This window comes from Xenopus laevis, chromosome 2S (assembly GCF_017654675.1).
Source record: "Xenopus laevis strain J_2021 chromosome 2S, Xenopus_laevis_v10.1, whole genome shotgun sequence".
Taxonomy (NCBI): domain Eukaryota; kingdom Metazoa; phylum Chordata; class Amphibia; order Anura; family Pipidae; genus Xenopus; species Xenopus laevis.
This window is the reverse complement of record NC_054374.1, coordinates 79,368,795-79,428,449: the sequence shown is the minus strand read 5'-3', so window position 1 is coordinate 79,428,449 and position 59,655 is coordinate 79,368,795. Positions and strand designations below refer to the sequence as shown.

The 59,655-nt window shown below is 38.5% G+C and overlaps 1 protein-coding gene across 6 annotated transcripts; it reads right to left on the bottom strand.

Annotated features, from left to right (window-relative positions):
* Positions 1-13,158: 13,158 nt before the first annotated feature.
* Positions 13,159-59,169, bottom strand: nfyc.S (nuclear transcription factor Y subunit gamma S homeolog). Of its 6 annotated transcripts, none has more exons than XM_018247984.2 (11): positions 58,975-59,168; positions 53,383-53,448; positions 31,371-31,478; positions 30,230-30,301; positions 24,213-24,326; positions 23,406-23,501; positions 20,426-20,599; positions 18,122-18,280; positions 17,676-17,780; positions 15,716-15,775; positions 13,159-14,168 (listed from the first exon to the last, which is right to left on the bottom strand). In XM_018247984.2, the coding sequence occupies exons 3-11, from the start codon at positions 31,467-31,469 to the stop codon at positions 14,049-14,051; spliced, it is 999 nt and encodes a 332-aa protein (XP_018103473.1). In that variant the 5' UTR covers positions 31,470-31,478; positions 53,383-53,448; positions 58,975-59,168; the 3' UTR covers positions 13,159-14,048.
* Between the last annotated feature and the right edge of the window lie 486 nt (positions 59,170-59,655).

Here is a 59,655-nt window from a genome sequence, read left to right as displayed (position 1 = left end):
AGTGATAAATGGGTCAAACTTGCAGTTCCAAACTTAGCATGCCCGTGTCAGCCATTCAGCTCACAAAATGTCAGAGAGGTGCCACTTGACTCTTTATAAAGCTGGCAGTGGAAGCCAAAAGGGTCCATTTTGAATCGGAAACTTTGGCAAAAGCTGCTTTACATTAATTCAACTTTCTTGCACCTGCCCTCTGCAACTCTTACAGGCTTTCTTTTATTGCAGTGGAGAAAAACAGAATGCCCTACGTGGCCATAGATGTAACAATTACAATTGTTAGTTTTCAAAACACTCAGAGCTAAATTGTTAGATATATAGTCTCTTTATAAGTTTGTAACGAGACTATAGGGCTCATTTATGAATTCAATACTATGTACAGCGCTATATAAATAAATGATGATGATGTGCAAAATGCAGTTTTTGAATGCAATAACTAAATACGATGCCAGTTTATTTTTGTTGCTTTCTTGATACAAATACCCTTAACTAAATATATCCATATTTTTAAAATATTACACTTCTCAAAAAGTATATATGATATATTAGATCAGCCTCTAGCCTGGATAGAGTATAGTGTGTACTGGTAACTCTTCAGAACAGAGCAGGGGGTTAAACAGTTTGGAGATGTCATGGAATCACCCTTGTTTGGACAGAAAAGGGAGGAGTAGACCAGATATCCATCTTTAGGTCTGTACTCAGCTCTCATACACTCTCTTCACTGTAAACAGCAAGGGTCTTTCTTTTTTTTTTTAAAGACAGCCGGGATTCCACAGACCACATTTAACCCATACTGCAACTAGAAAACATTGCAGTGTATTTTGTGCATATTATTCTTGTGCAGACTCATCCTCGATCGTCCATAGAGTTGACGTGAATGTGTTGCAATCTTTATTAAATAAATTCTGCTTGATATAAGCTTATAGTATTGCACCTGAAAAAAATTGTACTTTTCTGCTCCATACATATTTCTCTAATATATTTGTAACTGTCAACCCGGGTACCCTCCATTTTTGCTGCCGTTTCTGAATGTATTGGTTGGTAGTAACCCCCCCCCCTCCAGAAAGCAATGGATGTTGCTGAGTGCTGTGCTTTATTTCTATATTGTGCAACGCAGTCCATGATGACATTATTTCTCTAATAGGACTTTAATGTGTTCCTGACCTTAAAGGGATACTGTCATAGGAAAAAAATATTTTTTCAAAATGAATCATTTAATAGTGCTGCTCCAGCAGAATTCTGCACTGCACATTTTTCAAAAGAGCAAACAGATTTTTTATATTCAATTTTGAAATCTGACATGGGGCTAGTTAGAGTGATATCACCCCCTCCCTTTTCCCCCCCAGCAGCCAAACAAAAGAACAACTGGAAGGTAACCAGATAGCAGCTCCCTAACACAAGATAACAGCTGCCTGGTAGATCTAAGAACAGCAATCAATAGTAAAATCCCATGTCCCACTGAGACACATTCAGTTACATTGAGAAGGAAAACCAGCAGCCTGCCAGAAAGCATTTCTCTACTAAAGTGCAGGCACAAGTCACATGACATGGGGCAGCTGGGAAATTGACAAAATGTCTAGCCCCATGTCAGATTTCAAAATTGAATATAAAAAAATCTGTTTGCTCTTTTGAGAAATGGATTTCAGTGCAGAATTCTGCTGGAGCAGCACTAATAACTGATGTGTTTTGAAAAAAACGTGTTTTTCCATGACAGTATCCCTTTAAATATAAAATAAGAAACTGTACTGCTGGGTGATGTTGTGATGGCTGATTCAGTTAATGCCTTTAAGAATGGCTTGGATGATTTCTTGGACAGACATAATATCAAAGGCTATTGTGATACTAAACTCTATAGTTAGTATAGATATGGGTATATATATAATTTATGTGAGTGTCTGGAGGGGTGTGTGTATGGATGCTGGGTTTTTAATTGGAGGGGTTGAACTTGATGTCTTTTTTCAACCGATTTAACTATGTAACTATGTAACATTGTCCTGAAGCACTGATCTGCAGCACATGTATCCCGATGGGTCCAGATATCTGTTTTCTGTCACATAATGATATATTTTTTAAACACCATATCATTATAGACAAGTTGAGAGTGGGCACAAAACCACTGGGAAAGAATATTGATGTTGTGCTTTCTAAGCCCTTATTGGGCCACTCTGCCGCTGAGCCTGCATCTATGGGGTCTGCTCCTCATAGAGGCACTGGATGTGGTGAAAGAGTGCACTATATTAGCCGGCACAATTGCTTCTATACACATTTGCAATCATTGGGATATTTCTAGCCAGTACAATGTATTCCCTGGGATCAATACTAAAAACTCATCCATTACATTACTTTCATTTTATCTTTTCTTTAATAGCTATTTGTACAGTACTTCTTGAAAAAAATGATAAATGGGACTGCTTATGCCAGAGTATAAAACTCATGACTAAATGATGACAGCTATCAATGCAGGGAGATCATCCAGGTTTACTAAAGTGCACTTTTTGGCAGAACAGATACTGCTCTAACCATTGCATTGCCGGACCCAGGTGTTCATCTGTGATTTAATTTTAAAGTAATCATATATCGACTGAACTGTTGTGAATCTGTGAGACAGACTTTATTCTGTGTGTTTTCTTTAAAGCTTGGCACTAGCTGCCAACTTGGCCACTCCTGCGCCTCAAACTATCTGGCCGGGTCTTACTCAAAATAGTTATGCTGGAAAGTCACATTGGCTAAAGGCTCATGGATGTGCATAAGTCATCCATGTGATATAATCATTGAATTAGAGCCCAATAATCAACTCATCAAAAAGTGGACCTGCACCCTACCCTAAAAGACCCACTCCAAACCCAAGCCCAACCTGACCCAGCAAACCACTTCTATTTATAATCCCGCACCTTATGTCATGAGAGTGGTGGGCAAAGCAAGTGCGCATATAAAGACAAGCTGCCATAGGCGGAAGCAGGGTACAGTAAGATCACAGGAGGAGAGGATAGACAAATGAGCCCAAACTCCCAAAATCTTATGTGAAAGTCAGCCCACATCTGCCCAACCTGTACCTGTGGGTTTGGGGTCAGCCCAGTGCTGGAATTGGGGGAGGATGCCATACTTTTACTTCTTTATTTTTGTGAAATAGCATCCCCTCAGTGGGAAGGCAAGAGTTTCGAATTCCAAATCTCCTCTCCACTTCTGCAGGCAAATAAAATGCAAAGGTAAAATAAAATATACTTACTGTAAATATATAGAAGAGAAAAGATTGCTGGGAGAGAAATAGAGAAGAGATAGAGAAGGGAACTTAAACAGATAAAGAAGGTGGAGGCATCACAGAGGGTTATAGAGAAAAGGAGAGAAGAAGAAAACAGGGGAAACAAAAAGAGAAAATAAATGTATTAAACAGCAGCAGATTAAGGAATAGTGAGAGAATGATATATATGAAATAATCTTGGGTAACATAGAATAGTATGTGGTTGTTATGACACACAATACACAGGCAAGGAGCTGTGTTTGCAGAAGCTGGATTGACTGCCAAGAAAAGTCATATGCACAATTTTCATTTTGGTGTCCCTACCGGTCACATTCTCATACTGGCCATTAAACTGTGCATTAGAAGGAAATAGCAAAATGGAAATAGCAAAATGGTTTTCCTTTAAAGTGGGTGAAACCAGAAAGTATTGGTGATTGAGGCTTATTATAACAATGGGTGTGGCTTATGGTTGTGGGAGGAGCATGTTTTAGCACGCTCACCACACAGAGCATCCCTCCACTTTTTTCACTCCAATTCAAGCACTGGGACAGCCCGCACAAATATAAAGTAAAAATGTTGTATTGCGGGTGAGGTGATGTCTTGTGTAAGTGATTTGCCTGGTCTCACAAAGATATTCCAGCAATTTAGGATGTCCATCCGCCAATCATCATAACAGAGTTGTTTGCAGCAGGAGAAAAACAATCTAGGCATTTAAGTCCAGTAAGAGACCTATTATTATTTAAAAGCAGTGAGAAAAACATAAAACTTGTTTGGAACTGAGAACCCTTTCCCTTTAACAATGATATTCTGCCTGTAGATAATTATGCCCTTGCTGGGCAAGAACAAAATGAAGTCTGGCTTCTATCTGGAAGGGATATTCATTGTTACAGATGCTGTTCTTACTTATATACTGTGGTTGTTGTGCTGCCGCTACCGATTGTAATAAATATTCTGCATGTCATGCTCTCCATCTCCTGTCTTCCCCTTATATGTGGCGTTGTGATGTAACAAAAGGAAAGTCTGCTCACCACTACTGCAGCTAGTTTTAATGATAAAGAGGCCTGGGTGGGACACAAAGACGTGTGATCACATAACTAGTATTTGTGGTTTTTGATTTATTTAGCATTTTTTCAGCAGTTTGCAATTTCAGCAGTCCGGTTGCTAGGGTTCACATTTTCTTAACAACCATGCATTGATTTAAATAAGAGAGTGGAATATTAATAGGAGAAGGCCTAAACAGAAAGATGAGTAATAAAAACTAATAATAACAATACATTTGTAGCCTTAAAGAGCGTTTGGTTTAGATGGGGGTTAGTGACCCCCCATTCAAAAGCTGGAAATAGCCATAAGTAGGCAAATATTTATAAAACTATAACAAAATAAAAATAATGAAGACCAATTGAAAAAAAAATCGTAGAATTATCCATTCTAGAACATAGTAAAAGTTACCTTTAGTATCATGAATACAATAATAAGATCTTGGGTCCCAGGAGTTAAGTTCAAGTTGCGGTAGAACATTACAGTATTTTGATGGATTTATTCAGGTTTGGATCCAAATGATTTGCTGGTAAATAGCTGTAGAGGAATTATGTTCCCAGCTGGAACGGGTAAATCTGACATTTTTATTGGGAGGAAGCTTTTTGCAGGGATATTAGGAGATTGCATTCAAGAGTACAACATAATCAGTAAAGTAGCTACCTCCAGAAGAATCCTTCATGTCCAACTAATGTACCAAGTTTATGTGGGGAAGTAAGGAGGACATTGGATGAAGGCAATGTAGCTGATTGGCTACGCTGTCCCATACTGATCCCCAGAGGAGACCTCTGCATGAAACAAAGAACAACTGTCTAGTGCAGCAAGTCCACAAATGAATAGTGAACTGGAAGCAGCAGGAATGAAAAATAACTCGTAATTTTCCTAATGGTTTAAAGTTCAACTGTTGTATTGAACTTTAAACTGATTACTCAGCAAGTCCAGTTGTTTTTAGATTGACCTATACTAGATATACCATGACCAGGATGAATGAAAATCTTCATAGTCATGTTGTATTGGGCTCAGACTGACCATCCCCAAAAGGATGCCCAGGGAATTTTTAAAAAGTCACTTTATTCTAAAATCCTTTTCCCAGGTGGACATTAACCAGACTTTCACTGCTGCTGAAGTAACTGAAGCATGAGCAGTTCTATCAGCAAATTAACAGACATTCTCTAATAGGAATGACAATAACCTTTGTGTAAGGGCCATCATAATTCTGAAGTTCCCGAGTTCACCTCCCTTCAGTGACAGATACTGGGAATTACAGGACCACGGCAAATCATCAATTCAAGCTCTTTCAATTACATTTACCACTGAATTGAATATTGGTTTGCATTTTATTGAATATCAGCATATGCAAAAACAATGTATTATACTAATAATCAGATTCTTGATGTTGTTAGAATGTAGCCACTCGCATGCAATAACTCTTGGAGTATGTTGAGAGTTGTGGTACAGCAACTTTGGGTTTAAATATATATATATATATAGACAAATACAAGATTCCTCTGCACTCAACCCATTATCAATATATTTAAGACAGAGACATTTTGTGCATACTGCTACTGAAAAATGCCTTACCCTTTAAGCAAAACAGGGATTGTTTGTCCATATATTGCAATATATTTAAGCTGGCCAACTACGTCAAAGTCATCCCATATCTGGCCAGTCCTATGCTCAATTTTCATCTGATTCATTAAGAATTCTATTGCTTCATTATACATTTTATAAAAGGGACGAATACGTTTTACCTGCAACTTACTAGCTGCTTTCAAAGTAAAACTCCCAAACTTGGCTGCCCTTTTATTAGACACCAGTGGGATCACCTGACTATAGTTGGAGAGGGTGGGAGCTACAACATGGAGCTGGTCACTGCTCTTGTAGAACTATAACAAACAAGGGAAAGTTGTGCTCACCACTAGTTTTAAAATCATTAGGCGGGGGTGCAATGAGGCTGTGACCACAAAATACATATAGACAAATACAAGATTCCTCTGCACTCAACCCATTATCAATATATTTAAGACAGAGACATTTTGTGCATACTGCTACTGAAAAATGCCTTACCCTTTAAACAAAACGGGGATTGTTTGTCCATATATTGCAATATATTTAAGCTGGCCAACTACGTCAAAGTCATCCCATATCTGGCCAGTCCTATGCTCAATTTTCATCTGATTCATTAAGAATTCTATGGTTTAATTATACATTTTATAAAAGGGACGAATACGTTTTACCTGCAACTTACTAGCTGCTTTCAAAGTAAAACTCCCAAACTTGGCTGCCCTTTTATTAGACACCAGTGGGATCACCTGACTATAGTTGGAGAGGGTGGGAGCTACAACATGGAGCTGGTCACTGCTCTTGTAGAACTATAACAAACAAGGGAAAGTTGTGCTCACCACTAGTTTTTAAAATCATTAGGCGGGGTGCAATGAGGCTGTGACCACAAAATACATATAGACAAATACAAGATTCCTCTGCACTCAACCCATTATCAATATATTTAAGACAGAGACATTTTGTGCATACTGCTACTGAAAAATGCCTTACCCTTTAAACAAAACAGGGATTGTTTGTCCATATATTGCAATATATTTAAGCTGGCCAACTACGTCAATATATATATATATATATATAAAACTCGGATGATTACCTGATTACCGGCACTCACAATATAGAGATATTGGTTGCCTGGGTGCAATCCTCTGGTTAGTTGTATGAAGATCTCGTAATGAAGCAGCACTCGCTGGACTTACGGTGAAATAAAAAGCATTTTTATTGCAAGCGCTCTAGTGAGCGCGACTAACGTTTCGGCTGGGTTCACAATCATAATGCTTTTTATTTCACCGTAAGTCCTGCGAGTGCTGTTTCATTACGATATAGATAGATAGATAGATATAACAAACAAGGGGAAGTTGTGCTCACCGCTAATTTTTAAAACCATTAGGCGGGGGTGCAATGAGGCTGTGACCACAAAATACATATAGACAAATACAAGATTCCTCTGCACTCAGACAATCCCTGTTTTGCTTAAAGGGTAAGACATTTTTCAGTAGCAATATGCACAAAATGTCTCTGTCTTAAATATATTGATAATGGGTTGAGTGCAGAGGACCTCTTGTATTTGTCTAGATATATATATATATATATATATTGTCTAGATATATATATATATAGATATATATACAGGCATGGGATCTGTTATCCAGGACTTGATATTTTCTGTTTAAGGGATATTTCTGTAATTTGGATCTACATATCTAAATTGTACAAAAAAAAGATTTTTTTAAACATTAAATGAACCCATTAGGATTCTTTTGTCACCAATAAGGATTAATTATATCTTAACTGGGATCAAGTACAAGGTAGTGTTTTATTTGATTATAATGGAGTCTATGGGATACAGACTTTTCATAATTCAGAGCTTTCTGGGTGGGTTTCTGGAAAATGGATCCCATACCTGTACCTTCATGTATCCTGTCTGGAATGTTGGTCTTCGATTTTATTTGTGTGTGTGCGTTTTAAATAATTTAGCTTCTTGTGCAGCAGCTCTGTTCGGAATTTCTGGTTGCTGGGACCAATTTACCATAGCAAACAGGCAGTGGTTTGAATGAAATACAGTTTGAATAGGGCAGGGCCTGAAATGAAAATAACTAATAAAAAGTAACAATAGACTTGCAGCTTCACAGAGCAATACATTATTGGTTGCTGGGGTCAGAGATCCCCATTTGAAAGCTGGAAACATACTACAAATTAATTTAAAGGTGTCAGTCTGACCAAAATGGACCTTTATTATGCCTATGAGTAGCACTTAAAAATGATGAACTGCCAAATGCACATAGTATATGTAGTTGAGTATAACCCCATCACATTCCCCAAATTCAAAGCTGGAATGTAGATGCTTTTTGAAAGCAGTCTTATCATTTAATATGCAATGCGTCCCTCTAAACATCAGCGCCAGCCATACTTAAAACGCTATGTATTAGACTGTACCTTTAAATCCAAGGGTGCCTGAACGGCAGTTCTGTTTTGTGAAGGTGGCACTTCTGTCACAATCAATGAAGTATATAATAGGTATACTTTCCAACAGTCACACGGTGGACAAAAAGTGCTTAGAATTAGCCTGAGGCGAATTAAGGCTCAGAATTAACCCCTTGCCTATGCTTTGTATAGTCTATCACGATTTTCTTTTCTTTGCTTTCTATTCAGGACACATCATTTGTCCTAGTCATTGAAGATATGTGATTTGTGAACACTGCACTGGAAGGGCAGAGACACACGCTCAGATTCGGGGAGATTAGTTGCCCGGCGATTGCCTCGCGAGGCAACTTCAGGTGACTTGGGAAACGAAGCGCACAAATTGCTATCCCGCCGGCAATTTACATTCTAGCCGAAGGGAGGCAGTTCGGGAAGATTAGTCGCCCCAAAGAAGAGGAGATTTGTCGCCGGCCAACTATTCTCCCCGAATCTGAGCGTGTGTCTTTGCCCGAAAACAAACAACTCACACACAGATGTAATTATTTCAGGCACCAGTGTAATGTCTATTTGAGTGACAGTTCAGGTGCAGGTTTACTTTTCACACTCAGCCAACATCATGACCACAATAGGTAACTACCTACTATTTTTATTAGGGGGGCTGTTGCCTGAGGAAGCAATACCTATACCGCAACTGCATCACCCCTCAAACCCCCCCTGCGTGCATAACTCACTTGGACTTAGAGAGGGACAACAGGCAAAACGTATGTTCAGCCCAAGCCCTATTCATTTGGCTCAATTTGAACAAGGGGGATACTGTCCCTTTAAAGGAATAGTTCAGTGTTAAAATAAAAACTGGGTAAATGTAAAAATTTTTTTCAACATAATTGGTTTAATGTTATTACAGTTTTGCTAATAAAGGTTAAATTGCCCTTTAAGCTGCAAGTCTCAGTTCTCCCAAGAGACCTGCTTATCTTAATTAGCTATACTTGTATCAAAGTGCAGGTACTGAGTATTTTGCGCTCTCTGCCAAAAAATTTGTAATCTTTTTCTGGCGTTAGTGCAGCAGATCAAAGATAAACGCAGACTGAGATGTCAAAATCGGGACTGTCCCTTGAAAAATGGGACAGTTAGGAGGTATGCTCTCTAACACTTAGTTAGTCAGTAACTATTAGGGGGGCCACATAGGACATAACTGTTCAGTGAGTTTGCAATTGATCCTTAGCATTCAGCTCAGATTCAAAAGCAACAGTTATGACCCATGTGCCCCCCTCAAGTCTCTGATTGGTTACTGCCTGGTAACCAATCAGTGTAAACCAAGAGAGCTGCAAAGCAGCAAGTAGTGTTCTGTTAGACATCTAGTCACTCCAGTCTTTATACATTACATTTTTATTTCTGCCCAGGCAACCTATTTACCCAATTTGTATTTTTACACTAAACAATTAAAGTAAAGTATAATGAAACAAGTAGCTAGAAATGTTGTACATTATGTTTTGGGCTTCTATACCAGCCCAAGGCAACCACAGAAGTGATGTGTGGACCAACCCAATACCCGCTTGTCGGGTTTGGGCCGACCTTGCAATCCCATTTGTGGCTTCCGACTTTTGCTTTTAAATTTGCACGCCTGCTTGCCCCGCCCCTTTTGTGACATCATTGGCGGGGCTGGTCTATAAAAGGAACCCAGAAGTCGAGTTCGGGCGGGCTCATAGAATATAACTGTCCTGGATCATTGCTGCTATTGAAAAGATGAAACTTTAGGCTGGTGCAATAAGTTCTGTATATAAAATAAGGCATTTTAGACATTTTTTTAGAATTTAGTTCTCTTTTAAAAATACCAAGGGAGGCTTTTTGTCTCCTGGCAATAAAATCCCAGTTCTTAGTGGTACAGCCTAGTCTCAGTGGATATTTTTTATTCTAAAGGGCTCTTAGTACAAAAGATACCAATGTAGATTTAAAGTGGGGACACATGGAAAAATTTGTTTTCCTGGAAAATCTAAAAAGAAGGCTTAGACTGACTGGATTACATCTAAATGCAGCCAGTTTTAAATCAGTGCAACAAGGGAATTTACAGTATATTTATTAGAAACGCCCTGCTTTCCCACATGCTTTGGTAGCATTATCCTGCACGAAGAAAGAAAGAACAGTAGGAATCAGCTTAGGTTATTTACCATGGCAGCTTTGATCCCTGCTTTACTATTTGTGGCTGAATAATTGACATTCTCAAGGGGATATATCAAGTTTTTCATCTTACATTGGTCTTACAGTTAACAAGCTTTTAATCCACATTATAAGCCCTAAAAGTATATTCTGGCACAGTCAGCACCCTTGCCAGGTCAAGTGGGGGCAACCCCGAGCCTATAAAAAAACAGGGGTATTATATACCCTAACACAGCCAGAACATAAAATTATGTATGAAGTGCTCAGAAAAATCTATCTGTGATGAGACCCAGTGAATAGACTTCCTTAATCCCCTGTAGCAACACCAGTCTGTCACAATTTTACTGAATGTGGGTATTGTATGTGTCAGGTATATGTTCCGTTACATTCCCACCACTTTTATTGGGAGTACAAGTCATGTAAGTCCTGCTGCCTTTATCCATGCTGCTGACCCCTACATTTGTGCAGATTAAGCTAAAACAATACATTTTCAATGTCAAATAGTGAAAATAATATAGACTGGTAGCACAGTTATGGGATGCCCTCTTGTGGACACCCCTGGGAGAAAAACAAAAGTAAAGCAATGGGTTGATTTTTTTAAAATTTGAATATACTCACCATTCGACTGGGAGGTTATTTAAGAAAAAATTACAACCCGAAAATTCGAATCGTATTCGTTTCGTATGTATCAAACGTGACATGAATGTCAGGAAGTCTAGTAACAATCTTCAGATGGCTCAGCGGACCTCTGCCATTGACTTGTAAATGAACTCGGCAGGTTTTAGGTGGGGAATATTCAAAATAGGACTGTTTCCATGGTGGAGGTGTAATAAATCGGACATTCCAATTCCGTTCGATTAGGGGGATTAAAATTTGAATATGTGAATTACTACCTGGGGAAGAGAATCCTCAGTTAGTGAAGAGGATTTGGGAGGGTATGAAAAGATGTAGAAGATGTTATTTATGGTACAGATATGGGACCAGAATACTTGGAACTTGGGGTTTTCTGGATAAGGGATCTTTCAGTAATAAGGCCGCTAAAAAATAATTAAACCCAATAGGCTGGTTTTGCTTCCAATGAGGATTAATTATATCTTAGTTTGGATCACATACAAGCTACTGTTTTATTATTACAGAGAAAAAAAAAGGAAATCCGAATTATTTGTTAAAATGAAGTCTAGGAAAGACGGGCTGTAATTCGGAGCTTTCCGGATAACGGATCCCATACTTGTATTATATTCTCTACCATATTGTTAACCAAAGCGCTCATTGCAAATGATTCCCTCCCCAGGTGGGGCCCATCTATCAATCTGGAAGAAGATGACGCTTTGATCTCATATATGGATAGGGTATTTCAACGGGAGAAGTCCCTTTTAAATAAACAGTGCCAATCAGGGCAACCTGCACAGTTAAGTAGAACAAAAAAAATGACTTGTTTGCCATGGTTTGTAAGCAGAAAGGACACATACTGGATTGCAGACCTGAGAAGGAGCAGACAATGAAGACGAGGTTGTAAAACAAGTGTACGTGTGCGTATGGAACACAAACTAGCTGATCCAGGCCAGTGAATTCACATGCCAGGTGACAAGGCTGATTTTGTGTTTTACTAGAAAAGACAGAATGTATATACATACCATTAATTCTTTCCCTGTGTTGAAACACAGCAAAGGCACACGGAGAGACACCATTCTCCCACAGCTAGAGGCAGTCATCAAAATATTTCTACAATAGAGAAGCCCCCCCCCTTTTCTCTACGCACTAAAGATGGAAATTCATTGCAAGTGGGGGGGAGGGGCAACTTGTCTTTGGGGACAGAGGTGAAAGAAACAGTTCAGTGTAAATATTAAACTGGGTGAATAGTGTACATACACTGTGTAGTAGGTGCAAAATAAAAATGTTTTTAATAGTTAGTTAGCCAGAAATGGCATCTATAAAGGCTGGATGTGTAACAGAACTTCCTGCTTTGCATCTTTCTAACCTGTTAGTCAGTCAGCAATTAGAAGGGGGGCCACATGGGACATACTGTAACTGTTCAGTTAGTTTGCTTTTGATCCTTAGCATGCAGTGTGGCCCCCCTTATAAAGTCTCAATGTGCCAGTGCAGTCCTCTTCCAACAGCATTTTCTGCCAGATAGCAGCCCTCCCACTGACCCCATACATGGAGCGATAAGCTTTTATCAGCCTATGTATGGCCGCTTTACATTCTTAGGGACAAAACTGGCCATATATGTACCAATGTCATATGTTTATTGCATGGTGGACTGTGGGTTGCCTGTCTAAGTATCTGGTAGTGTATCCTGTCCATTTGCATAAACTATGGCCCTCTGGGCGTTTAACAGCAGCAATTTGTACAAAGATGACACTTTTTCCTACGGAGGCACAGACCAAAAGCAATTCTATAGCGGATACCAGATTCCCTGATTAACAAGGAGACCAAGAGTATCATAACACTTGTATTATGGGCATGTGTTACAGGCCCACAATGTGGCTATGGCAACAGTGATTCTGTAAAAGCAAATTATTGGAGACACAGAGCCAATATTACTGGTGTGCTGCTTCTTCTCAACTGACAAAACAGCAGCTCTCTGTGTCTAAACTCCCTCACAATGTGGGCTTATAAGTGACCCCTATTGATGGGAGTGTAAATACAGTAGATAAATCAGATACAGAATTAGGCTGGTCCGATGCACACACACATGAGAATGTCATATAGCCTGCATCACGCTGTTTGTAAGTAGTCAAAAACCAGAGTAAATGTCATGTTTGAAAATCTTTTATTTTCTTCCAGTGAGCAGCCAGTGGAATGCAAAGGGGAAAAGAAAAACAGCCTGTATCTAAAAAGTTTATTGCTGTCTGTGCAGAATTGTTATGTGTACACAAAGCAGACTACAGCAATACATTAAAAAGACAAAAATTGGTAATACTAATAAAAACTGACCCCCCCAATACACACCAAACATTACTTCTTAAATATATATGTATCCAGTCCAAATGTAATGCCATGGCTTTGTTGCTGTGTGTCGGTGGCAGGTGTGGGTGGAAGTTTCTTTTTATCAGATGATGAACAAGAGCAGCAGGAAATGCTTTGTTACCGCTTCTTCTGGAAAAGGAAATGGCCAAAAGGAAGGACAGTGTTGCTTTCCTAAGAATGGGGCCCTGCAGACTGTTACTTTTTATCTTTACCAATTAACTGTGGCTCTCCTAGCACTGAAACGTGTGGTACATGGCCTCGTTTAATAACATTGTATTTAAAAGCATACCATGCCTTTAAATAAAAGGAAACAAAAACCTGCATGGTAAGTGTAATTAGAACAAAAGGGATGTGATAATGGGAAATGCACTGCAGGGATCTCATCCAGGTGTTTCTCCTGCTTCAGTTTTGTAGTCAAGAGTATTCACAACCCCCCTCTGAACAGTACTCCCCTCACAGGGCAACATACACAACAGAACCAATTCAGGTCCCCGCTATCCTGAAGGCTGGCACTAATCATGAACTGCAAACAATTTCCCTTTAACCCTTTGAGTGCCAGTAGAGCCTGTACCACACCAGCGTGTGCCATTGTTAGCACGTCTGAGTACGTGTATATATGTGTCCATGTGTGTGTGTCTGCGTTCTTTTACCAGTTCCTTCCTCAAGCTTTGCTTGCTCAGTCCCCCGTAACCCGAGTGCTTTGTCCATCCGATGTCTGACCACTGGACTGGATGAACAGCGGCTGTGCCATGTCCTGACCAGCTGGCATGGTGACTTGCTGAATCTGGTACAACTGCTACAAACAAAAAGGCAAGGTTGATTTAAAATGGCACAAGATTGAAGACTTTTACCCCCATATGTAAGAAAAGGCACAAAGTTTGCCCAGGAGCAGTAACCAAGAGCAACCAATAAGATGCTGCCTTTTAAACAGGTGACCAGTAAATGGTGCCTGCTGATTGGTTGCTATGGGTGATAAGAAGTGATGCAAACGTTGCTCCTGATATTAAATAGAACTCTTTGTTTACAAAGACATCGCTACACAATTCACTTACCACACGGGGAGGCCCATTTAGCAACGGGCGAAATTTAAAATTCATGTGAGTTTTTTTTAACTCTAATAAATTCGATTTTCCTCTAAATCCGATTGGGCTGTTGTTTAGGCATTAAATTGAATATCTAAAACTCAAATGAATTTTACTGACTCGAAAACTCAAATCATATTCGACTAAACTCATATCGTACTCGACTAAACTCGAATCGAGATTTTTCTCTGAAAAAAACTTGAATGTCTAGTAACCTGTTCAAACTGGTCGCTGGACCTCCCTCATTGACTCATACATGAACTTGGCAGGTTTTAGGTGGCGAATAGACAATTTCACATTTTTAAAGGGCCGCGGTTTTATAAATCTCGAAATTTGAATTGAGTTTGATTAATTCCCTGGTCGAATTTGACAGTTTTGACCATAAAAAAAATCAAAAATTAAAATTTTCAATTCGACCCTTCATAAATATGCCCCATAATGTTCATTGATTTAAAGGAACGGTAACACCAAGGATTTTTTTTGGGGGGGGGGGGACATGCTGTCACATTTAACCCCTTCCTGTAACACATCGATCAATCATTAACTACATATGTTGCTGGTCCTTCAAATGAATCGGTAAGTACCACTAATATGATATAAACAGAAACCCATTATAATGGAACAGAATAAGAATAAGAATGGAATTACATGTGAACAAACACACGAATTACATGGTGTCAAATATCTATGAAAACTATACCCCCCGAACAATGTAGTTTTTTTTGCATAAAACAGCTCATATGTAAAACCCTGCTTCATGTAGATAAAATATTTTCATAATGTGTGTGTGTATGTGCCATTGGGTAATCCTAAATAGAAAATTGCCATTCTAAAAAATAAGGGCCGCCCCCTGGGATCCTACAATTCACTGTGCACACAAACAAACTATACATGTAAGGTCACATGAGCCAATTAACAGACAGAGTTGTGTCTTTTGCTCCCACACTTCTTCCTGTTACAGTTAGAGTTGTAGTATTTCTGGTCAGGTGATCTCTGAGACAGCACAGATACCATCACGAAATGGAGGTTCAAGGCAAGAGATGTAAAAGGGCAATATTTACTTAAATATAAATACCTGTTTAGTAAGATTCTTTAATATGTCACTTAATATAAACTGTTTTCATTTTGGGGGTATAGTTTTCCATTAACTCATTACATTATAGTCTGCAAATGCGACATTTTAATAGTTAAAATGGGAGTGACAGACAATGCACTCTCTATACAGTATTATATATCTGCAGGCAGATCACTTTTGTCTTACCTGGCCATCAGTAAACTGGCTGAACTGCTGCTGTCCCTGCTGGACATCGGCTTGTGCAATCTGAAAGGAAAAAGAAGCAATCTGGTCACTGCATAAAAATACACATATGAGAAATGTGACAGATGAAGCATAGTTATCTGATGGGAGTATTTTATACCTGTACCCACTGGCTGGTAAATTAGCTAGAGAAAATGTATTTGTATAGTATTAGGAGGCATTAGCTTTATGCCTACAGCATTAATATAGACAAACAGATGGTTCATAAGGGTGAAGAATGTTTGGGAAATGTTCCAACATATTTTAATCTCACTAAAGACTGTAAATCCAGCAATTAATAAAAGTCAGGCCACACAGGCAGAATTCATTATCAGGCACCAGTGGGCAGAAGAAGCAGGTGGGCCAGGGAATGTCTCTATAAAGCCGTCAGTTAAATGGTCTGTAATATGCAGCTGCACCTCTAGGGCAAAGAATACACAAACCCACATTTATGTGACTTGTTCCTTAGGGGCCATTATTTTGACCTTCCATGGTTTTCCTCGTGTGAGAAGAAAGCCACACACATGAATATAATCCTTTGGTTTCTTTGATTAAACTATAAGGTCAAACGTACGGGGAAAACGGTCTGCCCAATATGTCATTCAGAAACTGGGGTATTATTGATGAGTTGGTCCTCCGCTTGCTACTATAACAGCCTTCACCACATCATCACAAGATGTTGAATAGTGTTTGATGTGATTCGTTTTCACAAAAGCATTAGTGAGGCTAGGTCCTGATACCCTTTAAAGGAGAAGGAAACCCTGTAGAAAAAAACCCCAAACCCCACGTAGACCCCTCCTCCCCCAAGGCTAACTCACCCCCCTGGGGAAATGCCCCATACTTTATACTTACTCCTCATCGCAGATTCTGGCAGCGGTCTTCACGGCAGCCATCTTCCGGGTCCTCAATAAGCTGACTGGGAGATCGGTATGTCGGCTCATGTGCAGTTGGAGCAATTTGCCGGTATTCGACAACTGCGTATGTGCCAAAATTGACAGAGATTGCAGATCTCCCAGTCAGCTTAGAGAGGACCCAGAAGATGGATGCCGTGAAGTCCGCTGCCAGAATCTGCGACGAGGGGTAAGTATAAAGTATGGGACATTTCCCCGGGGGTGGCAGTTAGCCTGGGAGGGAAGAGGGAGGGGGGCATTGGTTTTTTTCTATAGGGTTTCCTTCATCTTTTAAGGGGTTGTTCATCTTTGAATTAACATTAAGTATGATGTAGAGAGTGATATTCTGAGATGATTTGCAATTGTTTTTCATTCTTAATTTTTGTGCTTTTTAAGTTATTTTTGATTAAAAAACTCTCCAGTTTGCAATTTCAGCAATCTGGTTGCTAGGGTCCAAATTACCCTAGCAATCACACCCCAATTTGAATAAGAGACTTGAATATGAATAGGAGAGGCCTGAATGAAAGATAAGTAATAAAAAGTAGCAATAACAATAACATTGTAGCCTTACAGAGCATTTGTTTTTAGATGGGGACAGTGACCCCCCATTTGAAAGCTGGAAAGAGTCAGACGTAAAAGGCAAATGATTAAAAAACTATAAATAATGAAGACCGATTGAAAAGTTGCTTAGAATTAGCTATTCTATAACATACAAAAAGTTAACCCAAAGGTGAACCACCTCTTTTAAGATTTACTTTTGCTGGACAGCTAGCCTGAGCCATTAATACAGCTGCAGACTAATGAATTCAGGCAGTTAGAGGTCTCCTGGTACCTGCCAAATTAGACTTAGGTATCTAAAACATAGATGTAGTAAAAAAATAAAAAAAAAGCTTTTCCAACACAAGGGAAGACAACAAACAAGGTACTGCTAGGCAACTATTTATGTCAGTTAGTAACATGTAGTGACTAGTCAGCCAGTGTTTTGCATCCATAAACCAATGATCTGTAACTACATGGATAATTGGTTCAAGTACCTGCTGTGCATTGGTTAGGGTCTGGATTTGTCCCTGAACAACTTGTGTTCCAGACACTGGCTGGGCAAGTCGAATATACTGCAGTTGCCCTGTGTTCAGCTGAACCTAGAAAGAAAAACAGCACATTTGTTTGTTGGAATATTGAATACATAAACCGATAAATGCAAATGTTTTCTTCCATAATCCTACAAAACAAGGAGATAAGACCAATTTACTAACACAGGAGGTATTATAGAATTACAATATACAGAGTGCACTAATTTGATGCGTTCAGGACCAGATTCATAGATGGACTTTTGTTATAAAGCTAAAAGCCTTAAGCTGATTGACATCCATTTTTTTCACACCAGTAGAAAAGTGCAGCTTAACAAAAATAAGTTATTATAAGGTTTTTTTTGCTGCCATGTGACTAGCAGCGCCCATTCTCCATATTGGCTGACACATACCGGGATCTGCTGGATCTCTCCTGTGTTGGTGATTATTTGTTGCATGACTTGCATGGTCTGCCCAGCTCCACTCTGCCCTTGCTGAGTTTGTCCCTGAGGCTGTGCCTGTACAATCTGTACCTGCTGTCCCTCCCCAACCTGCATGGTGACTGGTGCATTCTGCACAGGAGAAATAAAGAAATTTTGGATCAAAGCCACAACCAAGGAGAAATACACAATTGAAATTACGTCCTGAATAACAAAGAAGACCATCAGGATCATGAGATTGAGTCCTTTCACTTATAATATAATATAAACTTCATCATACTAAAACAAGAACCTTTCTAAATACAATCAATTAAATATTCTGCATTGTTTCTGAAATAATCAAATTTATTTTCACTATTCACTCTCTCTCAATCTGTTTCTTTTCATTCTGTCTTCTTGCAGAAGTTGGATGTCAGATACTCATTGACAGCTGGATCCAATATATCTTTTAGGGGGCTTTTTTTCCTATCAGATGTATTAGAGCTCATTCATATAACTGATTCCAGTACAAACAACATCTAACAAATCAACTGCCTTTTGCACAAATCCTGCATGTAGAGAGACAGGACTTCTGGTGATTTTAATAGAGTGAGCTTTACTACACTTTCTAGGCAAAAGGAGCCCCCCTATAAGATATACTGGATTTAATTGTCATTCAAAATCAGATACCCAACTCCTGCATGAATAGAGAATAAAGAGAAACAGATGCTTAAAGAGGAACAGTGAAGATACATTTTATTATTTAAGAAACAGAATATTTAATGGATTGTATTTAGAAAGCTTCTTATTTCAGTATGCTGAAGATTAGATTTCATTTAGTTCCCCTTTAAAGAAGAATTCAACCCTGTATGAAATAAAAAACCTGTACCCCCACCCCAGGTAGACCCCCCTCCCTCCAGGCTAACTGCCCCCCCCGGGGGAAATGCCCCATACTTTATACTTACCCCTCAGCGGAGTTCCACGCATCCATCTCCTGCGTCCTCGTAAGCTGACTGAGAGATCGGTATGTCGACACATGCGCAGTTTGCGTCAACTGTGCATGCGCCGAATTGGACTGAAATTGCCCATCTCCCAGTCAGCTTACCAAGGACTAGGGAGATGGATGCGTGGAACTCCACTGGCAGAATCTGCGCCAAGGGGTAAGTATAAAGTATGGGGCATTTCCCCCGTTAGCCTGGGGGGAGGAGGAAGGGGGTCTACCTGTAGTTGGGGGTACGGGTTTTTTTTATACAGGGTTGAATACTCCTTTAAGGAGTTTCTCAATAGTGATACATTCATGTTACTAATGTGCTTTCTGGCCTTGATAGGATACTGGTGCACTAATCAAGCCCTTATAGATAATTAATTATACCCTGTAGGATTAGAAATTCATATCACTCAGAACTTTACTCTATCAATGTGATTATGTCCTTATACTATATTGCAAGCTTAGGAAAAAAACAATTGTTTCCTTATGGAGAAATAACAAACACTAGAGGGCACATTTACTTAGCTCGAGTGAATGAATAGAATAAAAAAAATACTTCGAATTTCGAACGTTTTTTATGGCTACTTCAACCATCTAATTGGCTACTTCGACTACGAATTTGAATCGAAAGATTCGAACTAAAAATCGTTTGACTATTCGACCATTCGATAGTCGAAGTACTCTCTCTTTAAAAAAAACTTCAACCCCTTACTTCGCCAACTAAAACCTACCGAGCATCAATGTTAGCCTATGGGGAAGGTCCCCATAGGCTTTCCTGCCAATTTGGGATCGAAGGAAAATCGTTTGATCGATGGATTAAAATCCTTCAAATCGTTCGATCCGAAGGACGATTATTCGTTCGATGGAACGATTATTCGTTCGATGGAACGATTATTCGTTCGATGGAACGATTATTCGTTCGATGGAACGATTATTCGTTCGATGGAACGATTATTCGTTCGATCGAACGATTATTCGTTCGATCGAACGAATATCGCTAAATCTTTCGACTTCTATATTCGAAGTCGAAGGATTTAACTTCGAGGGTCGAATATCAAGGGTTAATTAACCCTCGATATTCGACCATTAGCAAATGTGCCCCTAGCAGTTTTAAACCGACACCACTGTAAAGGCAATAACTGTAGGGGCAAATGCATTCTGCTAATAATATCTACATATTAGGCCAGAAGATGAATATTCTAAGTTGGAAGACCTATACAAAATTTTCCACTTGCTTTTGCCAGAATCCCACTCTGTTGCTGGCAAAGGGTGACACTTTTTTTGTAACCATTTTTTCATTGCAAGCTGACCTGGCCTTGCTGTGGCTGAGCAATGATGATCTGACCAGGCTGGAGGGTGGTGGTGGAGGATGTAGTTTGCTGAGCAGTCGCCTGCCCTTGCACTTGTACAGCTGCTGGCTGTTGTGCTAGAGTGAAGTAGTACTGAACTGGCTCTGTGGAGTTCACGGCCTGCCGGACCTCTTCCTGTTAAAAAGTAGTTAGACATCAATAAAAAGCCATCTTTAAATGATCGTATCAATCTATCAGCAAGAATAGAGACAGAGAAAAAGTATGCACAGGGCCTGCAATTCTGACACTATTACATTATCTGTTTTCCCTTTTGGTTATACCTTCAATAAGATTTGCTTTTATTCTACCCAAGCCAATTCCTTGTATCTTGCAAAAAACCCAAAAAAAAAACCGAAAACACTTTTCTGTCGTAAACACAAACATTTGCTTGTGTGTCTTGTGTTGGAGTTTTCCTGTGTTTAATCACAAGGGACACTTGAGTTAGTGCAGCTCTGTATATTCAGATTGTACTCGCATTGCCACAGGTAAGCAAAAAAAAAATCAAATGTTTCTTCATTGTTGGATACAAAGCTGGGACACGTAGAGGCACATTTATCAAGGGCCAAATTTCAAAATTCATGAATGTGATTTTACTCGAAATTCGATTGGGGGGGGGGATTATTATAAAAATCAAATATATCAAACTCTGACGAATTTAAACAACCCGAAAACTCGAATCAAATTAGATCAAACTGGATTCGAGGTTTTTCTCCGAAAAAAAAAACCATGAATGTCAGCAAGGCTATAAACATCTCCAAATTGGTCACTGGACCTCTCCCATTGACTTCTACAGGAATTTGACAGGTTTTAGGTTGCGGATAGTCTAATTCTAATTCTTAAAAGGCCAGAGTATGATAAATTTCGAAAATCGAATTAATTCCCATTTAAAACTCTAGTTGAGTTTGGATAATTCCCTAGTCGCATTTGACCGTCAAGGTAGCATTGAGCAGTAAATTAACTGTGCAGTCTCCAGTCTAACATTACCTGTTAACATCAAGAGATTTTTTTGAGACAACACATGAGGACTCTCCATGGCAGGGGGGGTAAACACCCTTCTCCCAGCCACCTTATGTTCACAGCTGAGAGTGTAGGATGTTTACAATCACTGCAGCATGGTTCAATTATAAAGAATCAATGCACAGGTTCATTTTCATTCACCTGCTTAGATATGAACGTACTCTTTGTGAGGGTGAAACAAAGACTCTGTGTAACCTTTACCTGCTGGCCCTGCATCCATGGCTGGCAGGCACCCAAACTTTCCTTATAAAGCTTCCTATTGTATCCCGTTTCCTCTTTGCTAATCTGCGATATCCTTTTCATGGGTGTGTGTGTATGTTAAATTCTATAGCTATGGCAAAATACAGTTAAAATAGAATATAGTATATACTAGTGATTGTGATCATTTAGCTGATAAACTTTCCTTCTCCTTTAAGATGTAACTGCAATTACCCCCAATATTATAATTTTTTTTCTGCTGATTAAAAAATATCTAAATGACACAGGCTGAACTGTCATTCAGATGGCAAGAACCCTTCCCAGTCTGTAATTATACCTCCCTTGCTGCAACCCAGTATAAAAAAAGTCACTGCATGTCTGCTGCAATATTTTGGATAGACACAAGGCAGGGCAGGCACTTGTTACCGATATTCATACTTCCAGCAATGCAGTCTATACAGCAAACACGGACCTTCCAAGAGTATGATTTAGGAGCAGTGCCCTGGAACAAACACTTTGAAAGCAGAGCTAGCAAGAGTCTAAGACAGCATAACAAGTATTGAATCACTAAGCGGAAAATATAAGAGCCAATCAACTACAGGTACTAGATAAGAGTTTTTATCCTGATTCCTAACGAAAGTTTCCTGAGCCACACATACATTATAAAAGGAAAGTGGGAACCATTAAGGAATATAATTTATGGGCACCTAGTTTTAATTCTGTGTGCTGTTTATATTAGTTCCATGCACAGCCATATATCTGCTCTAGAGAATCTTTTTAACGGAATTGAGCTTGTCGACTGAATTAAATACCAGCATGTTAAAGCTGCTGAGCAAGCAAGAGAGGTCTTATTGGGATACGCAGTTTTAGGGCTATTCCACACGGGGAGATAGCCTTGCGTTTGCGGCGACAAAGCGCCGCGCCAGTCGCCGCGACCGGCGCAGGCGACAGTTTTGTATGGGCGCCTATGTAAAAACGCCTGTGCTAACCACACGAGGCGATGCGCTTTTCAACAGTCGCCTGAAAATGCCTCGCCAGGCTTTTTCAGGCGACTGTTGAAAAGCGCATCGCCTCGTGTGGTTAGCACAGGCGTTTTTACATAGGCGCCCATACAAAACTGTCGCCTGCGCCGGTCGCGGCGACTGGCGCGGCGCTTTGTCGCCGCGACCGCAAACGCAGGGCTATCTCCCCGTGTGGACTAGCCCTTATACTCTCAGCACTCGGGCAGATGTCCCAGTGATTCAATGTGCTGCTGGGAAACCTTCAACTGAGCTGTGCAAAGAACTGATGCAGCTGGACTGTCCAGGGATGTTGTCAAAAATCCAACTCATGTATATGTAAAGTCGTCTTCCCACCCCTGAAACTGGACCTTGTAAAAGGAGGACTGTAGCAGCCAGCAGCTGTAAATATCCGACTGAAAGCTACTTACATTATTACACAGCTTCCAGTCAAGGATGTTTACAGAGGCTGTAACTGCCCATCTAACACCATTCACTTGGCTTAGAGAATGTGTGGAACAAAGTAGGTTATTAAGCGACTGTATAACACTTACCTTTGTGTGTCTCATATCACGGCCAAACTCTTCTTTTAACATTCACAACAGGTCACGAGCAGCTATTTCAAATCTTTATGAACTTACAAACTGAATTAACAGTTTGCCTTTTAAAATAAAGCTCTGTTTGCCAGTTAGACAGAACACAATATGATCCACTTTCAGGGCACTCACCTGTCGCTTTGGAGGTTTTAATTCATCCCTAGGGACAATGTCAATAAGGAAGTCAAACTGATCAAACTTTGTGATTGCCATAGCGATGTCATTTCTCTAGAGAGATACAGACAATAAAATAGTTAAATACTGGTCAACAGCAAAACTGCAAATATATGTGGCATATGCCATGGAAATATAACATAAGTGGGACTGGAAGAATGTTGGTGCTAGTTGTGAATATATACAGTGAGCACACAGAGTTCTCTTGTGGAGAAGCTTGGAATTAAAATGTGACGCTTATAAGCGCTACAAGGGTCAATCTGTCTTCAAAGGCAACATTATGAAAGTGTGGATTCATGTGAGAGGCCAAGATTTACTTTACATCTTGCAACAGAAGAAGAAATCAAGAAGACTTCCATGGATGCCGACTTTCTTTCCAAAACGTTGCCTACATTTCAATTAACAGTCTGGCCTGATCCTTGCAGTCTATGAAAAATATCTGGCGTGTAACAAAACTGATGAGAAGTGGCCCTTTGCAGAAATCCACACTACCCTCTCAGCTGCAGTAACTTCTAAAACTCAGAGCATCATAGATAAAGTTTTGGTTTATAAAGAGATGAAATCAGCAATATAAAAAACATTCCATGTCTGTCTCATATTGTGGGATTAAGATATGTTCAGGTCCAAGACACCCGTAATAACTCAGATAATGGAACATTTATAATTTTCTATGTAAACATGCAAAAGGACAGAAGGATCCGAGCCTTGCAGTAAAGTCCATATAAACCACAGATGTTTGGCAGCAAATATACAGTGTTTTATTACCTGAAGAGTTCTCCTTTTGTTGTCCTCTGTGTGAATCCAGGCACGTAAGGTTAACTCGGTTATAAAAATCTGTGCAGCTTTGGCAAACAGAACTGGAGCTTCGGCACTGATCATCTAAGAGGGAAGAATAGTAATGATAAATGTTGCAACATAATCCCTAGCTTTTATTTTTGGAGATGTAAATTCACAGCCAGATCTGCCTTCACGAATTGCCTGCAAAACCTATAGTTTAACTATGGCTAGGAATTATAGAATAGGGACTCAGTATGCAGTGAGGACTGCTCCATGGCCCCCCTTAAAGGGGAACTACGGCTTCCAAACCAAAATTTGATAAAGAGGCCCACATAACACAGAAACCCCTAATATACCATCACAGTTACCTGTTTCTTCAAAAAGTATGATTAAATGCCATTTACTATGCTGAAATCCAGCTGGTTAACAGTTCTTCTCTTTCTGTATAATTTTAAATCCTGGCAGGGAAGGAGGGACTAAACACTAATGTTACAAATTGTAACAACTTCTCCACAACTTACAGACAGCATGCCGGAACTACATAACCCACAATGCATTGCACTGTGATGTTCTGTTCCTTATTGAAATCACGTGTGCAGGGAATTGTGGGGTTTGGAGGATGCAGGCTAAGGACAGCTGGCTGTTGATACAAAGTAACAGTATTCAGCCAGCTCAGCAAAGTAGTCAGACAGATCAACAGGAGAGAAGGAGGCTAGGCTTAGAGAACTGTTGCAAACCATTAAAAATCTGAATTTTTAATTGATGTATATTGCAAAGTTGCTTAAAAATTATGTTTACTTTTCAAAAAGATTAAGTTATGTTTGTGTGCAGTTCCCCTGTAAGTGATCCAGTCACTGGATCAGTCCAATTGCATGCAAGACTTGTAAACAAATCCTAGAATGCCAGTGAACACTGTGTATGTTCTGCTTGGGATGGTGCCAGCTAAATGTGTAATGTCTTAGGCTTGAATTCAACCAAATACTATCTGAAAGGAATTTGTACGATCTGTGTGTCTGCATGGGCTTCCACTAGGTATTCCAGATTCTTCCCATGCTCCAAATAACTACAGATGAACTGGCTTTGCATTAAAATTACTATATTTTGCATGAGAGAGACATAGATTATAATACCAATGTGAATGATGTATCATCTCTGTAAAGTGGTCTGGAATATATCAGTGTTATATAAAGAATGAAAAGAATGTGTGAACTAATAGATGAAGCCGCCACACCAGATCATTTCTCATTACTTCTATAAGGTGTAACTGCTCGGTATGGTGCAAACAAATCCATGTATCAGAGTCACTGACTCATGTCAATGCTGTGAAACTGATATAAACTGTTAGAATTTAAGAAAAGCTCAACAAATAAAGTTAATTATAATCTTTATTCTAAGAGCATAATCTATAAATCTATAAGGTGACTGTATTGTGCAGTATTACCATGGTCATGTTAGAAAATCTATAAAGCTAGAATCCATGGCACAGCTAATACTAAGTCTTCTAAGTCTACGTCACTGGCTGGAGTATAATTTTCATTTTCCGTTGTGGGACCAGAATAAACATGAGGTAAAATGTGGGAAACTGTAAATTCAATCTAAAGTTAAATACATTTAGGACAAGAGTGTACGTGACAAGAAACTATATATTCTGGGAATGTTCAACAATAAAAGCAGTCTAAGGCATTCTGCCTTGCTCTCTCTCCAACCTGAAGGTTGTTTGGTTGCCATAGTTAGTAACCAGGATAAACTTATTATCATCCCCCCAGCGCTCTCTTATAGTTCAGTTCCAGGAACCCTGTCCACTTACTAGTATATCACAGTACCCAGCAAATAAAAGCAGTTTATATGAACATTATCTGTCTGCATGCAAACGTTTTTGAGCAGGCCCCCTGATCCAAATTTTATTTTGTAAAGCTGGCTATAGACGCAAAGATCCGATCATACGAATCCTCCCTATCTCCCAACCTGCCATTAACCAGATCAAATAAAGTAGAAAAGAACAGATCAGCCGATTTTGCCCCTGACAGGAATCATACAAAAGTTATGTCTGACAGTCTCCCACTGAAAATCGTCCGATCGGCAATACATGCAGAGATATTATCAGCAGCCGACAGAAACATTTTAACCTGTCCGATCGACCGATCTCTGTCGGACAAAAATGTCGGGACTCTCCACACACACCCATTCTATATATTTAAATGTTGTGAGGCATGCAAATATTCAACTTATTTTCAAGTACTCTTTCTTTGCTTTGCACATATAAAAGGAATGCACTCAAATTCCAGTATAATTCTCGGTGGCACTGAAGCAGAGAAAAGGCACAGCAAGGTTGCAGATTTCTTTTAGGCAAGAATAAAATACTTGTGACTACTGTTATGGCATATGGGCTGTTTTGATCAACACCGCTTTTCACAAGGAAAGGTCATACTCTACTCGCTGCATTCCAAATCACTGCTGTGGAAAGCCATTCTGGGCACTATCACCCCAACCCCCCAAAAAGTATCCAGGGGAAGGGGGAAAAAAAAAAAAAAGCTTGAAGCGGAGCACTATATCTTCTTTTCAGCATGAGTTCAATGTATACAGCTTGTTGTCTATTGTTTTATTAAGAAAACATCTATGTTTGTTGTAATTTCTTAAACTAAATGGGGTGAACAGGGAAACAGAAGCTACTCCATGTTTGATCCTTGTAAGATAGATACAGTGAAATCTCAATTTTACATCCCTCATTTTACATTATATTATACCATATATTATGCCTAATACATTTCCCTGATTTTTACACCATTTTATGTCTGGTCCCTTTAAAAAATGTAAAATGGGGGATCTACTGTAATTAGATTACTAAACAGATACCCCACCCCTGCATAACGAAACAGCCATAACAAAGTGAAAAGGCAGATTTGTGTACTTGTAACCTATTTTACTATTATCTCACAAGGACTAAAGATGGAATAGCTGCAATTTCGGTTAGCCCTGTTTTCATAAATAAAACAATCAGCACAAGCCCTGTCCATTGAACTCATATTGAACAAGGGGTATATCAGTGACAAGTCTCTAAAAACTTTAAAGGGGTGGTTCACCTTTAAGGTAACTTTAAGTATATTATAGAACGGACAGTTCTAAGCAACTTTTCAATTGGTTTTCAATATTTTTTTTTTATAGTTTTATAACTATTTGCCTTTTTCTTCTGAATCTTTGCAGCTTTCAAATGGGCGTCACTGACCCCATCTTAAAAGCAAATGCTCTGTAAGGCTACAAATGTATTGTTATTGTTACTTTTTATTACCCATCTTTCTATTCAGGCCTCTCCTATTCATATTTCAGTCTCTTATTCAAATCAATGCATGGTTGCTAGGCTAATTTTGACCCTAGCTACCAGACTGATTAAAATGCAAATTGGAGAGCTGCTGAACAAAGCTAAATAATTCAAAAAACCATGTATAGGAGAAAAGAAGAAAAGTATCCCCGTCTTCTTAATCAGAAAAATTACAAAAGGATATGTATTATCACTGTGTGATTTGTTTTCAGTTAAACCATTAGGTCACGTGATCCAGTATCTATGAGTTCCCCCCTTTAATAATTTATCCCACAAAGTCCTAGTGCTTAACCTCAATAAATTTACATTAAATAGGGTAAAACTAAGACACAATTAATTTTAAATATTGTGTGTATTTGGTAATTTCTAACTAATAAACAATTAATTTAACATTAATTAATGAATTACTGACGACCAGCTAAAACACCAATAAGGATGGTAAGTGCCACCAATTGTGATCGATTCACATTTAAATTACTTAAAAGTGCAGTTATAAATATCTCTGATTCCAAGAAAGGTAGGAAAAGGAAATTGGTAGGAGGGTGGAGAAGTCCCGTATTGTCTAGCTCAGTGATCCCCAACCAGTAGCTCGCGAGCAACATGTTGCTCTCCAACCCCTTGGATGTTGCTCCCAGTGTCCTAAAAGCAGGGGCTTATTTTTGAATTCCAGGCTTGGAGGTAAGTTTTTGTTTCATAAAAACCAGGTGTACTGCCAAACAGAGCCCCAATGTAGGTTGGCAATCCACATAGGGGCTACCAAATGGCCAATTGCAGCACTTATTTGGCACCCCAAGAAAAATTTTCAGGCTTGTTGCTCCCCAACTCCTTTTACTTCTGAATGTTGCTCACAGGTTCAAAAGGTTGGGGATCCCTGGTCTAGCTGATTGTTTTACTAACTGCGGGACCCCACAAAGGAGGAGAAGTCAGTGCTTCTGGAACTGTGGTCTCAATTCTATTTTAACTAGCTAGATTGAGAAGCTATCTTTTCTAAAAAAAACACACAAATTCCAGAGCACTTATAGTAAAAACAGTGAAACAAGAATACAGATGAGGAATCTCCTATAATCTGAGCAAAGAGAGGCGCCCAGATCACTATAAAAAAGTTTTTTGTAAAAAGAACCCCCCAAGGTTTTATCTAAAAATGGTATAAACCAGTGAGAAGGGCTTGCCATTTGCCATAGATACTGGATCACGTGACCTAATGGTTTAACTGAAAACAAATCACACAGTGATAATACATATCCTTTTGTAATTCTTCTGATTAAGAAGACGGGGATACTTTTCTTCTTTTCTCCTATACAAAATTAAATACTGACGGAAGTCAGATCCCCTCTTTTTAGTCAATTTTATATATCTGAAGTTAGATCATTCCTTTTTTATTGTAATTCAAAAAACCACAAATAATAAAAAATGAAAACCACTTGCAAATTATCTCAGAATATCACTCTACATCATACTAAAAGTTCTCAAAGGTGAACGACCCCTTTAACATGCTACCCTCAGTAAGTGAAATTGAAGAAATATATAAATAAATGAACAGACATCTGCAGGTAACCTGAATGCAACACTATTTGGTTCCTGGCTTGAAAACGCACAACATTTTCAAGCCAAGTAACATTAGTACTGGTGCTTTCAGGTAGATTGTATAGCCAATGGCAGCTGCAGTTTCAGGTACAGGTACAGGTACGGGATGCGTTATTGGAAACCCATTATCCAGAAAGCTCCAAATTACATCTCCCATAGACTCATTTTTTTCTAAATAAAGGTACGGAACTGGTTATCCAGAATGCTTGGGACCTGGGGTTTTCTGGATAATGAATCTTTCCGTAATTTGGATCTTCATGCCTTAAGTCTACTAGAAAATCATTTAAACATTAAATAAACCCAATAGGCTGGGTTTGCTTTCAATAAGGATTAATTATATCTTAGTTGGGATCAAGTACAAGGTACTGTTTTATTATTACAGAGAAAAAGGAAATAATTAAAAAAAAAAAAATTGGTTATTACATTATAATGGAGTCTATGGGAGACTGACATTCTGTAATTCAGAGCTTTCTGGATAATGGGTTTACGGATAACAGATCCCATATCTGTAATACAATTTTTAAAAAATTATTTCTTTTTTCTTAATAATAATAATAATAATAATAATAATAATAATAATAATAATAAGACAGTACCTTGTACTTGATCCAAACTAAGATATAATTAATCCTTATTGGAAGCAAAACCAGCCTATTGGGTTTATTTAATGTTTGTATGATATTCCAGTAGATTTAAGGTATGAAGAACCAATGTACAGAAAGCTCCATTATAAGGGAAACCCCAGGTCCAGAGCATTCTGGATAACAGTTCCATACATGTACTTCTTTGATGGCTTATTTAAGCCTCCTATACAAGAGATAATAAAAGAAACACAGATTGTTTCCATGCAGTCTTTTGGATTCCTCATTTACCAAACAGCTCCTGAGCATGTGCACAAGTAATTTTAGTACAGCTCTCCCAATTTCAATGCACATACTAATAAGTACACATCATTTGGTTGAAAGATCTATATGTGACAGGGATTGAGTCCAAATGAAGAAAGCTATAAATGACTCACCCAGTTCACATTGAGATCCATCTGAACAGCAAAATCCAAAAGCAGAACCATGTTTCATCTAACAACACTAAAAAACACATATATTACCTTCACATCTTCATCAAGTTTCATGATCTTCTTTATGCGAGCCAGAGGGAGGTCCTGAACTCTGAAATCTTTCTATATGAATAAAAAGAATTGTCATCCAAGTATCACTACAGTCATTTTACAGGTATGGGATCCGTTATCCGCAAATCAATTATCCAGAAAGCTCCGAATTACTGAATGGCTGTCTCCCATAGGCTTTATTTTATCCAAATAATCCAAATTTTGAAAAATGATTTCCTTTTTCTCTATAATAATTAAACAGTACATTTTACTTGATTCAAACTAAGATATAATTAATTCTTATTGGGTGTAAAACCATTTGATTGGGTTTATTTAATCTTTACATGATTTTCTAGTAGATTAAAAGTATGCAAATCCAAATTACAGAAAGATCCTTTGAGGGTAACATGCCCTTTAATGGAGGCAAATCAGTCCTAAAGGTGTGGAGATCCAAATTATGGAAATACCCCCTATCCAGAAAACCCCAGATCCCAAGCATTCTGGCTAATAGGTCCCATACCTGTACCACTCATTTGGCAAGGAGAGCTCATTCTTTTTAAAATATACCAATTGGCTACGAGGCAGATTGCCTTGGTAAGCACAACTAGTTCTTGAATCATATGGATAGGCAGTAGAAATGTAATTACCTTCAGCATGAAAAGCCTGCCTTTGTTTAAGCTGACAGAATGCCACAAACAACCCAGTTTTACTTTTGTTTTTCAAATACAGCAATAGTTTGAAAGGTGCTTTGTTCCTTAGAAACTATAGGTTTGGATTTTGAAAGGCCCAAGAGATGTGTAGAGTTTTTATTTTGACATAAATATACTACTACTATGTTGAAGAGAGGAGATCAAATGTCCTCTAGAATTCTTGTAATCTGTGCATGCAAAAAACATCCTCTACGATTGTTTCCCATGTATAGTTACAGACTTGAAATATTTTGCCTTCAAATGCCCTGAAAGAAGTGCCTGAGCAACAGAAAGCTGCTCCTGTCTTTTACAAATATCTACTTCAGAAGAAGATCCATAAAAATTTTATGAATGATATAGACTAGTGGGAAGACTTTTTTTTCCCATGGGAAACAAACTGTGCTGTTCCATTTTGAAAGTGACTATAACTAGATGAAATGAAGGTTCCTTACCACTGTTAGATTGCGGATCTCTTCCATAACCCTTGGCCAGAAAGACTGAAGGTTTTGCTGTGCATCACTGCTTGTTCCGAATCCCCCGTCTGCAGACATGTTTCAGGCCTAAATGTGAACATAAACATCAGTGTCAGTACATGCAGATCAGTGGCTTGTGAGATTTTCATTTACAAAAATGTTTTCCTTTTGCTCTAATAAAATAAAATTAGTGTACTTGATCCCAGGATCGTGCAGCCATGTTGGAGCACACGCATGCGTATAATAATTGAATGGCGCAACTTGCTCATCATACGCATGACGTCAGATGCTCATTATGCACATGCAAGCAGCAAAACATGGCCACTCGCAATTACAGTTCGGTGTAAAAATAAAAATCGGGTACATAGATAGGCTGTGCAAAATAAAACATGTTTCTAATATAGTTAGGCAAAAATGTAATGTATAAAGGCTGCAATGACTGGATGTCTAACATAATAGTAAGAACACTACTTCCTGCTTTGCAGCTCTCTTGCTTTCCACTGATTTGTTACCAGGCTGTAACCAATCAGAGAGTTGAGGTGGGGCACATGGGTCATAACTGTTTGCTTTTGAATCTGAGCTGAATGCTAAGGATCAATTGCAAACTCACTGAACAGTTATGTCCCATGGGGGCGCCCCCTCAGGTCGCTAACTAACTCGGAGTTAGAGAGCTGAAAAGCAGGAAGTTGAGTTTAGTTTGGTTATGTTAGATATGCAGTCACTCCAGCCTTTATACATTACATTTTTTGGCTAGCTAACTATATTAGAAACATTTTTTATTTTGCACAACCTATTTATCCAGTTTTATTTTTATACTGAATTGTTCCTTTGAGGGTAACATGCCCTTTAATGAAGGCAAATCAGTCCTAAAGGTGTGGAGATCCAAATTATGGAAAGACATCCTATCCAGAAAACCCCAGGTCCCATACATTCTGGATAATGGGTCCCATACACGTACATGTGTCTGCTAGACCAAAACTTTTGAATTTCTGATAGTCCTTTAACTATATAGATGATTCCGTCCTATAAACTAAGCCGCCACATTGACATGAATCCCAAACATGTTTTGTGATAAACACAAGCAGAGAAACTTAGTAACAGTAAGCACAGCCAGAGAATTCCTGAAAATACTCTTGCAGTCAATGAGCGAGTATAGGATTCCAAACTGTGTAGTCTATTTTGAGAGACACGCATGTGCACACCTCATTAAAAGTTCATGTGACATAGGAAAGAGCTTGCTGACAGATTTGCATCACTCATATCAGGATATGGGGCTCAGCAACCACAGGCTCTGGACACCTAGATGGCGAAGTAACGATCCAAACTGCAGAAAGTACTTACTGAAAATGGTAAGCAGGTCATGTTTTCCTTTAAAGGAGAACTAAACCCTAAAAACAAATATGAAATGCTGTATTTTACACACTGAACTTAGTGCACGAGCTTAAAGGCTCAGCATTTAAATAACAGTAATGATTTAGGCCTTCAAATTATGCACAGGGAGGGGCTCACCATCTTGGATCTTGTTAGAAGTGTCAGTGACACTGCACATGCTCAATGTGGCCTGGGCAGCTGTGGGGAAGCTAAGCTTAGTGGTTTTTGCAAACCATCAAGCAGAAAATAAGGTTTGGCTGCTTTAGATACTGATGCTACAGGGCAGAACATCTTTGGAGACTGGTCTTCCAGAGCTTTGGTGCTAACGGGATGCAGTCAATGTTCTCTCTAAGGTGTGTGTGTGAGTGTGGTTATGTGTATGCACACAAATTTGAGGCCAGTGAACACAAATTGTGGTTTGTGTAAAACACTAACATTTAGTATTAATTCTGACCTGATCACACAGTTTTTTAAAACCCCCAACACAAGTTTATAAAGAATTTTTTGTGCACATAGCCGAGAAGGAATTAGAGGGAACTTTGGCTGTAGTTGGCTTGGGCTGATTCATAAGCCCAAAACAATGTACAGCATTTCTACCCTATAGCTTTGTTAAGCTTTAGTTCTCCTTTAACACTTTTAAAGTCAGAGCACTTTGATTTTACCGTGCCATGTGTTTACCAGCAACCAAGTGGTTTGGCAAGATCAAAGCACAGACCAGAAATAAAAAAAAACATCTACAGCACTGGCATATGTTACAGTGTACAGCACCTAAGACGTTACATCCACACAAATATTGTTCATCGTTTTAGTTAAACCAAAAAACAAAACTATCTTCCATTGAGCAAGCTCACATTTCGAGTAGAGAGAGCATGCTTTTGTACCTTCACTATGAAAGTGGAGTGTAGATCTCTGCAGTTCCATGCACATCTGCAATAATGAACAAAGGAACCATTCATAGAAACACTCCGGAAAGAGTGACAGACTCAGCACAAAGAAGATAAGATATAGGATGGTTCCCCTTGTAACACAGGTGCCAGAGAATAGGGCACAGAAACCCAAACAGCTTTGTCCATCAAGGTAGCCTACCACAAAACTTAACCCCATACAGAAGAGTCGCCTTCAGGAAGATTTCCTGAGCTCTTCAGCAATTTCACTTTTGACCCATCTGCACACCCCCATATTAACAGGCACTTTTTCCCGAAAACAAAGCCACAAGGACTCACTCACAAACTTCGCATTTGGTGCAGATATTGTACCCGTCATTGTATGTTTGGGAGTTGCCATCATTTGCAGAATATACCAGGGGTGTAACTACAGAGGAAGCAGAACCTGCGGCTGCAGGCGGGGCCCAGGAGGTATAGGGGCCCCATGAGGCCCTAATTCATGTACAATTTCAATAAATATTGGTAAACCGGGAGCCCGAAAAATAATTTGTTGTGGGGCCCAGTAATATCTAGTTACGCCACTGGAATATAAATATATAGCAGCTCAAGGGGTGCAGAAGGGATTTCATGGGTGCATCTTTATAACAGCCTTCTCCTTAGGGCAAGACCAGACGTGGCATTTTTAAAAAAGCTCCATCGTGTGTAAATACGCATAAACTGCACTATCACTGAAATTAATGGAAAACGCACTATGGCAATTCTCACAGGGCGCTTGCAAGGTATATCCGCCATGGGACACCAGTATTGACGTTTTTCAGCAGAAACGTCAAGAAACGACCAAGTCAATAGACTCTATGGGATCTGCTCGTTTGAAACCACACTTTGCATAAATACGCAGCGTATTTTAAATATGGCGCCCAAATTCTCGCAAGATATACGCTTTTATACGTCAAAAATTATCGTCAATACAGTGTATTTACGTCATGTGTGACTTGCCCTTACTTTCTCCCAAGAGATCAGAAGAATGCTATCTGGTCATCCACATGACAGGCCGCATTGCCAACATATAAACATTTGACTCAAAGACCCATTGACTGGACTGAACTAAAAGAACCTATACAATGCATCTTAAAGGAACAGTAACAGCAAAAAATTAAAGTTTTTTTAAAGTAATAAAAATATAATGCAGTGTTGCCCAGCAATGGTATAACTGCTGTGTTTGCTTTAGAAACACTACTATTGTTTATATAAACTATAGAAAATAATGGTGTTATCTGTTATCCACTATATAATCTTTGCCATTTAGCCTTTTTTCAATTTCCACCATTGCTACAGCAGCTTGTTCATATGAACTATAGTAGTGTTACTGAAGCAAACAGATCAGTTTTACCAGTGCAGGGCAACACTACATGATATTTTCATTACTTTAAAACACTTTCATTTTAAGGTGTTACTGTTCCTTTAAGATTCACCTGACCACATCTTTCTGTTAAAGCAAGTTTTTATTTGTGGTTCTTAGGCTATTTAGCTTTTTATTCAGCAGCGCTCTAGTTTGCAGTTTCAGTAATCTGGTTGCTAAGGTCCTATTTACCCTAGCTACCATGCACCGATTTGAATGAAAGATTGGATTATAAAAAGGAGAGGACCTAGATAGAAATATGAGTAATAAAAAGTAGCAAAAACAAACGTGTAGCTTTACAGCTTTTTTAGATAGGCTTAGTAAACCCCATTTGACAGCAAGTATCAGAAAAAGAAGGCAAATTACTTGAAAACTACTATACAAAATAAATAATGAAGACCAATATTTCTGATGTTTATATTACAGGCCCATTCTCCTGTAGTGTCACACTGAGTTGCCAATCAATTTCCTACACGTATCCACACCAAACAATTCAACAAGTACATCACACAGAAAATGTTGGTGTAATCCAACCAGTAGCACAAGAAACTCTCTCCCATTTAAATTGGTAGTATACACCTTTTTTCAACATGAACAAAACAAGTGCAAATATATTACTCAAGCCGAAATAAGTATCTTTATTGCGTCCTGCCAGCAATCTGACATGGAGCTCTCACTCATATAACTCAGGAAAAGCACTTTTGCCCAAAAACTGTCTGTAGGCCATGGAAACAGGCTGCAAAATAAGAATGAATTCTATTAACAACTACTTATCATCATCTTAGTGTAGAGACTGAATGTTTTAGATGTACCAATCCTCTTGAAAAACTAGGATTCGCCAATGACTTCTAATTTAAAAGTAGGGGTCATCTTAACTATAAATGCTAAGCGTTTGCACAGAATATATACAGGAGACATTAAAGGAGCACAAAACCCTAGAAATTAGAAATGCCACAGAACTTACTTCACCAGCCTAAAGTTTCAGAATCTCCTTAATAAGTAATGATTTAGGTCTTCAAAGTTGTACACAGGGGGGTCACCATCTTAGAATGTCAGTGACACTGCACATGCTCAGTGGGCTCTGAGCAGCTGGGTAAAACAAAGCTTAGGGATTGTTGCAAACCAAACAGTTCACATGATATAAAAGATGATGCTACAGCGTTGATGCTACAGAGCTGATGCTACAGAGCCGATTATTGAATTCTGAAAATTGCACTGGTTTTAGAGAGAGTCTAAATCAATTACTAATCAGTCTTTTATTGTGATTTTTATTTTCTATATACAGTATATTTGGGAGTGGGTCCCAAAGCTCAGGTAACTGACAGCAGAAGATGGTGAGAGCAAGTGGAGGCACAGATCCTCATTGTTAAAGGACCATGGTTACATGATTGCCTGCCTATTTAATTCAGATTTTAAATCAATTGCTGCCTATGCATGAACTAAACAGGGAGGGTGCAGGAGTACATGAAACAAGGATCAAATTAATCTAGATAAAAGAAAATCAGAAATATAATGAAGCAAGTTTAGAGAAAAAGGATAAATCATAAATTCCTTCTTGATTCCAACAAGGTTATCTGATTTTCCCTTGATCAAGAACCTTGAACACAAAGATTTCTAAAAAAAACATCGGACAAATGTATCAAAGTATCTACTAAATGATTTATTGCAGCATCCCTAGATAAGGAATTCATGAACATTAATATTAAACAAATGCTATTCCTATTACACTGGCTTACACTGCTTCAAAACAAAGTGTTTAAAGGAACAGTAACACTAAAAAGTGGTTTAAAGTAATGAAAATATCATGTACGGTTGCCCTTCACTAGAAAAACAGACCTGTTAGCTTTAGAAACAACATTTTAGTTCATATAAACAAGCTGCTGTGTAGCAATGGCAGAAATTGAAAAAAAGGCCATATGGCACAGGTTAAATAGTAGATAACACCATTATGTTCTACTACAGAGCTTATCTGCTGTGTAACTTGAGCCTTTTATCCTTTAAATGGCTGCCTCCATTGCTACACTACACAGCAGCTTATTTCTGTGTGTGGTGTTTCTGAAGCAAAAACAGCAGCTTTACCAGTTCAGGGCAATATTGCATTATATTTTTATTTCTTTAAATAAACGTCCATTTCAGCAGGCCGACTTCAGCCCACGAACACTAGGTGAATCCACTTCAGTCTCTGCTTCTGGAAGCCTTGTGTCAGCTCCAGTGCGAACACAATCTGCCAATTTTGGCGCTAAATGCAAACTCTGGCATTTCTTCCCTGAAAATCACGGTGTGTGTTTGCACCAGAGCCGACACAAGAAGAAGATACAGCTACGGGTCAGGAGCTGAAATCACCTTGTGGATTTCAGGAGGCTGATTTCGGCCTGTCTGGCCCTAGCCTAAGCTGGCCAATCAGTCTGTATATGATTTGGTCACACAAGCTGACCAACTGAAACACAGGAAGAAAGAATGAACTTCAAGCATGTCATTATGCCTCTGATGTGCCAATATGAGGCATAACTAAACCAGAATTTAAGTCAAACTTGTAATCTACACTGGCATGAAAATAAGCTTTAGCCTGTGATTCCAGCACTGATTGATAAATCGAGAAAGCACTGTATTACTGTTGTTTCACATATCGCTGAAAGTAGGTGTTCATCCAGGGGAAAGTAAAGGGTGGGAGTGGAAACTACTAATAGTGCTTCATCACACCAAAATGTAGAATTTGAATAATGCATAGTAGCCGTAATTTGCTCTCCTCCAGTCCAGACCCATTTCCTAAAAAGAAGTGAGCAAGACAGAGCCTGGCCACTGCAACAATTTTTCAAAGGTAGATGTAGTGAGACAAATACAAGAGGTCCTCTGCACTCAACCCATTATCAATATATTTAAGACAGAGACATTTTGTGCATACTTCTACTAAAAAATGCCTTACCCTTTAAACAACACAGGGATTGTTTGTCCATATATTGCAATATATTTAAGCTGGCCAACTACGTCAAAGTCATCCCATATCTGGCCAGTCCTACGCTTAATTTTCATCTGATTCATTAAGAATTCAATTGCTTAATTATACATTTTACAAAGGGACTAAGTTTTACCTGCAACTTACTAGCTGCTTTCAAAGTAACACTCCCAAACTTGGCTGCCCTTTTATTAGACACCAGTGGGATCACCTGATGTAGTGAGAACCATCAGTGCATTATATAGCAAAAAAAACAAAAACAGAAAAAAAGTTCTCAATAGCAATTCCATTAACAAATTATGTTCAAATCAATGATATTGGAAATCAATGTACATTGAAAAGCTGCTTAGAATATGTTGTGTGTGTTTTGTTTTCGCTATGCAAAATTTTATATTGGGTTTTCAGTTACAGTAATAGTCCCAGCTATAGTATGAATAACAAAGATCACATTCACTATTTCGTGCCATGGGCAACATGATTGGTGTGTGTGTATATATATATATATATATATATATATATATATATATATATATAATATATATATATATATATATATATATATATATATATATATATATATATATATATATATATATACACATACACACACACACACAATTAACTGGAACACAGTATAGAAGCATATGGCTTGTTTACATTTATGGATGTGTGTTTTGAAGGCACTGTTGAAATATAAACAGGTGATTCTTAAAATAGTTGGTAAGAAGTAACAATAAATATGCTTCAGAGACTGATAAATAGTAAAGACATGCCATATCTTAAAAGCTTGAGCCTTTACTCACAGACATCGAAACCATTACAGTTTTTTTAACCTTATAAGGGCTGAAATGTTGGCCACCAATGAAGATTATGCTTTGCCCGGGTAAATGTAACTTCGGGAAGTCATGTTAAAATATAGTAGTAGCCAAAATCATTAAAACCAGGAGCTTACCTAAAGCTATCATTCTATACCTTCACAACAAAACTATTATTTGAAGATTATCCGCAGGAAATAGATTGTTTTCCTCTAACTAACAGAAGATAACTGTACAGTTATAGGTTAATTTTTTTATATAATTGTATATTTAGTGAATAGACCCATCTATTGTACAACTTTGAGCTTTGCAGAATATGCTGGCGCTTTAAACACAAGTTAATAACAGTACTAATGCAATGTAAAATACTAAAACTAATCTGTTATCATATTGCAACAAAACCTGTAAAGTAAAAACATTCCATATGGCTCATACATCTACAGTTACACTGTGAGCCAATCATATATAGAGTACTAGCCAGAAGGTAGGAAATATGCCATGTATTTAGTCTGCAAAAGTTAGAATTAGCATGTAGTTATGATGTGCCAGCATATTTTGCAGTGCTGTAAAAAAAGATAGGTGCATACATTAAACATACAGAAAAGGAAATACATCCATTACCTGAATGAGATAAAGCGGGCTCTGCACAACAGAGTTTACAATCTAAAAAGTTAGCATTTATGTTTTTTAAAGAGAATATTATAGTTGTAGTTAAGTTCAAGTTTCCAACAAGTTCATTACCCAATATAAGTCAGATGTTATATTTACAGAATTTATTTGCAGAATTTAGAGGCGGAAAAGGCAGAGGGTGGTCAACTAATAAGCAAGGGGAAACAGTTGTCACATACTTCTTAGTAATGAACAAGGTGCTTAATCCGAATAGTGTCACAGTGAGTTATCTCTAAAATTGTTTTGATAAAGATGTTGCTGTATTTTACCCTGTTGTTTCTGCTTATGCGGTTGTATTATAAGCGTTAATTGAATTTAGACTAGCACTCCAAGAGGAGGAGTTTAACACGAGTTCTGGGAGTGTTTGCCCGGGGTTAAGTAATGAAACTGTATCTGATGAGAACAGGCTTGACTCCCAAAACTTTCTGGTCACTGAGTTTAGACAAACTCATGTCTCAATTGGAATAACTAAGCATGTTTCAAACATTCACTGTTGAATGAGCTTTACATTTGTGTATTTAAAGGGCAAGGTAAGGGTAAAAGAGTGTTTTATAATGCAGCCCCATCGTTCAATAGTTTTATTACAATCTGCGTTCCTCTAATTTGTAAAATCACACTTCATGCAGACACGTCTTACATCACCAAAGCGCCACGGCAGATACTGTAAGTACTAACTGTATATATGTTAAAGTCCTGCCCTTTTGTTCCTTTTGTTAACCAATCTGTGCAGTAATCCAAGCAACGAGCAAGCAGTACATGCTAAGGCCACACTGTGCGACCTAGGCTTAGAAAGCCTAACATTAACACTGGGTTTAGGGGCTACAAATAGGAAAGAAAGCCCAGCCAAGCATCTGTCCAAAGCTGGCCAGGGTTTGCCAAATTACATCAGAACATGGTGGTCCTAGAGCAACTAGCAAGTAATGCATTAAGACTATATTGCAGAGACATAGAGCAGAACAGCAGAGACTTTATAGAATACGTATAGAATCGTATTAACTGGCTGGCTTCACAGAGTTTTACCCAATGATATCAGTCCTTGCCCCAACAAAGATGACATATTTGCCCCAGTAGCTTCCCATCTTCTTTTCTGCAGATTCACTGCACATGCTCTGTGCTGTTGTCGCTTACTGAGCTTAGGGACCATGCATATTATTATCAAAACACATCATATAGATATCACAACATAAGGCTGATTAGTACATAATACAGATTATTGTCATATGGCAGGTCAGAAACCAGTAGAGTTAGCATCATAAATTAATAATCAGCCCTGTATAGTCAGCTTAAATGGCTGATTTCAGATGATCCCTAAGTTTAGCTTTTCATCAGCCGTTCAAAGCACACCAAGCATGTGCGTGTCTCAGACACTACTAACATAATACAAGATGGGAAACTCATGTCACAACATTGAAGTCCTGGATCATTACTACTATAAAGATGCTGAACCTTTAAGCTGGTTCAATGCATGAAACATATTTAATTTCTAGCCATATTCATTTTTAGGGTTTAGTTCTTTAATCTGTTTTGCAAGTTTTTTGAAGTATGAAAGATAAACCCACACAAAGACAGAGAGAAGCCCACTCTGGAACTTTATCAGGATTCAGTGACACAAAGCAGCAGTAATAACCAATGAGACACTATGGGGGTTATTTACTAAAATCCATACATTTCTCACTATTTTCTTAAAACCACTTTGGCCAAACTCCTGTGCACATTTTTACTGTATTTATCAATACATTTACTCAAAAAAATCTGGAGAGGGAAAAGACTCAATAAAATCGTGAAAAAATCCAAATTGTACGAATTTTTCGGATTTGATGCCCAAACACCACAAATGAATCGGATTATTGTTCGAAATCCAGCGCAGATAAGGATATTTTCCAATTGTAAACGGGACATCTGCCATGGACTTCTACATGACCTTGGCAAAGGTAAAAAAAATTTAATTTGGATTTTAATAAATCAAAATTTTTGAGTGACTTTTTTCTTTTCTACGAAAAAATTAATTTTTTCCACTTTAAGAATCTGACCAGAAAAAAATAACCCCAGTGTGTCATGCATGAAGTTACCTTTAAAGGGGTTGTCCAACTTTTTGCTAAGTCCTACCAAAACTGTAGGACTTTGCAAAAGAAAACATTTTCCCAGTAAAAATGCTCCCTTTGCATGCTTTTTAAGTTACAAGAGTTTACCCAATCCCTGGGAACCATGCTTGTGCAAAAACTGGCAGCAATAAGTCAAGGAAATTGGCAACAAGTGCTAATGCACATGCGCCCACAGTCCACAATCTATTGCATAACGTTAATTCTATTGTCTGTCAAAAGGATAAATTGTAAGCAAATGAATTACAAAGACTCTGGGAATTCTTTTACAAAGTTCTACCACTTTGGAAGGACCTTACAAAAATGTGGACAACTCCCTTCAGGTAGAATAGCCCTGTTGATACAATTAAAACACTTTCTTTGTCTTTAAATACCTTGGTGAGTAAAACCTTTACAGCCACTGGTAATTTTACAAATATTATTTGCAGGAGAAAAGTGACTAAAAGGCAACTTTTTCTCTAGAAAAATCATCCTGATATTGATTGGACAAATTTAGGCAAGAGGAAGAAGATACAGATTCTACGCAGGTGGAGAATCCACTGCCCGTCTACCCCCCTTTTCTTTTCTGTTGGCAAGGTAGATTTTGGCACAAAAGGCAAAACGTCGAATTTCAGTGCCAAAATCCACCACGCCTGCCTGCACCTGAGCAAAGACAATTCTTCTGGGTGCAGGCAAGAGCAGAGGGGCAGCAGATGCCCAGCATGTGTTTCTCCACAATCTGCAATTGGCTGTCCCTAGCCTTAAAAATCCTTTCACAGGGACGACCGCATTGGCTTGATGATGCGGTCCTTACTCGGACTGCCTGTTTCTCCTTCATTATGATGCGATCATTAGGCCCTATATCAGAGAAATATCCCCTCATTTAGCAACCTTGCCAGACAAGCAGATCTTCAAATGTAGGGCCAAAATAATTCCCCATACCTACTATATGCCCAAATCTGGACACTCCTCCTAAAATTACATGTTTTGAGCTGGAATTCTCACTTTTGAGTTTCAAGCATCTCATATACAGAACCCACTATTTTGTTTCCAATAAAAAAAACACATAAGAGGGGAGCGTAACCTAATGGAAGGATATTTCTACCTGTAGCCAATTGACAGTCCCCCTAAAGATAACTATTCAATTTTATTGGGAAGGCTATTAACCATTTGTTCGATACTTTATCATCAATTAAAAGGGATCTCCACCCTAACACGAATGAAATTCAATGAATTTGAGGCAACTTTCCAATATAAAATAGCAATTTTACTGAAAGTAGTACCTGCCTGCCTATTTTATAGTATATGCAGCCTGGTTTCTGTCTCCTGAAACAACGTAACAGGTTTCAGCAGAAGTCAAGGAGAACCAACTTCTACTCTACCCCTACCCTGTTACTGTAGTCATAACAAATAGCCAAAAACAAATGAAGTTTTCAATAACAATCACATTTACATATACTGTTAATTATTAAAAATTAATAAATGAATGTATATAGGAAATTTGCTTTTAACTACACTTTTTTCATTACACACTAAGTTTTTAGATGCACATCCCCTTTAAAATGTAACCGACGGTCATTCAAAGTGGAATAAAAAAAAAAACAGTTATTATTGCACAGGCACCATTTTTCTCTTGCTGTCCATCAGTCAATTTATACTTGTGCACATAGACACAGTTCTAAGCTGTCACTGTTTGGAAACTGCTCAGCTTTATCCTATGAAGTTTTTATTCACTTTCAAACCTGCACAAACAAACTTTGTCCTTCATTCTCCAAACTCCAAGGCAGCAGCATCTCAAGGTCATGCTGGCTAAAGGCCTGGATCTAGCAGCATAAACTAGAATTCTGGATTAAAAACAGGAAAAACTGTCAACATAGCACTGGAGTCTCTATGAATTAGGCAAGGTCTGAGAAAAGCACTTGCTCATGCTACCTCCAATACTGTGCTTCTGGCCTGCAGAACATTCCTAGTTATGATCTGGAATGTATTGCAGCACCACTAACATTCCAATGACCTTCATACCTTATTTGCAACTACACCAGGTTTAAGTATTCCAGGTCTGCATCTGTTAAATGACAAAAATGTACAGGGTCACTGGCTGTCTTTTGTTGTCATTGATAGGTTCATGTTTGTTTAAATAATTAAAGCAAACATTTAGCAACTGAATGGTTTACCTGCATAAGCAACACAGTGGATGAATAAATAAATTGAATTTTAAGGTAACATCGGGGACAAAGTGAGCTTAAAATGTAGGTTTGTAGTGAGCAGTTTGAAGAAAGCTTATACCCACACACAAAAATGTGAATGAAAAAATGAAAACGGGAAAAAAATGTGCACGTCAGCTTAATACAGTAGACTAAACAATTAACAAACATGGGTAATAATTCCAGGAGAATCCAAATAGCTCTGAACAGAAAGGCCTTATGTTAATAACTTCTTTATCCACAGAAGGTGCTATTTCACTTTTATAAAAACACTGCTTCAACTAAAGCAGCATAACACATAGCAAAAATGTAACAGGTCAGCATTCTGAAAAGGGTTAAAGGTTCTGTATCAATATTAAGGTTGTGCTGTGACTGCACGCATTACACACATTTAAATACACACTCCTTTGTTCCTCTTACTCTATACTCAACCTAACAGAATATCAGCTGCCTTAGTATAGCAAATTTCCTTTCCAAATATTAGCTGGACTTTAAGAGAGTTCTTATCAAAGTCTTTTCTTCCTTTAAAGTGGGAAAAGGCATGCTTTTTCAAGGACTGGCAAAACCGACACTCAGTGAAAGAGGTGCAGCAGAAGGTATGTTAGGAATGTAAAGGGGGCCATTTTCTTAGACTGTACAAACTTGGGCTCCACAGTGAAGCTGCAATGGCTTAATACTTCAATGCACACAAAAGAAGGGAAAAGGGTACTTACCAGATAGACCAACATTTCGTTGAGAAAGTCAAATCACATCAGGCTATGTAAAAGCACAAGCACTGCTATTTTTCCCTTTCAGCTGCACTCTCACTTTCCTCCCCCCTCACGGGAAAGAGCAAAAAAGGAGAAGAAAGGACAAAGGCATGAGAATATGCAAGGGAAAGGCTGTAGAAGATCCAGGGCAAAGCCCAAGCAAACAGGGGCTGCTCTCCTTGCAAACTACTCGCCATTTTTCTTTGTCTTTCAGCTGACCCCTGTCTAAAGGGAAAAACTCCCAAGTCTCCAATGAAAAATCCTGCAGCCTCCTTCCACTTTAACAGTCAAAGGCATTCAATCTAGCTTGCTACATGACACCAAGCCCATCCTCCCGTGCCTGCCTATTGGCTGGGCTTTGTTATTTCATGATACTGTAATGCAGCTATTGGCAAAGGCTCTTGTCATTCACCTCCCCTGTTACACTTCCTGTTTAAGTTACCTTGAGATAACCAGGGGTCAGACCGAGTGACTTTAAAGAACAAACAATATACTTTACACAGCAGAAGCACTTTTATTCACATATACTGTATTCCTAAGCAGCAAAAGTAAAAAAAAAGGGAACTGTAACTATGCTTATTTCATTACACAACAGAAAGAAACAAAACAAAGTTGTTTAGTGTAGTGTGTCATGTTTCAGATAAGAGTTCTTAGTTATGATAAAGCACAGAATATTTAACTAATATTGTTTGTGTGGAGGAGGTGGGGGAGGGGAAGCAACACTTGCATCTTAATATATGCTGCACTGAAAAGGTTAAGGTGACTTTGTGTACGAATCCAGCTGAATCCAGAAACTGCACATCGGAATGAGTGCAGCTAATCTAACAGTGCAGGTAGGCATTGCAAAGTCACTCTAATCCAAGGTCAACAAAAATATATGCCACTTCTGTACATACATTTATCAGTATGTGGCACAATGCTGGCAATCTAATTGGTCAGACAGAACACACACACATATACACTTGCTGTACGGTAATCAAGATAGCATGGAGCTTGCTCCATTAACACTAACATTACTTGCAGTGGTAGAGAAAACTACTATACACAAGGATTCTCAGAGATTTTCACTAGCCACACAGAAAAAATATGATATTTAGGCTGGCTTTCTGTTTTGAAACCAGATTGTTTTGTGCAAACAATTGTTGACATTGTTAAAGGGTCATGGGTATACAAATAAATTGCAGGACATGGAAGCATTTTTAATATAGCTTAAATGCACTGCTTAAATGACTGCACAATAATAAGTACATTAAGAAATACTCATACTTTGTTGCGCTTAAGGTTGCCACCTTTTCTAAAAAAAATTTACCGGCCGGTGAGGGGCGGGAAGAAAACGGGGTGGTCTGTGATGCAAAAGGGGGTGTGGCCATGCACTGTGCCGCAAAATGGGGCAGAGCAACATGCACAATGACCAGAAGCCTGAAAAAAGTTAAAGTCTGAGCGAATCGTGGGCGGGCCAAGGGCTTTTTTTTTTTAAGGGTATTACAAATTACCGGCAGCTACATTGCCGGTAAATTTGTAATACCGGCCCCGTGTTTTACCAGATTTTTTTTCCCTATAGCATAACCATAGACACAGAAAAGTAGGTACTACATTGTTGGCAAAATATTGTGTATTTTCTATGATCTATAGCTTTGACTTGCCACCTATTTTAGAAGAAACTAACAGGTTGTTTTTTCCTTGTGATATTTTTGGTAAAAAAATAAATAAATAAAATCTTGGCACCAGATGTATACCTCTAATTAATTAAAAAAAAAAAAAAGAAAGCATGCTGAATGGCACAGAGACCTGGGGACTGCTGTTCAAAATTAGAGTGGTCTATGTTAGGTTGCACAAGATTCAAAATGTGAGGGCTGTCACAAAAGTTAGGGAACGGAAGGATTAGGGCTCTGTACTTACCCCCTGCCCAAAGGAAGGCAGTAAGGACAGGTCTGGTCTGTAATCCAGCACTCCATGCAGAGAGCAACAGCCCTGGTGGGGCGTAAAAGGCTCCCCATACACGGGCAGATATAAGTTACTGACAGACCAGCAATAAATATAGCATTTTAATAGGCAAATTGTTTGTACAAGTTGTGTGCAAAATGCTGAACCAGTAACGGTAAACAAGGCCCAGTAATCGGTAAGTACTCTACTTAGGGCACTAAGAATGCTATGGCTATATGTGGAACACTAAGGGGCCGATTCACTAAGCTCGAGTGAAGGATTCGAATGAAAAATACTTCGAATTTCGAAGTATTTTTTTGGTACTTCGACCATCGAATTGGTTAAATTCGTTCGAATTCGAACGAAATCGAACGAATCGAACGAAAAATCGTTCGACTATTCGACCATTCGATAGTCGAAGTACTTGCCCTTTAAAAAAAACTTCGACCCCCTACTTCGGCAGGTAAAACCTACCGAAGTCAATGTTAGCCTATGGGGAAGGTCCCTATAGGTTTGCTAATCTTTTTTTGATCGAAGGATTTTCCTTCGATCGTTGAATTAAAATCGTTTGAATCGTTCGATTCGAACGATTTAATCGTTCGATCGAACGAAAAATCCTTAGATCGATCGATCGCAGGATTAGCGCTAAATCCTTCGACTTCGATATTCGAAGTCGAAGGATTTCAATTCGAGGGTCGAATTTCGAAGTATTTTTAACTTCGAAATTCGACCCTTAGTGAATCTGCCCCTAAGGGTGCATACACATGGGTGAATCATGCAGTTAAACTTCCTTTAAGATAACTTTCACTAAAGCTGCTATTTGCTGCTCCCAAATTTTTGCCGGCCCTTAGGACAGCAGACCCTGTTCACAGAATGGCAATATAGAGAATTCAGAAAATGCTGCACTACTGCACATGTCCATTCCTTCTTAGGATAATTTGCATGTCCTTTAGCCAACTGGGTGAATCGTTCCAGTCAATCGAAGAAAACACATGCAAATTAACCAGAATGGAAGAGGAATGACAGTACCCTATGAAGATTCTTGGATTAATTTATCTTTATATGGCCATCTCAAATCTGCCTTGAACATCTAGGACTTGATTCACTGACAACCATTACTTGTATGTCGTTATCTCAAAGACCATAACAATGAATTATATCTTATATACAATTGCCTCACCTATTTTGGTGTTATTAGTGTACAGGAATAGTAACAATGCAACAACTAGGGGCAAATTTATCAAGGATCGAATTGAAAATTTGAATCTTTAAATTCGAATTTCAAGTTTATTTTAGTGGAACTCGACAAGGGAAGAGTCCAAATTCTATTAGAGTTTAAAAAAAAATTCTAAATTAGAAGTTCAAAATGTATCATGTAATGTCTCTTTAAGAATTCGAATTTGACTATTCGCCATCTAATACCTGCCGAATTGGACTTTTGAAAATGAAATTTTTTTTTAAAAAAAACAAAAAACTCGAATCGACCCTATTCAAGACATGCTGCAGAGAAATGTATCAACTAAATGTTGCAAAATTATAACAGTTTAGAATCTGAACCTGAATTACTGAGCTGACAGACACAAACACCAGAGACACGAACATTCAACTTTAAACTTAGATTTTGGAAAAACATAAATAATAAAAAAAAATATATATATATATATATATATATATATATATATATATATATATATATATATATATATATATATATATATATATATATATATATATATATATATATATATATATAGTACTAGTCCTTAAGTGTGTGCACTCAGAAAACAGAAAAAGGAATATGCCAAGGTGCTACTAATCGAATTCAAATGTAATATCTAGGCAAAAGATGAGCACTCATTGGACTTTTCAAAACCAAAAAAGTGTCTTTATTTTTTCTTCAACGTTTCGGCTACATTACATTAGCCGTCCTCAGGCTAATGGGACGGCTAATGTAATGTAGCCGAAACGTTGAAGAAAAAATAAAGACACTTTTTTGGTTTTGAAAAGTCCAATGAGTGCTCATCTTTTGCCTAGATATATATATATATATATATATATATATATATATATATATATATATATATATATAATGGAACGTAATCGAAAAAAAGTCTTCTTTTTAGGGCAGGACTACACGGCCCATTCCGCCGCAATCCGACGCGCTGCGCATAATCGCAGGCGTCACGTCGGATGCGATGGAAACACGATAAGTAATGGCAGTGTCGGATCGTGTCGCATTGTTGATGCGACATGACTGTCGGATGCAGACTCAGCGTGCAGCTTCTGTATCCGACAGTCGTGTCGCATCAATGCTGCAACACGATGCGAAAATTTAATTACTTACCTTGATTCCGTTGCAAGCGTCATGACGCCTGCGATTTTGCGCAGCGCGTTGGATCGCGGCGGAATTGGCTGTGTAGTCCTACCCTTATTTCTGGGGAACAATCTAAAAACAACTGAATTGAAAAGTGTTTTGAAGGTGAACAACCCCTTAAAGTTAACTTTTAGTATGTTATAGAATGGCCAGTTGTAAGCAATATGTAAATTGGTCTTCATTATTTATATTTTATAGTTTCCAAAATATCTGCATTCTTCTTCTGACAGCTTTCAAATGTATTGTTACTTTTTGTTGCTCATCTTTATATTCAGGCCCTCTTCTTTTCATATTTGAGTCTCTTATTCAAATCAATGTGTGGTTGTTAGGGTAATTTGGACCCTAGAAACCAGATTGTTGAAATTGCAAACTGAAGAGCTGCTGAATAAAAAGATAAATAATTTAAAAAAAACAAATCAAAAATGAAAACCAATTGCAAATTATTGCAGAATATCACTCTCTACCTCATACTAATAGTTTATTTAAAGGTGAACAACCCCTTTAATGTTAAATCCAGGTTGTTACACAAAGTGATAACATTGCATTACATATTACAATTTTACCAGTGGGTGCCCCCACTGCACGTTGTTTTAGCATACAATACCAACAGATGAGACAATGATGGACAATACACCAAATTCCCAACAATCCTGAGAAGCTTGACACCTATTGGCGGAGTTATTTATCACCTGAAACTGTGCCATATCCTTCTTTGGTCAGTTCTCTTAATAGGAGTGCCCTCATTTGAACTAGAGCTCAATTCTACCAGTTAAGTCAGGGGTGTCCAAACTTTTGGCTCGCAGGGCCACATTGGATAAAGAAAAATTGTCTGGGGCCACACATGAAATACACAAACACATTTGATTTTTAAAAGTAAAGGAAATACACAGAAAAGAACTACAATGCCAGTTGGATAACCAGATGGAGCTATATACTGGAATATGGGACAACTGGATATTAAATAGACTTATTATTATATTATTATTACTAGCTGGCCAATGGGCAGAGTCGCCCCTCCTCCTATATCCTTTGCGACATGACGTTTCCTCGGGAACCAATCGTTTCAAGCTGGGCCGCATTCATATGCATCCTGGGCCGCATGTGGCCCTCGGGCTGCAATTTGGACACCCCTGAGTTAAGTGTAACAATAATGATAAAAATACTATACTGAACACAAGTAAAATCCCTGCTTTTACAGATCAGCAAAGCTGGAGAAATTGCATTATGTTTCGTTTTGAGGATTACTAATGCAAAAAGGGGAAAAAACAAACAAAAAATGACTAGCATTAGCCCTTCACCATTCAAAGCTACAGGGAGACATTTCTCTGTGCATAATTTCACTTCTTGTAAAAAGAGTATGTGCTACAAAGTATGCATTCGATAATCACAAGATGTAATGTACTATGACAGTTAGCCAAGGAAGCAATACAGCTCACTGCATGAACCAGAAGTTGACACATCCCTTCCCTGTTGTGACCTTTGCTTTTAAGAAATGTAACTATTAATTCAATATGCGTTATTTAACCAAAGTAGACACCCGCAGCACTCTGGGACATCTTCCAAAAATATTATTTAGCATGCACAACCATAATTTGATGCAAGACATTTTTTCCAAGACTATGTTTTGCTGTTGCTGAAATTTGTAGTTAGCCAAAAATGTAATGTATAAAGGCTGGAGTGACTGGATGTCTCACATAACAGAACACTACTTCCCGCTTTTCAGCTCTCTAACTCTGAGTTAATCAGTGACTTGAAGGGGGAATTCATGGGACATAACTGTTCAGTGAGTTTGCAATTAATCCTTAGCATGCAGCTCAGATTCAAAAGTAACAGATATGACCAATGTGTCCCCCTCAAGTCACTGATTGGTTACTGCCTGGTAACCAATCAGTGGAAACCAAGTGAGCTGCAAAGCAGCAAGTAGTGTTCTGTTAGACTTCCAGTCACTCCAGCCTTTATACATTACATTTTTGGCTAACTAAATATATTAGAAACATTTTTTTATTTTGCACATACAATCTATTTACCCAGTTTTTATTTTTACAGTGAACAATTCCTTTAAAACCAGGAGTGTAAATAGAGAGAAAGCACACCCAGTGACTACAGTGGAGCTCAGGTGGAACATGGGGCCTGAAAATGTTTTTGCTGTGAGGCCCAGTAACTTCTAGTTATGCCAACGTTTAAACTTTTTAACATTTTTAAAGCTAAATTGGAAAGTTGCTTGGCATGAACTCTTCATTTATTATGAAAAAAAGCAGCTTCTCTGTAGTCATTCCATTTAAAATATGGACTTTAGAGGCCACAACTAAACTCACAAACTCTTAAACCTTGAACGTCATTGAATTGATTGAAAGATCCAAATATAAGAAGTACAAACAAAAAAAAATCGCCAACGATGCAGTACAAAATATGAACACAGGTATGGGACCGGTTATCCAGATTGCTTAGGACCTGGGGTTTCTGGATAACAGATCTGAATACCTTAAGTCTATTAAAAAATAATGTAAATAATTAATTAACCCAATAGGCTGGTTTTGCCTTCAGTAAGTATAAAGGATACCTTGGTTTGGATCAAGTACAAGGTACAGGTATAGGATCCGTTACCCAGAATGCTCAGGACCTGGGGGTTTCAGATAATGGATCTTTCCATGATTTGGATCTTCTTATTAGGAAATGTAAACATTAAATAAACCCAAAAGGCTGGTTTTGCTTCCAATAAGGATTAATTGTATCTTAGTTGGGATCAAAGTATAAGCTACTTTTTTATTATTAAAGAGAAAAAGATCATTTTAAAAATGTGGATTATTTGGATAAAATGGACTCTATGGGGTATATTTATCAAAGAATGAAGTTAATAGTGAAGTTCCGCCACTAGAGTGAAATTCTGCCACTCTCCATTCATTTCTATGGGATTTTTATAGGCGTATTTATCAAAGGGTGAACTTTCACCCATTGATAAATACGCCTTTCAAAATCCCATAGAAATGAATTGAGAGCTGCGGAATTTCACTCTAGTGGCGGAACTTCACTCTTTGATAAATTTACCCCTATGAGAGACAGGCATTCCATAATTCGGAGCTTTCTGGATAACGGGTTTCCGTACCGGTACTGTTTTTAATTGAAGAGGTCCAATTAGATCACTTTAGATTACACCTCGAAATCTCGCATTTTAAGACCTTTTAAGAAATATAGGAAAAGTACAATTTCTTTGAGATTTTTAGAAAAAACTAAATGATATGGTTAGTAAATAGTCCCTTTATCGTCAGTATAATAGCTGGAAGACAGTGGCATAGCTACTGGAGGTTTGATCCCCTAGAGCCAAGGTCCGAAGCTGTCAAGTGTGAGCCCTGCGGCTAGTTACGCCACTATAGGAGGGTATGCACACACAACACTCTCTCTCCTGGATACATGAAGAGTTTAGGAATGGTGAAAAAATCTAGCTTTAAAAGCTGGATGGCAACACCTGTAAAAACATAGCCTCAGATACTCATTTTATGATTTACTGTCAATAAATGTTATATTGCCCCTATTCATATAATAAACATGAGTTGAAGGGTAATTTTCTTATCACATTTTGCTTATTTGTGCTTTTTATTGATAGATGATGCAGTAGAGAAATGCAGTAGAGAACTGTAGTAAATGTAACATAGTAGTCGGTTGATATATGATATAAACTAATAGAACTCTATCTTTGGCTTTCTGTAGAAATAGAAGCTACTAGTAGTTGTGTCGGTTGAAGCTGACAATCAAGGACAGTTGCAAAAATGCAGATGGCTGGCGGGCCACAGTTCTAAAAGTTCTTTGAACCTTGGGTGACATAACAGTGCACACCCAAACATGTGAGGTATTGTCTCTAATGTCACAGGAGTGGCTGGAGATGGATATATAAACACAGGCAAAATGCTGGTTTTGGAATGGTTCAGAAAATTTCTGAAGTAACCCCACATGGTCTATTTTTTTTATTTATTTTTCCAATAAACCAAACTTAACCAAAGTGATAGCACATTGTTGATGAGTTGTTCCCAACCCTGAGCTGTTGGCTCACCTCTAGCTTTCCAATTTAGTGCTATTACGTTCTTGGCATACATGCAGAGACTAGTTACAAGTGTTCGCTGAGCTCTATTTGGAGCTATATCCTCCATTAGATTTAGTATTAACACTTTGGGGTCCATATGGAGTGGGATTTCCGTTCTCATACGGATTATGTGTGTTACCTCTCTCCAAAATGTTTGTATAATTGTGCAGCTCCAGACCATATGCATAAAGTTTGCTGGGGAGTTGGAGCATCTAGGGCATACATCCCTTATAACAGGGTTACAGTTATAACAGTCTGCATAGAGTAAGGTATACCCTGTGTAGATAATTCAGCTGGGTCATTTTGTCCTTACTACAGATAACCATATCAAAACATGAATCTAGTATATCCTCCCATTCCTCGGGAATGAGCACAGGTATATCTCTCTGCCATTTAGTTACAAGTTTACTTAGTGAAACACTCCCGGGCCTGGTCAGTTGAGCATAAAAGACAACGTTTTTTTAAGTGTAAATTCCCGTATATCTAACTCCACTTTCCTGGGGATGGTGTCAACTGGTCCATTCCTGAATTGAGTTTCTATGGCATGCCTTAGCTGCAGATACCTGTAAAACATTGTGTTGGGAAGAGAGAATTTAATTTGAGATCCTAAGAGGACCTGAGGTTAACCTCTAACATAATATCTGCCAGATCAGTGCTGTCCAAGTTCTGTGGTACAGAGGGCCAAAATTTTACTGGCCTATGTGGAGGAGGGCCAATAATGGAAGTCAGGGTTGGCCACTCCCCCTTTTAAACCACACCCACTGTAAACCACACCCATATTACCACAAGAACTTTTAAGATCATATCCACATTAACGGTGGTAGCACACCAAAAAAACAAATGGTTGGTGCTCACTGCAGGGAAATCCCTCATCACTCATATGTGAAAAATTGAAGTCATGTTAAAAACATACCCTTAAATCCATATGCCTCCTCCTCCCCTGTGGATAATACAACAACCCCCCAACACATGATTAAACACCTTAGGGGCCCTTAACAACAATTTCCAAATGCTAATAACCCCAAGAACAAAACCCCTAACAGGCTTACATTCCACAGGTAGCATAGGGCAAGCAGAGAATGGCACACACAAGCAGCACTGGGCAAGCAGAGAATGGCACACACAGGGAGGCAGGGCCGGGCCAAGTTATTTTTACACCCTAGGCAAAGGCTTCAATCAGTGCCCCCCCACCCAGTCCTGCATTACCATTTCCCACCTTACCAGTCATATAGTCCCCTGTACCTGTGCCAGCACCTATCATATTGCCTCCATTTGTACCTATACCAATGGCAGTCAATCCCTCAGATTGCCCCCAGGCCCCAATCTGTACCTGTGCCAGCATAAAACAAAACATCCATCATATATTTACCCCAAATCTGTACCTATGCCAGCGGCAACCAAAATAATCCATCATATTGCCCCAATTAGTATCTGCTCCAGCAGTAGCCAAAAATCCATCATATTGCCCTCAAACATCTGTGTACCTGTGCCAGCAGCCACCATATTGCCCCATGTACCTAAGCCAGCAGCAGCCAATCCCTTATATTGCCCCCAATCTGTACCTGTGCCAGCATCAGCCAAAAATACACACTATTGCCTCCATATATGTACTTGTGCCAGCAGCAGCCAAATATCCATCATATCATCTGTTTACCTGTGCAAGTAGCAGCCAAGATATTGCCCACAAATATGTACCTATGCCAGCAGCTGCCAAAAGGGAGCTGGGGAGTGATTCTGTCTGGAACATGGGGTTTATAAAGTTGAAAAACTATTAAAGGCCAAGCAAATCAGGGTTTAAAAAAGAAAGAAAGGAAATTCCCCTTAAAAGTGTGCCCCCCCATGATTGCGCCCTTGGTGGGCGCCTACTCTGCCTGCCCCTAGTTCCAGCCCTGCAGGGAGGGAAGGCAGAACAGAGCAGGAGACAAGTAAAGCTCTCGGTCTAATATGTACTACATACAGTGACACAGTGCTGGTGCGCCATTAGCATTTTGAATAAGGTGTGAACAGGTGAACAATGTGGGCAGTTTCAGTCTGGGTCTCAGGTGTGAACAGTTCAGGCTTTAGGATATAAACAATAGAGGTGTCAAAAGTGTGAACAATACAGGGGATTAGTCTGAATTTGAGGTTTAAACAATGCAGGGGGCAGTTTATCTCTACAGTGATACCTTTTAAAATTTACATATGGTAAACAGACACAGCATCTGGGGGGCCAAAGAAGGGGGGGTCGAGGGCCGCCAGTTGGACAGCCATGTGCCAGATATATAATTTCATGCTGTGCCCACACCTGCGGGTCTGGAATGGTGCAAAGGTGTTGCAATCTGGGATTACACCACAGTGGGGAGAATTCAGAGCAGTGCAGTGAATTGTTTGCCACGCTAACTGTGGCTGTCATTAGGGGTGATACTGGTCTATTTTTTTTAATTACTATTATTTATTTATTTACCAGGAGCAGGGACATCAAATCAACCCAGCAACAAATAGCAGAAAACGCTTGAAAGAGTGACCTGGAAGGCTGCATGATTTATTACACACAGGTAATTCTCAATTAATTCTCCAAGTGCTGATATGTAAATAAAAATTGTAATCCAGAAAATGACACCCTCTGTGGTGTGTCTTAGTGTACACAAAATAAACAAACCTATAAAAGGACAGAATTCTTAATGGACACTCTCCAACACATAAGCGTTGGCAGATATGCACATTATCGGGAAAGTTTATACACACAGAGGACCTGTATTGATGTAAAGCTAAGATAAGTCTTATCTGACTATTTTTAAACAAGTGAAAGGCATTGAAAAAAAGACATAGATGGAGCAAGTTTGATGCTTATCATTTCAGTTACTTTGTCAGGCAAGGACAGGGAATTGAAACACAGCAAGTTCTATCTATTATGGGTATTACGGTTTTATTGCTTCTGTCATTTAAAAATAAGTATACAGATTAACTAGTGGTTTACTTAAGTAAGAATGTCTGGGAAAGTGTGCCTTTCCAACAACTGTCAAGTTCTGTAGCTTGAGTCATAAAGCCAAAGGCTATATTTTTAGTACTGTACATGATAAGGAACAGATTAAGCAGCTGTTGTTTTCACGATGTAAAATGACCAGGCAGTAACTAAAAAGATATGAAGAAAAACTAAAGTTCTCTTTAAATTAATGTTCATCCTTAAAGTAACTTTTAGTATGATCTAGAGAGTACTATTCTGTCACAGCTTGCAATTGCTATTCATTTTTATTTGCAGTTTTTGTATTATTTAGGCTTTTTGTTCAGCAGCTCTCCAGTTTTGGCAGCTAGGGTCCCATTAAACCTAGCAGTCAGGCACTGGTTTCTAAGAGAAACAGAAATATTAAAAGAGGAGGGCCTAAAAAGAAACAAAAGTAATACAAAATAAGTATAATAAAATTGATTAATAAAATAAAAGTACCAATAAAATTGAATTGGCTACTGTGGTCACTGACCCCAATTTCAAAACTGGAATGAGTCAGAAGGCAAATTTAAAATGCTGTGTGTTATCCCTACATAATAGAGGGAACCACCACTATACAATTTCATATACAGCTGGTATGGTTGCTTAGGATGCATTCCTAGTAAAAGGCAGTCTATCACATTATTTAATTAGCACGTATAACAATATTAAATGTAGACAGCCTCCTTAGATTTCACACATTGCAGCTGTAAAAAATGTATATATGTATATATATATATATATATATATATATATATATATATATATATATATAAATATATATATATATAAATATATATATCTCAAATGGAGGATCAGCACACACTGTAGTTGAAATTAACATGTAATATTACATGAAAATAAAGCACTTTTTCACTTCTGATCCTCCATTTGCTATTTACCTCATCTTTGATCATCCACCACTGGCTTCGCATTGTTTTGAGTGCTAGTAATGTTGGACATTATATATATATATATATATATATATATATATATATATATATATATATATATATATATATATATATATATATATATATATATATATATATATATATATATAGATGCAATCAGAAGCACTCACGGTTACAGTGATCAAAGTATTTCTTTTATTGGAGTGTTACAAACTACCCCACATCAACGCGTTTCGGTTCTCTCAGAACCGTCGTCAGGATGCACCCAGTGGTCGTCACATGATGTATAAATACAAACATCCACCAATCAGTGTAAAGTATCAATTAAATATTCATGTCGGTGAGCAAACATATCATTAAAATGTTAATCACAATTCCCATGCCCATTAAAGACATATAAATAAGTGGTAAAATCGTATATAAACTGTAACAGCATGTTCCTAGAATTCTCATAATAACGTGAAGCCTGGTGTCCCCACCAAACATTGTGCATGCAAGTATGTGTGATAAAAACTTTTTATATAGCTATAGATATTTTAAAAAAAAATGATAGACTGGGTTGTCATAGATGCCTCAAAGGAATGTCCACTATATAGGATCAAAATTTCTCGAAAGGTGACCATTTAGGAAAACACTAGTGCCGGTAAAAGCTTTGTTACCGACAAGGCTGCATATAAGCCCCAGCCAACCTACCAATATTCGTTCACCTTAAGGTATAAATCATCTCAACAAATAAATTGACTTATCAGTCAGGTTGTTTTGTACATGTATTTCTGCTGCATACAAGAAGCCCCGAATCCATATACCTAGCGGACATTTTCTTTAGTCCAAACTTATAATAGTTATTTATAGTGATTATTTGGCCTGACATATTACATAAATGGGCCCATGCCTGATATATATATATATATATATATATATATATATATATGGACTGCTTTCTAGAGATGCTTTAACGCGTACCTGATGCAAACAGGCAGTGCAGTGTGAAATTGTTGCCCTGCATGGCTCAATGTGGTCTGCCAATTCAATGCCAAACATTGACAATTCATAAGTGATTCAGACTTAAACAGTTACTAATTGGGTTGGGGAGGACTGACTGTCCAAAAACTGTAAACTGCTGTGCAACCTTCAACATTGGCCACAACAACCAGACGTGATGAAAAGTCTCAGAAAAAATACAACAAAAGTCTTGTTTTCGCTATCCAAATGTGTACATTAATATAGTTCCAAATGCAACCACACAAAGTGACTAACCCCATCAATGTTTGTTTTGTAATAAAATATGTGAATGACTAGTTTTGTAGTGATTGTGATCCCTCCCCCACCCCCAAAAATGCAAAAACAAAATTTACTTCCTCTTCTTCTTTCCAGCCTGGTAAATGAAATACTATCTGGTTGTTGTGGTGGGGGCAAAAACAACTGCTCTGTGAAAATACGATTGTTGTTTATTTTATTGCAGGCCCTCTGGCATGTGCCAACCTGTCATTCGGGCCACTGTCTGGTTGCTAGGGTACACTGGACACTAGCAACCAGATAGCTACTGAATTTACAAATTGGAGAGTGGCTGAACAAAAAGCTTAATAATTCAGAAACCATAATGACTTAAAAATGTAGGCCAACTATATGTCTCTTATCATCACTCAATTATTGAAGTTAATTTGAAGATCTACCCCCCTACAATCACATATGAAACAGGGGCAGCAAGCCCACCCTTCAACAGAAGCCAATAAAGAGTAAGACAAAATCATTATTAGTTTTTAATAGCACCATTCGGCTTTATTCTCTGGGAGGTGAGTTAAAGGAAAGCCTAATTAATAACAAACACGAATTCGCCGTAAACAACGCCGAACTGGCAGCACCGCCCCTAGTTGACTAGTTATACAGTGCAGGAATGTAGACAAGTGTCGTTCGGGGAAGACAAAAGGCACCAAATAATTAGGAATACACAGCTCTAGGATTCCGCTACAGGCAAAGTCGGTACCATGTCCTAGTTCGGTGCTTCAGCTCTCCCGCCTCCTCCTTAGCCTGGTTTCCGGCCATCACCGACCAATCACACCGGCCACACCGCGGCCTCCACCAATGAGCGAGGCCCGAGGCGGGGAGAAAGGAATAGAACCGGTACATGCCACCGAAATCTGTTCCTTGCCTATCATTGTTCTTTGAACCAGGGTATTCCTTTAACTTCCGCCGCCAATAGATAACTCACTCACCGGGTGCAGCGTATCAATGATCAGCTTTTCCTACCGCTTCCAAAACACAACACGGTCCAATGATCGTTAGCAGGGGGGGGGGCAAAACCATAAATAGGAGTCAATCGTTAACCTGGTCTGGGCACTCGGGGAGATGAGGGGGAGGGGTTAGCGGGAACCGAAACAAGATGGCGGACACTGAGTCTTGAATTCCCGCCCACCGTATAGTAAACATAGCGCATGCGTGGAGTTATACGTCAACATCTAAGCCTGAAAGGGCAGCCAATAAGAAAGAGGAGAAGGGTTTTTTTTTATCTATGCCTATCTAGAATATGTTTCCAGAGCAACTGGGACTAGTAGTCAGTGATTGTTTGTAGTGGCGAGAGCGCTGTCAGGCAAGTCTTTTGTTTGTTTAGACGCATCGCCTGTGTTTGTTAGTGCATGCTCGCATTCTTACATGTCTTGGCCTCCACTAGGAGTAAGTGGGTAGTAACACAATTCTGGCCACGTCAATCAACCTGTGGGTTCTGGCAAATGCTTCTTAAAATGTACTGTCCCAATACCTAAACAAAAATGTTTGCTTATTTATGAAAAAAAAATCAGACTGTAAAAAAGTTGATTTAATTCAATTGTGAAAAAACTCAAAATGTTTAATTTTTGTAGGCTTTAAAGGAATTGTTTAGTGTAAAAATAAAAACTGGG

Bases quoted from the DNA above. Each gene is read 5' to 3' on its own strand.
- nfyc.S (XM_018247984.2), bottom strand. From the start codon at position 31,469: ATGTCTGCAGACGGGGGATTCGGAACAAGCAGTGATGCACAGCAAAAC. The intron at 30,302-31,370 runs GTAAGGAACCTT...TTATTCATATAG, and splicing joins AGATCCGCAATCTAACAGTG to AAAGATTTCAGAGTTCAGGA. The intron at 18,281-20,425 runs GTCAGCTTGCAA...TCTCCTGTGCAG, and splicing joins CTCAGCCACAGCAAGGCCAG to AATGCACCAGTCACCATGCA.